General features: G+C 35.7%; 6 protein-coding genes and 1 long non-coding RNA gene across 15 annotated transcripts in view; 6 read left to right on the top strand and 1 right to left on the bottom strand.

The window, feature by feature from the left end:
* LOC110825929 (protein PAM71, chloroplastic) overlaps positions 1-3050 on the top strand; it is a 6065-nt gene extending 3015 nt beyond the window's left edge. For all 6 annotated transcript variants that reach the window (XM_088217830.1, XM_088217829.1, XM_088217833.1 and 3 more), the window contains 6 exons: positions 316-367; positions 554-628; positions 736-865; positions 1611-1681; positions 1950-1997; positions 2813-3050. In XM_088217830.1, coding sequence (XP_088073956.1) covers positions 316-367; positions 554-628; positions 736-865; positions 1611-1681; positions 1950-1997; positions 2813-2884 — 448 coding nt within the window. In that variant the 3' untranslated portion in view covers positions 2885-3050. The remainder of the gene's footprint in view (positions 1-315; positions 368-553; positions 629-735; positions 866-1610; positions 1682-1949; positions 1998-2812) is intronic.
* A 2238-nt stretch (positions 3051-5288) lies between these two features.
* LOC110825931 (WRKY transcription factor) lies at positions 5289-9503 on the top strand. 3 transcript variants are annotated; one of them, XM_088217827.1, is made up of 3 exons: positions 5289-5540; positions 6401-6621; positions 6849-9503. In XM_088217827.1, the coding sequence occupies exon 3, from the start codon at positions 7158-7160 to the stop codon at positions 9222-9224; it is 2067 nt and encodes a 688-aa protein (XP_088073953.1). In that variant the 5' UTR covers positions 5289-5540; positions 6401-6621; positions 6849-7157; the 3' UTR covers positions 9225-9503. The 3 variants fall into 3 exon arrangements, with proteins under 3 accessions (XP_088073953.1, XP_088073952.1, XP_088073954.1); XM_088217826.1 differs by lacking the exon at positions 6401-6621; XM_088217828.1 differs by lacking the exon at positions 6401-6621 and having other exon boundaries at positions 6830-9503.
* Positions 9504-9647: 144 nt separating this feature from the next.
* Positions 9648-12301, top strand: LOC148266269 (uncharacterized). Its single transcript, XR_015818419.1, has 4 exons — positions 9648-11103; positions 11257-11340; positions 11505-11647; positions 11752-12301. It is a non-coding gene; the product is annotated as an uncharacterized LOC148266269 (long non-coding RNA).
* A 2264-nt stretch (positions 12302-14565) lies between these two features.
* On the bottom strand, positions 14566-18769 carry LOC110825928 (aluminum-activated malate transporter 9-like). Its single transcript, XM_022056475.2, has 6 exons — positions 18214-18769; positions 17851-17991; positions 16801-17070; positions 16584-16723; positions 16343-16489; positions 14566-15298 (listed from the first exon to the last, which is right to left on the bottom strand). Exons 1-6 carry the CDS (start codon positions 18506-18508, stop codon positions 14669-14671), a joined length of 1623 nt encoding a protein of 540 aa, XP_021912167.1. The 5' UTR covers positions 18509-18769; the 3' UTR covers positions 14566-14668.
* Positions 18770-55037: 36268 nt separating this feature from the next.
* Positions 55038-59507, top strand: CDPK6 (calcium-dependent protein kinase 6). The gene is made up of 9 exons (XM_022035257.2): positions 55038-55548; positions 55639-55925; positions 56527-56670; positions 56864-57016; positions 57491-57606; positions 58016-58183; positions 58375-58502; positions 58615-58714; positions 59131-59507. The coding sequence occupies exons 1-9, from the start codon at positions 55142-55144 to the stop codon at positions 59212-59214; spliced, it is 1587 nt and encodes a 528-aa protein (XP_021890949.1). The 5' UTR covers positions 55038-55141; the 3' UTR covers positions 59215-59507.
* Positions 59508-61036: 1529 nt separating this feature from the next.
* LOC148266268 (uncharacterized) lies at positions 61037-63008 on the top strand. Its single transcript, XM_088219065.1, has 2 exons — positions 61037-61152; positions 62435-63008. The coding sequence occupies exons 1-2, from the start codon at positions 61037-61039 to the stop codon at positions 63006-63008; spliced, it is 690 nt and encodes a 229-aa protein (XP_088075191.1).
* Positions 63009-67476: 4468 nt separating this feature from the next.
* The window catches only part of TRH1 (Potassium transporter family protein), a 7592-nt gene continuing 2979 nt past the window's right edge, over positions 67477-72089 (top strand). Inside the window, exons 1-6 of one of the 2 annotated variants that reach the window (XM_088217825.1) lie at positions 67477-67658; positions 68057-68300; positions 68401-68649; positions 68802-68852; positions 69895-70155; positions 70243-70295. In XM_088217825.1, the coding sequence (XP_088073951.1) occupies positions 67656-67658; positions 68057-68300; positions 68401-68649; positions 68802-68852; positions 69895-70155; positions 70243-70295 (861 nt within the window). In that variant the 5' untranslated portion in view covers positions 67477-67655. The remainder of the gene's footprint in view (positions 67659-68056; positions 68301-68400; positions 68650-68801; positions 68853-69894; positions 70156-70242; positions 70296-72089) is intronic. The other variant, XM_088217824.1, reaches the window with a different exon arrangement.

The raw sequence follows: 72089 nt of genomic DNA, 5'->3' as shown, positions 1-72089 counted from the left end.
AAAAATTATTATACTGGTAATACTATTCTTCTTTAACTACATGGAAAATTGCCTTTTTTTTTTCTCATAAAAACTTATCATTTTCTGGCAGTTACTCCTTACATGAGTTCTGTCAATTGATTGTTCTAAATGAAAGTACCTCATCTATATTTTAAGCCACAGATGATGTTCTTGGAGAACCTTGTATGGCTCCATGAAGAACCCTGAAGGACCTATTTACTAAATATAGTTTCCATCTTTCTTATCTGAGCCATACTTCAAATATGATGCTGTCAATTGTTCAGTATCAATTTAACATGTTATGATGAAACACAGGTTTGGTGAGACTGATTTGCCAGTAGATGATATTGCTGCTGTCTGCCTTTTGGTAATTTCTCTTTCTGGTCAAATGTTTGAGCCTAGACTAGGTGGCACAAAATCATTTTTTAACAATTACCCACTGTGCTCAAGTAAGAGGAATATAATTAGGCTACATACAATGCCGAGAAAGAAAATATAGATCTTTTCTTAAATGCATTCAAGAGTTAAGTAAGCTGATCTACACAAATCTTAGGTGTATTTTGGAGTTTCAACATTGCTTGATGCCACTTCAGATGACAATCAAAGAGCAGAAGATGAACAAAAGGAGGTGGATTTTCAATTTTATTTTGTTCAGATGTAACTGCCTTCGAATTCAAATTCTGATACATGTTCTGCCATCTTAGTTTTCATCTCGTGAGTTGACTGAATTCACAGGCAGAGCTAGCAGTTTCAGAATTTTCAGGAAATGGTGCTGGGATTTTATCTGCTGCTAACACTGTCATAAGCACTTTCATTTTAGTCTTTGTTGCTGAATGGGGTGACAAATCATTTTTCTCCACAATAGGTCAGTGTCAAAATAAAATTTTAATTTACCAGTATAGCTGGAAAGGATTCTCTGCCTGAATTGTTATTTTAGCAGTTAATCAGAAACTTCAGTATTGTGTTAGAAAGTAATACTCTCCTTGCAAGTGCTAGAAAACTTAGAAGTAATACTTTCCTTGAGAGTGTTATATATTGTGAATTGCAGTTCTCATACTTGATAACCAAACAATGACTTCTGATCTAATTATCTTTGTCACTGTGAAAAAATGATTAGGACAGAATTTCGCTCTCTGCATCGAAATCATTCAAACTCAGAAAAATAAGATTGGGAAAATGTTGAGTTACTTAGTATGAAAACATTGTAACATAACACTCATCATATGCGAGTAATAGAAAATGGATTACATTAGCAGAACATATCCAAATAGAGCAAAGATCAAAGGAGAGGGTTTTTCTATTTTATTTTGTTTTTCTCGTGGATAGACAATTAAATGGTTAGTTTCTTGATCTGTGCGTGTGACTTTGTGCATGGGGCTTTTCTTAGTCATATTTTGTCTTTGCTTGCTTAAACAAAATAGAACAGAGTGGCTGCTTAGAATTTAGATATTCCACCTCAAGATAGCTGGATCAGGATTATATTAGTTTGAATATTGTGAATTCTATATGGCTGATCTCCTACACGGTTTATTTCACATTCCTTTAGAACAGCCCAGTGTCTCAGGGTCATCTGAGCTGAGCACTGACTCAATTTCGCTGATCTTATGCAGCTTTAGCAGCTGCTTCTTCACCCCTTGGAGTCATCGCGGGAGCACTTGTTGGTCATGGTGTTGCAACTCTGGTAATATTTATTCAGCTTTAATTATTACCACAAACATTAAATCTTTCTAATTTATCAAAAAACCTAACACCTCGCAGAGTTTGTGAGTTTGTGGTTTAAATTTTTGGTGGAATGACAATGCTTCTGCCAAATATATCGAAGCCAAGGTCTTTCATAATAGTGCACATAATTATGCAGATTCAAATTGTTTCTTTTTTTTCTTTTTTTTTGTTTGTTATCTTCTTCATGAAGAAAAATGAGCTTTTAATAATTCAAAACTTCTTCACAGATTGCTGTTTTGGGAGGTTCCTTGCTGGGAACATTCTTGTCAGAGAAGGTAATGTTAAAATTTGAAATGCTTTCAATTTATACCCTAGTGTGGTTTTTGCCAACTTAGATATTTGAGCGTCACTTTATTACACATTAGTTGGGTAAGAGGTTTCAAAGACCCAAACAAAGCAGTTCAACTTTATCAAATGTATTATGCTGAAATATCTTCTAACTTGGCTGAAAAGAAAAGAAAAGTTAGCCAAAAACTGCTGCCGCCTTTAGATTATTGCCAAAATTCTTTCAACTCGAAGTGTTGTTCTCAGAATCACTGCCTTTTTTTTTTTTCCTATTCCTTTCATCATTGACTAATAATTCAGAAATTATTGGAATTCAATTGTAAGAAATGCATAGTTTTGTTAGGTGTACACAGTGTGTGTCAATAACTGCTATACAGAATCGAGTCAAATGATATTTGCATTGGTAGAAGATACGTACAGTGTGCAAGAGAAGTTTGGTTCATATATTGCTACTTCATAATCCGTGCAATTGGATTTATTCTTGGGTATAAATTTGCTAGCCCAATAATATAAAGGTAACAATACCATGGTATTTGTACCTTAAAAAGGTGAATTGGTTGGTTCAACATATTCACTCTACCACTTAAATATTACCTACTTTAGACTTGAGCAAATGGAATATATAAACAGTGGGCCTATATGTGTGTTAGTGGGATATTTTCTTCATATGCTTTCGGGCGAAAAGACTCATTCTTCTTTCATTTCAATCCCTAAACTAGAGAAGCATAGTAACTTTTAGTTTTAACATAAAAACTTTTATCAATGAAGAAATTGAAAAAAACTGAAGTCTTGTTTGGTTGTACAGGTAATTGCTTATGTGGGAGGAATCCTGTTTCTGGTGTTTGCAGCTGTGACAGTGATTGAAATTGTGAGTTAGGAAGTGAAAGAAGGGTTGGCCATAATTTTGATTTTTTTTTGTAATCAAGTTAGAAATCATGTATTTAGCATGTGCTTTGTTAGGAATGTAAGATTAACATTTGTTTCCATTATTAAACGTATTATGTTTTAAGCTTCTTGAAATGAAATGAATTATTGGTTGTGTAGTGTTCTTTGTTTTTCTATTAGAGTTGATGAATAATAATAACCAGAAAAGCCTCTTCTTTCCTCTGATATTTGAGAAATAATTTTGGGGTGTATATATATATATATATATGTATATGTATATATGTGGAATTGGAAAGTGTAGATGTAATAGAGAAAAAGGGTTGAAATAAAAGAGGGGAGGAGAAAACATGGTAAACGTGGCAAAGCCTAATCCATCCATGAAAGCTTTTGGAAAGTTGAGAAAATGGTCCGTAACTCTTTGTCTGTCTGTCCATTCTTTCTCCTTTCACTTCTTGGTTGATCATAATTAAAATGGTATTTGAGCTTTCTTGTAAAACAAGACTTTTTTTTAAAAAAAAAAAAAAAAAGAGTGTCAAAAAATCTCACATGCCTTCTTCTCAGATTTCACCTTTTATCTCTTCTATAAATTTTTTTAACTAAAAAAGAAGACTTAAGTCTTTAATTATCAACACTAGTTTTTTGGTAATGCCGCCATTAAACATAAAGGGCAAGATCTAACTTGAACCCACAAATTAGATGGAGGAAAACAACAGGGTTAAATGTGTGTGTATATATATATATATATATGTATGTATGTATAGGTGATTATTATATGGATGCACCCCAAGTTTGAGATGCAGAGGTATAAATTGTTTTTTTTTTTTTTTGGGTTCTAGGCATAAGATCGTGTGGGACCTATAAACAGATGTTATGAAGAAAAAGTAGCATATTCACGGTAGAGACAATTGAGTGATTAACTGGTTTAAATTATTATTTTGGTATTTTAATGATTCCTAACGTTATAATTATTTACTAAATTATTTATATATATATATATATTTTTTGGAATTTATTTCAATTCCTAGACCTAAATGTAATAATTATATTATGTCACAAGATATGAATAATTTTTATTATTTCTACACACACAAAAAAAAAAAAAAAAATAGAGTTATTAAAAGATGATAATTTTATAAGTTGGAATAAAAAAGTAAAAATTGAATTGGTAATTAAATTAATAATTTACTACTTAAATTATTATTAAGGATTTTACTTGTATACAGCAGACATTTCCACGTGCAGCTTGGGGAGCGAATATGTGATGGCATATTCTTCTTCGGCTGGAGGAAACCAAAAATAAATAAATAATTAAACAATAATAATATATAGAATTTACCATTTTTTACATTATGAAATATACAATTTTCTTCTAAGGGACCAATTAAGAATGTTGTTAAATTATTCATTGGGTCCAACTTAATTTGGTATTTTTTTTACCATATACATATTTATTGAAGAATATTTCTATCTCAATCAATCAACCAAGGATGATCAAAGTTCTACTGAGGTTAGGTTGTTTCTTTTAATACAAAAAAATAAAATATTTCAACATATTTTAGATAATATAATATCTTTTTTTAATATTTTTATTTCTCATTTATTTATTTTTAAAAAATATATTCTTTTTCTCCAAAAAAAAAAAAAAGTGGTATTCTCAGCTGGCCAAAAGATTTAATTAATTAATTTTTGAATATAAAAAATACATATTTTTATATAATGTGTAAATAAAATTATGGAGGCAAAATCCGCTGAACCATTTAATAATCTCTCTCCTTCTGGTGCTTGATAAATATTACACCGTTATTTAATAATTATCCAACAATCATTTAATATGATTATCAAATATTTTTTGACTATAATTATCCGACTAAAATATTTATTTTTCATTAAAACAATAAATTGTGAAATTATTTACAACGTAAATTCTTAATTACCTTTTTTTTTTTTTCTTTTCCTCATCTAATTAATTCTACAGATATATGATACCTTTTTATATCATTACTACAGTTCTTTTTTATTTCTATATATTTTTTAAACATAAAATAATATTTTTATAATTTTTTTATATGATTATACAAGTAATAGTATTTTTATGTAATTAATTTTTAATTAAATATAAATTCTAATTTCCTATTTCTTGTCTAATTAATTCTACAGAATATCTTACTAAAGATTAAGATAATATACCCTTTTATATTTGTTCTTATATAATTTTTTTGTTAACATAAAATACTATTTTAATAAAATATGCACCCCTGAACTGACCGTCATTTCACCGCCTTTTCTTCCTTCTTTCCTCTGAAATTTATTTATTATATTATTAAAATCCCTAAACCCTAATGTTTCGCACGTGCGTAGCATTCTGTTGACACGCACGCCACCCCCACCCCCCCCCTCTCTCCCTCTCCCTCTCCCTGTAATGGAATTCGATAATTCCACTCTCTTTTAGGCCACTCTTTCCCTGTCCCTCGTATTTATAATTTATGTGCTTTTTCGATTTTCCTCTTTCTCTCTGAGTCTCTGCCTCCGCTCCCTCTCTCGCCGGCGCCCAAAGCCCTAAATCCTCTCAATCTATTGCTCGAACCCTCATCACCTGTCCGTACAATCTCCTTTTCCCATGATTATATCAAATCAATCCCAGTTTTAAGGTAAATCCCGTTTAATTTTGAATTTCCTGTTTTCTTTTTTGATTCATGTTTCCCACATCATTCATTTATCGGTTTTCAAGTTGCATGCCACGTTTGGTTGCTGATAAACTGCGAATAGGGAAATCAAATCGATGAATTTAGTCAAATTTTTTTTAAAGAGAAGTCAATGAGAATAAACTCTATTCACCTGAATCCAGTGCATTTCTTTCGTTTATTGGAGATCAAATTTGGACGTTTTACCAATTTGTTAATTATTGTTTTTCGTTTACTATTTTAAACTTCGAGTTTCTCGGTAACAAAACAGCCCCTACAGCAAATTCCCATCTCTTCTCTGGGCTACATATTTTGATTGTATACATGTGATTATTTTGTGGTGTAATTCTCTTTCTTCCAGCTTATACGATACCTGCGAGATTTCTTTTTGGCTACTGGTTATTATCTTTTAATCATAAATCTGTTCTTAAAATCTTATCTTTTCATTTGTGTTTTTCTATTCCTGTTATGTATATTTAGTTTTACATTTCTGTTTATCCATGACAAACTTAAACAGAAAGGTGTTTCATTTTCAAACTCAGTTAATTGGAATTTGAACGAGCATGTAGTTTTAGGCTTATTTAATCGAGTTTATTTTTTATTTTTTATTTTAAATAAAAAGTGCTTAATCGAGTTTATTTCTTGTTAAGGGATCCTTCCCCTCCCGCCCCCCCCCCCCGAAAAAAAATCCATTCACTGTTTGAGTCAATGGAAGGGTGAGCTTGCTCAAAGATGTATTATTCTGAATATTTTCAGCCTCCAGTTTTTATTAATCCATCTCTTTACTTGCCCACCCATATACATCACAGATTCATATCATTTTGCAGGTCTGCTTCTTGCTTATTTTTAATTGACTTCTGGATGTTTGCATTTTAACCGGACCATCTCACAGCAGGAGAGCATTCTGATTTTTAGATGTTACGTGTTCCCTTCTGATTGTTTTTCACTTTGTGGTTTGTCTTGTCATTCTTATTACATGCAAGTTAAGAGAATGAATTGCTGAAGAATGACTCATAATAAGCATACAGTTGGCTATCAATAACTTAAGGTTGTTCGCTACCTATGAAGATCACATGTTTTTTTCTTATCAACAAGTTTCGGAATTACTTTGATGCATCAATTTATCATTGTTATGTGGGATTGTTAGCAGTTCAAAATTAAAGGAGTTAGTTTAATAATAACCAGATTTTCTTCATGAATGTATGGTATTGATTCAATTAACTAAATGGATATTGGTTTGATGAGGCTAAATGCAGATAATTCTCTTTGTAACAGGATGATTGACTGCGGGGATGTCATTGTGGTAATATATAGTATTCTCAAATTCGTCTTCCTTGCTGCAACTGAGTGAACAAAGTCTGGGTAAATCTATCTTTGTAGCAAATGGACCGCTGTGATACTTCTGGATTTGTCAGTGGGGGTGGCATGGACACTTCCAAAGACAACTAGTTCTGCACCGAAATGAAAAGAGGACAGCTAACCATTAGTTTTATGGCTAACATTTTTTGACCTGGAAGTCAGGTAGGTTGTTATTGCAATTGTGATTTGGTTTGGAAATCACTGTGGCACTTTGGATATAGGTATATGGACGCCAGATTTCAGAACATTGGTTTTGCTGGTATTTATTCTCCAAATGTATTCAAGATTTTGGGCAGTTCAATGAAAGTTGGAGGAGCTGGGTCTGAGCATGGAGCAGATACCATCCTGCGTCTTGATTCCCCTGTTTCTTCAACCCCTTTCATGTCTGCTTCGAAGGGAGTCAAACGGAAATGGAGTTTGATTGATTCGTCAATGGGCCAGCAAGTTGGCTCTGCACTATCTCTTGGGCTTGGCCGTTCATCAAGTTCCTCTGATAGCAAGGGAAGTTCTGCAACTGGTTGCACTACAATTTCCTCAGCCAAAGAAATTGATGAGGAGTCCTCAATGGACATTGAATTGGACTTTACTCTCCATCTTGGCAATGAGAAGATTCCCAGCCCCAAAAAGTCTGCCAATTCAAATTCTAAAGGTATTGTAATGCAGCCAAGGGTGGACCTGGAGTTGAGTCTTTCCACAGGGCCCTCTGAATCTGATATTACTATTTTTCATCCAAGTTCAACTCCTCTTCAATGTGCCAAAAACATGCCAATTTTTGGTGATAGCCCACCTAATGCTGACGAAGGATCAACATCAAGTTGTTGGAAGCGAGGAATTGCTCTGCCTTCATTGCAGACCTCAACCAAAAAACCTAGCTTCTTTTTCACTCAGGTTCAAAGAAGTAATGATCCTACTCCAATTGTTCCAGACCTATCATCAAGTGTGATAACAACACCAAAAAGTTCAGTTACCTGTACTTCCAGCATAACGCAACAGCAACAGCAACAGCAACAGCCGCAGCATCGAAGCTCTAGTTCCAAGTTATGTCAAGTTGAGGGATGTGGAAAGGGAGCCAGAGGTGCGTCTGGCCGTTGTATTTCCCATGGTGGGGGTCGGAGGTGTCAAAAACCTGGCTGCCACAAGGGAGCTGAGGGTCGAACTGTTTACTGCAAGGCACATGGGGGTGGTCGACGATGTGAATTTCTTGGTTGTACAAAGAGTGCAGAAGGCCGCACTGATTATTGTATTGCCCATGGTGGTGGGCGGAGATGCAGTCATGAGGGTTGCACTCGAGCTGCCAGAGGAAAATCAGGACTCTGTATCAGGCATGGTGGTGGCAAGAGGTGTCAGAGAGAAAACTGTACAAAGAGTGCAGAGGGCCTGTCTGGGCTTTGCATTTCACATGGAGGTGGTCGCCGATGCCAATTTATAGGATGCACAAAAGGTGCTCAAGGGAGCACAACGTTTTGCAAGGCACATGGTGGTGGAAAACGGTGCACAGCTCCAGGGTGCACTAAGGGTGCTGAAGGGAGTACCCCTTTCTGCAAGGGACATGGCGGAGGGAAAAGGTGTGCATTCCAAGGTGGTGGGGTTTGCACCAAGAGTGTCCATGGAGGGACCAATTTCTGTGTGGCACATGGTGGTGGTAAGAGATGTGCAGTGCCTGATTGCACAAAGAGTGCCAGGGGACGGACTGATTTTTGTGTCCGACATGGTGGAGGCAAGAGATGCAAATATGAAGGATGTGGTAAGAGTGCTCAAGGGAGCACAGACTTCTGCAAGGCACATGGGGGAGGAAAGAGGTGCTCTTGGGGTCATCCCGGGTCAGAGTATGGCAATCAACCTTCTGGTCCTTGTAACTCTTTTGCCAGGGGCAAGACGGGTCTCTGTGCACTCCACAGTGGTCTGGTACAGGACAAGAGAGTTCATGGTGGTGTCAACTTGGGACCTGTTGTGCAGGACCCAAAGCTCAGCAAACCTGAGAAGTTGAAGGAGGCTATCACTGAAGAGATGAATGTGGACATTATGAAAATGGGAAATTCTTTAGGTACTTCAGCTGGCAAAACTTGTTCTGATTTGAAGCAATATGAAGTTCTTAAGCATATCACGGCTGGGGAAGGGGCCTTGTCACCAATGTCTGTGCTTGTTCCAGAAGGTAGGGTGCATGGTGGAAGCTTGATGGCAATGTTGACGGGCAGTTCTAATATTGGTTGTAGCAGTAGCAACAAAGAAAGAGACGGTGATCCATCATCAGAGCCCTGGAAATCTTACATGTTGCCCCAGAGCTGGATGTAAATTTGTTATCTCCAGTCTGTTCATGATTTGGTCTTTGGTAGTGGGGCAGTTTCTGTGCAAGTTGATGTCTTCTAGTTTGATTAGTTTTGTGTTCAAAAGTTGGTTGCATTTGTTGGTTTGAATGGTTAAGGTATGGGGAATAAGTAGGATTTAGACAACATTGAGTCAGGTGTTCTAGTGTTATTTTCATGTAAATATCTCCATGTTCTGCAGGTTGTTATGAATGCAGGTTATCACCTGTCTATTTCTGGGTTATAATAAAGTCTTCTGTTGCAGTCACATTTATTATTTCTAGATTATAGTTACTTTGTTAACTCGTGGCAATAGCAAATATATTTGCTTATGTACCATGAAAGCTGTGATTGTGGATGCTGGAGGGTAAAGCGTTGAAGAATTTGTAATATATTTTCTATCTCCATGTAAGAATTAGTACTCTTCTGTCTTTAATGTAATTCTTGAAACTTGAGCTTGTTTATGTTGTATTACATTTTAAATGATGTTATTACCAAAAGATAGGAATCTGGTATGCCTCTCTGCTATTTATATTTTCTTTTAAACCACAGCTATTTTGTTATCAGCCATATGTTGTGTAAGATATTTTCAAGTTTTCTCAGGAACTTCAAACTTCTATTTTGTTGATTATACATGTTTTGGGACCTCACTTCTCACTGCCATGTTGGTCCGTAGAGCCTTATGCTTGAACTTTGTCAACTTGGATAGTTTGTCAACCACTTCAACCAAGTGATCTAGCCTCGCCACAAACTCAATAAGCAACTAAGGTGGCAAGTGATAGTGATGCAGTGCTCTCGAGTGTCTTCATCCTGGACAACAAATATGTGGTAATCCCTTCTTCAAAAGCATCTACTTTTCTAGATGGCCAAGAGTAAAGCCTTCTTGACTGCTTTCTAATTGTCTCATATTAACTCTCCATTTGGCCTGGTGCAAGTGTTCCCGACTGTGTATTTTGGCTCGGTTGATTCAAGTTCTTGTCTAGGCTATTTCTTTCCAACTCTGCCAGTTGGTTTGAGACATCATTTTGAGCAAGTGATTGCTCATGACAAAGTTTGGAAGCAGCTTGGAGATATTGTCAGGAAGCTCATAATGGGGTATGAGGAGATAGTAGCCACATGTTTGTTGAGCGTTGGAGTTGTTCAGTTGAGCTGTGAACCCTTTGAGTGGGGAAGTTTCCAGGCTCTGCTTCATGTCATTAATGTCTTTTCCCAGGCTCCTTATAAGCTCTGCGGGTTGGCTTATGACTTCTTGGATCTCCAACTGGAGTGTGATTCGAGGAATGTAGGGTGCCTGATTAAAAAAAGAATAAATCTTAAACATTCATGTGATGATGTTCTATGCCAGATGAGAGTTATTATTTTATGTCAGAAATATGAAGAGGTTATGTTCTCATACAGATATAATCGTTTTAACTTTTTGAAGTAAACATCTATCTAGTGCTTCTGATTGGCAGTTGGGATAACAAACTGGTCAACAAACAGTAAAAGCATGATAATAGGTTGTAGTGTCCCGAATAACTTGATCTCCAACTCAACTTACCTTATCACCTCATGTCAAGAATCTGTCCTTTTCTCTGGACAAGGATTTCTATAATTATACAGAAACTACGATCTGCCAACCATGAAAAAAGGTATGTGTATAACTAAAGCTTTGAAATTTCTTATTTGGACAGCTGTTTAGATGAACCAGAACCTGGAAAGTTGTTTAGATGAACCAGAACCAGGTTACAGAATGTTGTGGTTCTTCCTACACGTTAATATTTAAAATTGATGTTATATTGAGAAACAAAACTTAGGAACTTTGTTAGCTATTTAAATTCTCTCTAATGAGTCAACATATGTCTCCTAAACCAAGAAGGAAACACGTGGTATAATTCCTCAACTTATTCTTGATCCTTTTTTTAAAATTTCATTTCTACTAAAATAAGTTTGTTTTGTTAAAAATTCTGATATTGCTAACTGATATAAGTTAAAAGAGAGAAGCAGATAAAAACTGATTCTGGTGCTTTTGTCTTTTGCAGGCACTTTTAGCAGCTAGGAACTGTGCTGCAATTATTCTCATAGGGACTTTTGGCGCCCTTCCATATGTTATTTTGTTCATGATGGTGATATTTAGATGTCTTTGCATTTTCATCTTTTCTACTGAAGATACTTTAACTACGAAAACGAGTTTATCTATTTGGTTAAAAATTCGGATACTGCTAATTGGAATACAAGTTAAATGAGAAAAGCAAATAAAAACTGAGCCTGATGCTTTTGTCTTTTACAGGCACTTTTGTTAGCTAGGAATTCTGCTACAATTGTTCTCATATGGACTTTTGGTGCCCTTGCGTATGTTATTCTGCTCATGACGGTGATACTTAGATGTCTCATATTTCCATCCATTCTACTGAAGATTCTTTTACAACTAAAGTGAGTTTACCTAGTTGGTTAAAAATTCTGATACCGCTAACTGGAATATAAGTTAAATAAGAGAAGGAAATAAGAGTTGACTCTGGTGCTTTTGTCTTTTGCAGGGACTTTTAACAGCTGGGAATTCTATTGCGATTGTTCTGCTAGGGACTTTTGGTGCCTTTGCGGAGGTTATTCTGCTCATGATGGTGATATTTAGGTGTCTCTGCATTCCCATCCTTTCTACTGGAGATACTTCTATAGTTCTCTAGCACTAACTTATCAATAAGATTTCAGAATGATCAAACAGCAGAGACAATTAAATGCTAGAAAGCAATCTCCTCTAGCTTGCCAATGACAAGATCAGCATATTGTGCTATGCAAACTAGTGTTTTTCCTGTAACAAAAATGAGGTAATTGATCCATCACAGCCCTGCTTGGACGAGATGGAGATAAGTAGCTTTAATAAATGAAGTGGATATGGATCCTATGTTGATCAAATACCGGGTGACCTCATAAAGTGATTACTATTGCCAAGGGAAAGAGATCATGCATTTCTACCAAAATACTATCCCTTAAGGTTCTTTTGAAATAGATATGCAAATTGCTTGAAAAAATTGTGGATCTTATTCATAGAAGTTTTTTTATACGTCAATGACAGGGCAATGACCATTAGATCTGTTGTCCTTGGATGAACTTTTCACTTTGTTGATGACATCCTGCCATTCAGGTATTTTTTTGACATTATAATGATGTTTTGGATGTCGGAGGCATGAAGGCAGCAGAGATTACAGTGAGATAATGGTTTTATTGGTTTAGTTAGATTGTGTACTATTTTATTGGTTTTGGTTAGATTGTGTACTATCTGCTATATGGTGTTCGAGCATTTCAAGAAATTCATAGGCCATGCTGCAGAAGTTTTTAAACTGGTTATACCTTGTCCTTCTTTAACTATATGGAAAATTAGCTTTTCATCTCACAACTTATTTTCTGTGGGTTAACTCTTTATATAAATTTTTGTCAATTGATTGTTTTAAATTAAAGTAGTTTGTATATATTTTGAGTAAGCCATAGATGAATCGTTCTGTGTGTATCTCTTATGTTTTTGGAGAACCTTGTATGGCTCAAAGACCAACTGTAAAAGACTTATTTACAGTACCATCTTTTTAATCTGGGCTGTACTTAAAATATGATGATATCAACTGTTCAGTATCATTTTAACATGTTATGATGAAAAAAACACTGGTTGGTGAGACTGATTTGCCAGGAGATGATATTGCCGCTGTCTGCCTTCTGGTTATTTCCCTTTCTGGTAAAATATTTGCGTCTATTCTGTAGGGTTCCTGAGGTTTTTGTCAGGAGCACAAGATTCTCCCACCTAGACTAGATGGCACAGTATCATTTTTCTAATTTTTATTACAAGTATCCACTATGCTCAGTTAAAAGAAATATTCATGTCTACAATGCCTAGAAAGAAAATGCAGGTGGTCTTTTCTTAAATGTGTTGAACAGCCGACTAAGCTTATCAAAATAAATCTTTAGGTGCATTTCGGAGTGTCAACATTGCTTGATGCCACTTCAGATGACAGTCAAATAGAAGAAGATCTTTCTTAGTAGTGCACATAATTTTGAGACAAGCTTATATATGCAGATTCAAATTGTTCCTCATATTCTTTTTTTCTGTCTCTGTCTCATGAACAGAAATAAGCTTAATAATTCAAAAATTCTTTTGCAGCTTTGCTGTTTCAGGAGGTTCTTTCCTGGGAACATTGTTGTCAGAGAAGGATGTGTGTTATTGACATTTTCTTCATATGTTTTCGGCTGAAATGGTTAATTCTTCTTTGATTTAGATCCCTTAACCATAGAGCATAATATTTTATAGTATTAACATAATGGGGATTTTATCACTGAAGAAATTGAAGAAAACTGAAGTCTTGCTTGGTTATACAGGCACTTGCTTATGTAGGAGAGATCCTGTTTCTGGTGTTTGCAGCTATGACAGTGATTGAAATAGTGAGTTAGGAAGTAAGAGAAAGACTGCCCATAAAATGATTTTTTGAAATTATGTTAGAAGTCATTTATCAGCGTGTGCTTTGGTAGGAATGTAGGATCAACATTTGTTTCCAATATTCATTAATTTTATGTTTTGAGCTTCTTAAAATGGAAGGAATGCTGGGTTCTGTTTGCTTTGGTTTTGTTCTTTGTCCTACTAGAGTTATTGAATAGGCAGAAATTCCTCTTCTCTTCCCTCCCCTCCCATTCCCAAACGGACCCTTGTGCTGATATTTGAGAAATGAAGAGGGTTGAGGGGTGACAATCCTCAGAGTCCTTTTCTTTTTTTTTGTCCTTTTTCTTTCTTTTCTGAAAATGCCAATTCTTGGAGCTATATATATGGAATGTGTAGACATATTACAAAAAAGTTTAATTTCATTAAAATAACTAAATTTCAAATTCTTGAAATAGATACCGAACTGGGGAAAAAATGAAATACGTAACTGGATTATTTGGCTCACTTGCAGTTTATGCCAGAGTTCCCAATTTTTTTTTTTAATTTTCTACTTTCTCTACAATTTGAAAAACAAAAATGAAAATTTTGTTCATTTTCATTTAATTATCTTAATCTTTTATACAGAAAAGGTTTAGCGAACTATATCATATAAATATATAAATGGTCAACAATTATGTTTTTATTTGCTGATGTATAGTGAAAGCTGTGATTGTGGCTGTTAGCAGAGTAAATTATAGATGATTTTGTAATAAATTTTTTTATCTCATTTAGTGTAATTTGTGAAAATTGAGCTTCTTTATCTTGTATTACATTCTAAATGATGTTATTACCAAAAAATAGGACTCCTGTATGTTCATCCCCTGATTGTATTCTCTTCAAAAAATTATAGCTATTTCATTATCACCCATATATTATCTGGAACAATTTCGAGTTTACTCAAGAATTTTGAACTTTTATTTTTCGTTGATTATACATGTTTTGGGACCTGACTTCTCCCTGCTTCATTTAGTGTCAAAATGTGTGTATATGTCGGTCTATAAAGTCTCTTGCTTGAACTTGGCCAACTTGGATAGCTCATCAACTGCTTCAACCAAGTGATCAAGCCTGGCAACAAACTCAATAAGCAACGAAGTAAAGGTGGCAAGTGATAATGCTGCAGTGCTCTCGAGTGTCTTCATCCTCGACAACAAATCCATGCTAATCCCTCCCTCTTCAAAAGCATCTACTTCTCTAGATGGCCAAGAGTAAAGCCTTCTCGACTGCTTTCTCAGTGTCTCGTGGTAACTCTCCATTTGGCCTACAAGAAGTGTTCCTGATTGTGTATTTTGGTTGGGTGGATTCAAGTTTTTGTCCAGGCTATTGCTTTCTAGCTCTGCTAGTTGAGTTGAGACGTCATTGTCAGTGAGTGATGGTTCATTACAAAGTTTTGGAAGCAGCTTGGAGGAATCGTCAGGAAGCTCACAATGAGGGATGAGGAGATAAAAATGCATGTCTATGGCACGTTGGAGTCGTTCAGTTGAGCTGTGAACCCTTTTGAGCAGAGAAGTATTGAGACCTTGCTTCATGTCATTAATGTCTTTCCCTAAACTCCTTACAAGCTCTGTAGCCTGGCTTGTGACTTCTAGGATCTCTGACTGGAATGTGATTCGGAGAAGGTAGGGTGCCTGATATATATATATATATATATATATATAAAAGAGAACACATCTTAACTTTCATATGGTGATGTTTTATGCCATTTCATAATTTTTTATTTAAAAAATCACAGATGTGTAAAGATATTATTTCTCAGACAGAAATATATTAGTTTTACTATTTGAGATAAGTATCTACTTCCCTGTCGAACTTCTGATTAGAAATTGGGACAACAAATTGGTCAACAAACAACCCAATTTGTTGTCCCATATCCCCTCATATCAAGAATTTATTCTTTTTTTTTCTAAACAAAAGGATTTCTTTAAGTGTGGTAAAGACTATAATCTAGCAACCAAGAGAAGGATTTGTGTGTGATTAAAACTTTGAAGTTTCTTATCTGGAAAGTTGTTTACATGAACAAGAACTAGGTAAACGAAATGATGTTGTTTTTCTACCGCATAATTGATGTTATATTGAGACACATGAATATATAAAACATTTTTGATCTATTTTAATTTTCCCTAGTGAATCAATATGTTTTTCAAACCCACTAGGAAACACAGTATAAATTTGTAGCTTAAGTCCTATTTGACCAAACTTTTGGCTGCCATTTTGCTTTTTAAAAATACTCTTACAATTAAATAAGTAAATAAAAATGTTTTATACAATAGTTAAAGTAAAAATATGCTTTTAATGTATTTAAAACCAAAAGGTCCAATGTGTAAGTTTTAGAGGATGACTTTGTTTTTAATTTAAAATTTAAATATTAAATTTTATAAGTCAATTTTATCATATACAAAATTTCTGTTTTTTTTTTTTTTAAATGAAAATACTTTCTATATTTATTTCTATTAAATATTAAATAACTTTTTTATGAAAAATATTTTTAATAAATAATTATTTTAACAATGTTTTTAAGATTCATAATACAAGTTTCAATCTGTCCAAACTCCCATTTAATGTTGATTATTTTTTAATAACCCATTTCTATTAGAATAAACTTCTGTATTTGGTTAAAAATTCTGATATTGCTAACTAGAACATGAGATAAACAAGAGAAGCAAATAAAAAACCTGAATCTCTGAGTGTAGCACACCATGAAGTGCCATGACTTCATAGGCACAATATCGTAGAACTGCTCCAACCTTGACATACTCTGACCACGGATAAAAGAAATGGCAAAAGCGACCATGTGGTGTTTCCCATTTTGCAGATTGAGCCTAATTAACAAGCAGAAGTAGCAGTTTAACATCCAAAATTGAAGCAAATCAAGGGCTAAAAATATAATCAATATGATTTGCAAAATCAATATACCAAAGACTCGAACTTGGTTGCAGAGTTCAAAGTCGTTCGACATTTCTTGTAAGCAGGCTCATCCAAGAATTCATCCATAATAGTCTTGGAGAACTCTGTATCACTTAACTCTTTCTCTTCTAAGTACTTGTTCACACACTCTGAAATTCAACAACATTAACCATAATCATACTCTATTGCCGATAGTTTTAAAAGAAATTATGTGAAATTAATGTACCTTGAAGAGAATCAGCCAGAGAGGTAAAGCTATCGACAAGTTGCTTGTGTAATTGCTCGCCAGACCAAATAGGGAAAACAAAGACATTAACAAGGACAGCTACAATGCCTCCAATGGCAATTGAGTAAAGCCTGTCCATGGCGGTTCTGATTGGATTGCCCATTCGATATCCAGATACTATGATCAAACAGTAGGTGAAGAGTATTACCCTGAATCCATACTCATACGGCACAAGCGATGGCCATAATTTCATGAATGATGTTATCGCACCTGATACCAAATTCATAAAAGTAAACATCTTAAATCTTAATGTTAATTGAAAATAATTTGATGTTTATTAAAAATTATAACCATTAAAATAATTAAAAAATAATTTTCTCTAAATAAATCCTAAATCATATTTTATTTTTTCATCTAAGTTTTAATAGTTTTAGACTTTTAGAAAAAGTTTTAAAATTTTGAAGACTAATCTATAAAGAAAAAATATTTAAAATTAAATTGTAATGTTAATTGTATTTCAAAAATTAAATTTGGTATTTCCCCATTAATAAATTATTAGGCAGGAGAAATGAAATAATGTTTCAACAAAGTCTACAACCAATCTGATTTCAATTGCTATAACTTATTTTATAAATTTAATCCTTGAAAATATACATGTCAACTAAGTTATATACGTGGAATATTCAACACATTCACACTGTAGTATGTAAATTATAAAAATCATAAAAGATATTTAATTTAAAACTTTATTATATGTTGCAAAAGTTAGGATTTATTTGATTTTTATAATTAAAGTTGTTATAGTTCTTCAATTAGATATATAATAATGTAATTAAATATTATTTACATGCATATCTAAAGTATATTTTCGTTAATTTTTTATGTACATATATTATGGAAAAGAACCATGTTTAGGCAAAAAAAAAAATAGAGTTATTCAAATTAAAAATTCTTTAGCAAATAATGTTTACTAATATATTTTATATACATATATAAAAAGGAATAATTTGAAGGTCTATAAAGAAGGTACAAGTTGAGGATTAGTAATACCAACTAGGAAGATGCTAATGCCAATAATAATAGGCTCAGCAACAGGACCAGTTCGAAGAGCAAACTGAGCAATTGCAATTGCCAAGATTCCTGCAAGCAAGCTCCCAACTGCTCGATTGAACCCTCGGTTAAAGGTCGAACCTAATTTATTAACAAATCTTTAGTTCATCATTAACAATCCCAACTCATATAAGATAATATATATACCAATTATACACTAAGTATTTGCATTTCCATTTAACAATCTTGCATGCATAATGAGCATGGACACATGATGCATATATAATAATCTTGCATTTCCATTTAATGCTGCTGCTGATGATGATATAGGAAGGATGGATGCATGTATATATGTATGCGTACCAACTGTATATTCAAACATGATGGCAACGGTCAGGATAGACCAAATGATATTGGTACCAAAGACTTGATAAGGTGCTCGGAATAGTATAAGCAAAGAGACTAATAAAACAGCCAGCCCCACTTTGAACGAGAATTTTAACCTATTACTATCCTCTTTCGCAAATTCCCAGACTCTCCATATCCATAATTGGATTGAACTTTCACCATTTTGCCTCATCTTCTTCTCCCCACCTTTGCCACCAGATTCATTATTCATCACCCTTATCTCAACCTGACTTCCCTTTTTCCCATTCATTTCCAGTATATGCTGATCTTCTTATAGTTAATTTCTAGACCTTCACCTCTGATCTGCCGATATATAATAGTTATTCACTAGACAGTAGCTAGTAGAAGGAGATGGATGGATGGGTAGTAGGGAGGAGAAGATGAGCTAAGAATACATATATATATATATAATGTATGTATGTATATATATATGAGAGAATGAATGGGGATTGGACATGTGGTGATCATGAAAATATAAAGAGCATAATTGCAGTTGTAGTTGTGGGAGCAAGTAGCCATAGAAAGTATGTGCAGTCAGGATATGATGATGATATACGAAGAGGAAGAATAATATAGACATATATACAAGACATGCTTGCAGCTAATAACTCAGGATAAAAGATGCTTTAACCCTCAATAATGTTGCATAACTAGAATCTAATATTGTACTGCCACATGTAATTTTCAAATTCCACACGTTTATATGCATACATCTTTTATTTTCAATGTTGAAGATGACAGTAAAAGCAACAGTTTTGCCCGCATATGGAATATCATCCCTTGAAAAAAGTTGTAACATGTAATCTAGCTAGTAAAGTATACATGCAAAAATATTGATATATAATCAATTTAAACCATAAAATTAAATTGATTTTTTCTTTTTAAAAAATTTAAATTTAGTTTTGATTTTACAATTTTAAAAATGTACGTTAACCGAACATATAATATACATGTAAAGTATATGTGAATTTAATATAAATATATATAAATATTCCATTTGATTCATGGTTACTACCAAAATTTGCTGTTAATTGTCCAAGCTATATGTGAGTAAGGTCTGAAAATGTCAACCAACTCTAGTAATATAAGCACATGTTAATTAAAAAAACAAACGTAAAATTTGTAGTTGTATTAAATAAGAATAAAATTTTAAAACTGATGTTCATGGACGTTGATGAACTAAAATTGCTCCTTCAAAAAGAGATTATATTTGGATATACATACATGCTATTTAATGTCTGTTTTTTCAGAAGCTAATTAGGTGATAGAAAAGTTTTTTTTCCTCGCAAATTATAATCTGCACAAAGAAACAGATGGGTGGGCATAAGACTTTACCTTGGGGAGTTATTATAATTCCCAAATAAGTTTTGTATTAAAAGGAGCAAAAAAGAGAAGAGTAAGAATGAGTTGCAGTGATTATGAAAGAGCTTTCTTTGCCTTGACTAACTATCTATAAACATGGTAGTGATTGTTAAAATATATAATCAATTTATGACCACTTTTTTGTATGATATGCCGTTATGTTTTAAGTTTACACCATTAAAAATTTTCTTACGGATAAAAACGTGTAAACCTCGATTCACATTAAAAAACAAGATCGGACTGATTCATTTAATATGGACTGGATGAGACTGAATGCTTCTTAGACTTAGTTTTGGATTCTTAGATTGAAAAAATAAGTTTAAATTAGTATGAATTAAAAAAATAAAAATAAAATCCAAAAAACCCTAACTACTTATTAAAGTTCCTCACAATCAGTGCCTCACTAACCTTAAGTTCCTATATCTACATGTGCGTCTCATTGATATGTGTGTACATCTTATATAAGTCATTGCTCTCACTTAGCTTCTTTTCACAACCTCAACTTCACTCACTGAGATGTGAGTGCATTTGATTGCACTCGTGTGTGTATCTCCTGTAAGTTGTGGCTTTCACTCAACTCCTTCCCTCAACTCGACAACTCCTCACTCCTCAATCAACGCCTGTCGTCTAGTTTTGCTTTTTTTGTAAACTTTTCACTTACTCTTGCTCAAGAGTTACTAGTAACATTAATAGTATAATCTTGTAATCATTAAGTAAGAAATGAGTTAGTCTTATAAACTTATAAGAGAATTACCTAATTGTAATTAGTGAGAGAGAAATGACATAACGTTATAATTTTTTAGGAAAGAAATGACCTAGCATTCTAAATGTTTGTTAAACATTTAGTTACCCAAGGAATTGAAATTACCAAAGGCTTTAATTAATCATGTAGTACCAACATGCTCTTTCTTAATTATCTTATTGATAAATGTTCACCACTTGTCTGTTATGTCATTTACGGGTTGTTGTAAATTTATATGTATCAAATAACATACTTAATTTCTTAATTCTTCTTTAATAACTTGATAATTACATCAATGACAAACATTATTTAAAATTGAAGGTCTCAAAAAATGAAGATTGAAGTCGATATGAAATAATTAATTTAAACCAAAAAAGGAATTTTTGTTGTACAAAAGCCTTCATGCGAGGAATATCATATCATAAATTACAAGATGGACTAGCTAGTTGGTTTTCATTTTAAATATAATCTTGTGTGAAAGACACAGACAAGTTCTCAAAATTAACAATCACATGTTGAAGAATTTTCTCAAACATCTCTTGTCGCCAATATACTACGTACTGGAACTCTATGATCTTGACCTCAAATATTTAAGCAATTAGTATCATGTCCTTTAATTTCCTTTAGTAACTATATATGAAAATATAGATATATAATATAATATATTTGCTTTCCTGACATAATCAGTTCAAGAATTTATGGTTATTCCCTTGGTAATTATTCTCCATTATCACTGTCACTTCACTCCTATAATAATGCATGTTCTTATTCATTTATGATTAATAGTTAGTTTCCTTTTTACTTTTAGAGTGGAATAGATGCAGAGAATATAATATTTGGGAAGGCAGAGATGACTGATGATGGATCACGCGTTGATATTTCTATCAGTTTAACTGAGGAAGAATCGGGGTGTAATGTAAAATATGCATACTAATTTGCCAGCTCTTAATCATATAATAATGCATACTGAAAATAGGAAGAATATATATGCATGCATGTATTTACGTTATTCCTTTGAAGCAAATAGGAAGAACAAAAATCATTAATATATATATGTATATATAGATAGACACACACACACACACACACGCGTACGTATGCATGTATTCGTCGAGGTAATTATTAAGAACATATTTGCGGTCATGTGGTAATTTGAAAATGAGGAAAAAAGAAATTTGTATAACAGCAGTGGAAACTAAGATGTACAAACTTTGAACAATTATTTATTGACATGAGGTTTGATGTTCTTATTCTTTTTTTTTTTTTTTGTTGTTTTTTTATGTTGTGTCCGGAAAAGAAGAAAAAAAAAAAAAAAAAAAAAAAAAAGCCACGTCGGCAGCCACGTCAGCAGGCCCGGTCAGCAGTCCCGGCCAACCGGGACCTGCCACGTGGCAAAACCACGTCGTCCCAAAAAGGACCACGTTGGCGATCCGCGTGGATTGAATGACCGGGATATTGATGCTATATGTTGTCTGTTTGGCATAAATTATCGTTTTGCTTGTTTGTATGTGATTGATAATGCTGACTGAGGGAAAAGGAGAATGAAAGATTATGTGAATGGAAATTGTATAATGTGTTCAGCCTGACTAGATATCCTGGGAGATGGTGGACGGATCGGGTCCGTAGGGAACCCTACCGGGATTGTGGTCTCCCATACCGGACGGGGTATGGAGATCTTATGTGTTTTGGCGCCCATACCGGACGGGGTATGGGGACGACCCGTTTCACCCTCATACCGGACGGGGTATTGAGGTTTATGGTTTTGGCGCCCATACCGGACGGGGTATGGGGACGGCCTTGGAATCTGATGACGAATGTTAAAGGTTAACGGGTAGCGGGACCCTATAGACCCCCACGGATACTAGTAGGCTGGTAAATGAGGAAAAGATATGTTGTCTAATGATTGAATTACAAAAGGCGTGATAAGTGTTATGTTTTATAGTTTATATGATTCCATGATTATGATAATGTTATTGCTTTCGTATATTGTTTTATAAATTTCACCGAGGTAAGTGGATGGTAAAAGTTTTATTATCGATAAAAGGATTTGTCGTAAATCATGTTCCATTGGTCTTTTGTGTTTTCTACCCACCTTTACCTCCGTGACGGTGAGATATCATGATGTCCTTACTGGGCTAGTGTAACTTATTCCTTATTTAATCATTTCAGATCAGGAAGACATGGTTCCCGAGCCCGTTCCGCAGGAGGACGACGAAGGGGATACTTAGAGACTCCATAGTCATACTCATAGCTTTACTTTCGAGTTTTTTTTTTGTTAGTTTAATCTTTTATATTTTGAGCACGTTTTTGGTTTTCGTATAAGGGATGTTAACTGAAATTTTGATCTCGCTTCCGCATTTGATATTTTTGAATATAAATTCTATTTTAAATTTCCGGCGCAGATCATAGAAAGGAGCTTCGACACCCGCCTTCAGCTAGCGGGAAGTTCCCGACCCTCAGCCCCGCTCCGCAGGCCAGCGCCTACCATGCCTGTCCAACCCAGTAAGAGGCCCAGACCTGCCGTCCAGGCCCCTCCTCAGGCTATGGGGGCAACACGTGGGAAGATCTGCCAGTACTGCGGCAGGGATTATGGGGACCGACCCTGCTACCGCCTGAACAACACTTGTCGCATATGCGACAGTGCCCAGCACTATGCGAGGGAGTGCCCTAGGAACCAGAATCAAGGGAGGCCTCCAATCCAGGGCAAAGTTTACAACCTTACCCAGAAGGATGCCGACGCAGACCCGGACGTGGTACATGGTATGTATACTATCTCTGGCCACATTGCTCATATTTTGTTTGATACTGGTGCATCACATTCTTTTATTTCACATGTTCTTGCTTCCAAAATTTGTGTATCACCTGATAGACTTGATTCATTATTGCTTGTATCTACCGCTGGGGGGGAGACATTGCTAGGAGAGGTTATCTACAGGGCATGTGCCGTGGAGATAGCAGATAGGAAATTGAGGGTGGACCTGATAGGGTTAGACACGGGGATTTTGATGTAATCCTAGGAATGGATTGGCTAGCGGAGTATCACGTCACCATAGACTGCTTTAATAAAAAGATTGTATTTAATCCTCCCAACGAGGAGCCATTTACAAGTTAATAAAATTATTCGGTACTGATTTTCCCTAATGACAAATTCTTTTCTTCTTAATTCCCAGTGCCTTGATATTGTATTTTCCCTAACTAGGTAAACCCAAGAAAGAAGTTTGTATCCAAGAGATTCCAGTAGTCCGAGACTTTCCAGACGTATTTCCGGATGAACTGCCTGGTCTACCAGGGGACAGAGAGGTCGAGTTCACCATAGACTTACAGCCAGGAACCCATCCCATCTCGGTAGCTCCTTACCGAATGAGCCGCATCGAGATGGAAGAGCTAAGGAAACAAATCACTGAGCTACAAAACAGTGGCTTCATTAGACACAGCATTTCCCCATGGGGTACTGGGGTTACTTTTGCAAAGAAAGGGGATGGAACGCTGAGACTGTGTATTGATTATAGAAGGATAAACAAGGTAACAATTAAGAACAAGTACCCTCTTCCCCGGATTGATGACCTCTTCGATCAGTTGCAGGGTGCACAGGTCTTTTCTAAAATAGATCTACGATCAGGTTACCATCAGGTAAAAGTGAGAGTAGAAGACATCCCCAAGACGGCATTCCGAACCAGGTACGGACACTATGAGTTCCTGGTTATGCCGTTTGGGCTAACCAACGCCCCGGCCATCTTTATGGATCTAATGAACAGAATCTTCAAAGAATTCTTGGACCAATTTGTCATCGTGTTCATCGATAATATCTTAGTCTACTCAAAAAGTAGGGAAGAACATGTTCATCATCTTGCCCAAGTCCTACAGGTACTCAGAGAAAAGAAGTTGTATGCGAAGTTGAGCAAGTGTGGATTTTGGCTCGAACAAACCGCCTTCCTAGGACATGTTATATCGAAGGAAGGGGTGTCGGTGAACCCCGAAAAGGTTGAAGCGGTACTTGGTTGGGAAAGGCTGACAACAGTTAAGGAAATTCGCAGTTTCCTAGGGATGGCAGGTTATTACCGCCGGTTTGTCGAAGGGTTCTCTAGTCTAGCAGCTCCTCTAACCCGACTCACAAAGAAGAATGCAAGGTTTGAATGGAATGAGAACTGCGAGAGGAGTTTTTCAGAGTTGAAGAAGCGACTGACTACTGCACCAGTGCTGGCTCTACCGAGTGGATCAGGAGGGTACACAGTTTATAGTGATGCCTCCTATCTGGGCCTGGGTTGTGTCCTAATGCAGCATGGAAAGGTTATAGCATATGGGTCTAGACAGCTAAAGAATCATGAGAAGAACTATCCTACCCATGACTTGGAGCTTGCCGCCATCATACACGCCTTGAAAATCTGGCGCCATTATTTGTATGGAGAGACCTTTCAGATCTACACCGATCATAAGAGTTTGAAGCATATCTTCACCCAGAAGGATCTCAACATGCGTCAGAGAAGGTGGATGGAACTCCTCAAGGACTATGATTGTGACATCCTATACCATCCAGGTAAGGGCAACGTAGTGGCCGATGCCCTCAGCAGGAAAAATACAGGCACCCTAGCCCATCTGATGGTTTCAGAATGTAGGTCCATTGGGGCTACACAGCAGGTTCGCCTGCGAGACCTGAAGAGAGTCACATGTTTGGGCCACCTAGCAGTCCAACCCGAGTTAATCCAAAGAATAAAGGAAGCCCAGTCAGTCGACCCCGCCCTAGTAACCCGCAAGAAGAGTGCAGAACAGGGAGTGAGCTCAGAATTTCAGATCTCCGCCGACGGATTGATTCGTTTCAAGGACAGAGTGTGTGTTTCAGACGACAGTGAGTTAAGAAGAGACATCATGACAGAGTCCCATAGTTCAAGGTTCGCCATGCATCCAGGAAGTACAAAAATGTACCAAACTATGCGATCTCGGTTCTGGTGGAATGGGATGAAGAGAGATATAGCCGACTTTGTATCTAAGTGCTTGGTATGTCAGCAGGTCAAAGCAGAACATCAACGCCCGGGCGGGTTACTTCAGCCTTTACCGATTCCAGAGTGGAAGTGGGAACATATCACCATGGACTTCGTATCGGGACTACCCAAGGCACGATCGGGACATGATGCTATATGGGTAATTGTTGACCGACTCACTAAGTCTTCCCACTTCCTGGCCATCAGAATGACTGATCCTTTTGACAAGTTGGCAAGAATGTATATCCGGGAGGTAGTCAGACTGCATGGAGTTCCAGTAACAGTGGTATCCGACAGGGATCCCAGATTCACTTCTCAGTTTTGGAATAGTTTCCAGCAAGCTATGGGAACAAAGCTGTCTCTTAGTACTGCTTTCCACCCCCAAACCGATGGACAATCAGAGAGGACAATTCGTACGCTGGAGGATATGCTCCGAGCTTGTGTCCTTGACTCCGGGGGCCATTGGGACGACCACCTACCCCTGATAGAGTTTGCTTACAACAACAGTTACCAAGCAAGCATCGGCATGGCCCCATACGAGGCGCTATACGGGCGTCCGTGCAGGTCGCCGATCTGTTGGGAAGAAGTGGGCGATAGAAGATTGTTTGGCCCGTATTTGGTAGAAGAAACCACGTCCAAGATAGTTAAGATCAAGAAGAACATCTAGACAGCTCAGAGTAGGCAGAAGAGTTATGCCGATACCCGGAGAAGAGACCTGGCCTTTGAGAAAGGCGACCGGGTGTTTCTTAAAGTCACCCCCTTCAAGGGAATTAGTAGGTTCGGCAGGAGGGGAAAATTAAACCCCAGATATATTGGATCCTTTGAAATCTTAGACAAGATTGGTACCACTGCCTACAGACTTGCACTGCCTCCTGAGCTCTCCCGGGTTCATAATGTGTTTCATGTATCTATGCTACGTAAGTACAATCCGAACCATTCTCATGTCTTGGCTCACGAACCGCTTCCACTCCGAGAGGACTTGTCTTATGAAGAAGTACCGGTCAGTATCACGGACCGAAGAAGCAGGATACTCCGCAACCGGGAAATATCATTTGTAAAAGTCATGTGGCAGAACCACACGCCCAGGGAGGCGACTTGGGAACTGGAATCAGAATTTAGGGCCCAATATCCTCATCTGTTTGATCAAGAGTAATGAGGCAAATTTGGGGACCAAATTTCTTTATGGGGGGGAGAGTTGTAGCGCCCGGAAAGGAGGAAGGAAAAAAAAAAAAAAGCCACGTCGGCAGCCACGTCAGCAGGCCCGGTCAGCAGTCCCGGCCAACCGGGACCTGCTGTAGCAGCCCCAGAAATTCGTAATTGAATTTATATTATAAATAACAAATGCGGAAGCGAAGTCAAAATTTGAATAACATCCCTTACACTGAAACCGAAACGTGCTCACAAAATATAAAAGATTAAACTACCTAAAGGAGAAACTTGAAAGTAAAAACTACGAATGTGACTATGGAGTCTTTAAGCATCCCCTTCGTCGTCCTCCTGCGGAATCGGCTCGGGAACGATGTCCTCTTGATCTGAAATGATTAAATAAGGAATGAGCTACACTAGTCCAGTAAAGACATCACGATATCTCACCGTCACGGAGGTAAAGGTGGGTAGAAAATACAAAACGACCAATGGAGCATAATTTACAACAAATCCTTTTATCGATAAATAAAACCTTTACCATTTACTTACCTCGGTGAAATTCATAAAATAATTTACGAAAGCAATAACATCATTATCATCATGGAAACATATATATGAACTGTATTACATAATACCTATCACACTTTTCGTAATTCAATCGTTACACAACATATTTTCCTAATTCACCAGCCCACTAGTATCCATGGGGATCCATAGGGGTCCCGCTACCCGTAAATCCGTAATACTTGAAATCAAATTCCAGGGCCGTCCCCATACCCCGTCCGGTATGGGCGCCAAACCATAGACCTCATTACCCCGTCCGGTATGAGGGTGAAACGGGCCGTCCCCATACCCCGTCCGGTATGGGCGCCAAAACACATAAGATCTCCATACCCCGTCCGGTATGGGATATCACAATCCCGGTAGGGTCCCCTACGGACCCGGTCCGTCCACCATCTCCCAGGATATCTAGTCAGGCTGATCACATTATACCATTATCCATTTACATAACTGTTCGTTCTCTTTTTCCTCAATCAACATCATTAATCTACATACAAGCAAGCAAAACGATAATTTATGCTAAGCAGACAACATACAGCATCAATATCCCGGTCATTTAATCCATAATCAATAAAACAGTAAAACATGCACACGAAACTATAAAATGAAAACATCGAACCTCATTCTACGTTTAAAACTGTAAAACAGGCCAAATAACAATTAACCGACAAACACACTAGACTCGGGCTCCATTAGCGACCCTAAGCAATTTCACACATTCGTTGATTCATGAAATATCATTTTATCATTTATTGAACTTTAAAACCGTGATAGGAAATAAGGTGAGGGGTCCTTACTCGTTTCGGGGTCCGAACACGGCTTCACAGTGAGCTTGCAGGCTGTCCCTAATTTTCCCTGAATTTTCCTCGGGGAACTGAAACGCACTACTGGTACCTGCACGTGTTCCAAAACAATCCCAAATTAGGCCCAGGGCCCCTTTCGGCCCAAATCGCAACTCCAGCACGGCGGCTCCGCCGTGCTCTGGCGACGGCGCCGCCGTTGGCGTTGGCGATTCGCCTCGGGTTGGCTATTTTCGGCCGTTTCCGGCCGAATTCGGCCACACTCGCATCGGTCCCTGCGAGAAAACAATCCTAGGGCCCTCGGGGGGCCAAAAAATCACGGAAAAATGGAGCTTACCGGCGGCGGCGCTCTCGGGTGCGGCGGCTCTCCGGCGAGGTTCGTGTTTTGGTGATTCGGCTCCTGTCAACCTGTAGAGAAAAGAGTGGTGATCACGGTGATATAAAAATTGCATCAAACGGAGGCCGGGAAGGGCCTCATCGGAGGCAAAAATCGGGAAGGGCGCGGCGGCGCCGCTGGGCTTCGGCCGTGCATTCCGGCTGTTTGGCCGGGATTTTGGCTCCGATTTGGCCACAGGAGGAATCAGCGTGGAAAAACGAGTCGGGGGTACGAAATTTACCTCGATTGGCGGTCGAAAGTTCCTCTGGTGCGGCGGCGGGTGGCGGCGGCCAGCTTCTGGTTCGTCTTCTCCGGCGAGTGGCAGGCGGCTAGGGTTTGTGGTCTGGTGTGGGGGTTCTATTTATAACCCCTTGCCTTTTGATCTCAGCCGTCCATTTTGTTTTAATCTGGGCCGTCCATTTTTGATTAAATCTGGGCCGTCCGTGCGTTTAAATCTGGGCCGTCCGATCGCACGTTTGATCTGGGCCGTCCGATCGCGCCCACGCGGATCGCCAACGTGGCCCTTTTTGGAACGACGTGGTTTTGCCACGTGGCAGGTCCCGGTTGGCCGGGACTGCTGACCGGGCCTGCTGACGTGGCTGACGACGTGTTTTTTTTTTCTCCTCGGTCCGGGCGCTACACCTGCCACGTGGCAAAACCACGTCGTCCCAAAAAGGACCACGTTGGCGATCCGCGTGGGCGTAATCGGACGGCCCAGATCAAGCATGCGATCGGACGGTCCAGATTTAAACGCACGGACGCCCAGATTTAATCAAAAACGGACGGCCCAGATTAAAACAAAATGGACGGCTGAGATCAAAAGGAAAAGGGTTATAAATAGAACCCCCACACCAGACCACAAACCCTAGCCGCCTGCCGCTCGCCGGAGAAGACGAACCAGAAGCCGGCCGCCGCCGCCCGCCGCCGCACCGGAGGAACTTCCGACCGCCGATCGAGGTAAATTTCGTTCCCCCGACTCGTTTTTCCACGCTGATTCCTCCTGTGGCCAAATTGGAGCCAAAATTCTGGCCAAACGGCCGGAATACACGGCCGAAGCCCAGCGGCGCCGCCGCGCCCTTCTCAGTTTTTGCCTCCGATGAGGCCCTTCCCGGCCTCGGTTTGATGCAAATTTTATATCACCGTGATCACCATTCTTTTCTCTACAGGTTGACTGGAGCTGAATCACCAAAACACGAACCTCACTAGAGAGCCGCCGCACCCGAGAGCGCCGCCGCCGGTAAGCTCCTTTTTTCCGTGATTTTTTGGCCCCCCGAGGGCCCTAGGGTTGTTTTCTCGCAGGGACCGATACGAGTGTGGCCGAATTCGACCGAAAACGGCCGAAAACAGCCAACCTGAGGTGAATCGCCGCCGCCAGCGGCGGCGCCGTCGCCGGAGCACGGCGGAGCCGCCGTGCCGGAGTTGCGATTTGGGCCGAAAGAGGCCCTGGGCCTAATTTGGGTTTTTTTTTTGGAACACGTGCAGGTACCAGTAGTGCGTTTCAGTTCCCCGAGGAAAATTCAGGGAAAATTAGGGACAGCCTGCAAGCGCACTGTGAAGCCGTGTTCAGACCCCGAAACGAGTAAGGACCCCTCACCCTATTTCTTATCACGGTTTTAAAGTCCAATAAATGATAAAACGGTATTTCATGAATCAACGAATGTGTGAAATTGCTTAAGGTCGCTAATGGAGCCCGAGTCTAGTGTGTTTGTCGGTTAACTGTTATTTGGCCTGTTTTACAGTTTTAAATACAGCATGAGGTTCGATGTTTTCATTTTATAGTTTCGTGTGCATATTTTATTGTTTTATTGATTATGGATTGAATGACCGGGATATTGATGCTATATGTTGTCTGTTTGGCATAAATTATCGTTTTGCTTGTTTGTATGTGATTGATAATGCTGACTGAGGGAAAAGGAGAATGAAAGATTATGTGAATGGAAATTGTATAATGTGTTCAGCCTGACTAGATATCCTGGGAGATGGTGGACGGACCGGATCCGTAGGGAACCCTACCGGGATTGTGGTCTCCCATACCGGACGGGGTATGGAGATCTTATGTGTTTTGGCGCCCATACCGGACGGGGTATGGGGACGGCCCGTTTCACCCTCATACCGGACGGGGTATTGAGGTTTATGGTTTTGGCACCCATACCGGACGGGGTATGGGGACGGCCCGTTTCACCCTCATACCGGACGGGGTATTGAGGTTTATGGTTTTGGCACCCATACCGGACGGGGTATGGGGACGGCCCTGGAATCTGATGACGAATGTTAAAGGTTAACGGGTAGCGGGACCCCTATGGACCCCCACGGATACTAGTAGGCTGGTAAATGAGGAAAAGATATGTTGTATAATGATTGAATTACAAAAAACGTGATAAGTGTTATGTTTTACAGTTTATATGATTCCATGATTATGATAATGTTATTGCTTTCGTATATTGTTTTATAAATTCCACCGAGGTAAGTGGATGGTAAAGATTTTATTATCGATAAAAGGATTTGTCGTAAATCATGCTCCATTGGTCTTTTGTGTTTTCTACCCACCTTTACCTCCGTGACGGTGAGATATCGTGATGTCCTTACTGGGGTAGTGTAGCTCATTCCTTATTTAATCATTTCAGATCAGGAAGACATGGTTCCCGAGCCCGTTCCGCAGGAGGACGACGAAGGGGATGCCTAGAGACTCCATAGTCATACTCATAGCTTTACTTTCGAGTTTCTTTTTTTTTTTTGTTAGTTTAATCTTTTATATTTTGAGCACGTTTTTGGTTTTCGTGTAAGGGATGTTAACTGAAATTTTGATATCACTTCCGCATTTGATATTTTTGAATATAAATTCTATTTTAAATTTCCGGGGCTGCTACATAATATCTAATATTCGAATAATGAATTTAATGCGCTACATATTTCGATTATAAGATTGTGTTATTATCCATTTTTTTTAAAGTATTAACAAGTCAAGAACCAAGAAAATGTAGAAAGTAAAATTGAACTTAAAAAAGAGAAGGATTCAAGTGGGTGATGGTTAATGCATTTCAAATGTCATGATGAAGAATATTGGTTTCATTCTGATTCTGCCACCCAAAAGCCAGCTTCCATATACTTGGAATTCCACGTTACCATCTGATTCTTCTCTTTTTAATTTGATTAATTTAATTACACAAAAGACCAGTTTCAGACATGCTGAGAGAAATTCTAACCAGTAAATTCTTTCTGATAAAACAATAATTCTGATTTTTGGTTTTTCCAGATGCTTTGTAGCCTTAGCTTTTTTTCCTTTTAATGAACAAATATAAGTTTAATATTTTAATTAGTATAATTTTTATTTAACAAGCTATAATTTCGTTAGAATGTTTAATTAAACAATTAATGTGTATTAATTGAACATTTTTTCTCTCAGTGTTTATGCAGTTATTGATACAATTTCTAATTGAATAATTCTAATTTCACTATAAGTCTGACTTTTTGTTAACTTTAGTGTCATTTATAGTTATATATACAATTATTACACATCTATTTCAATAATTTAAATATTTTAGACAGTTTTGGATTTGCAAATGAACTTTACAAACGAAGTTCCTTCCTTCAAATCACATCCTTGTTTTTGTTTTTTCTTTCAGTGGTAAAACTATTCAAGGACCAATTTTTACTTACCGAAACTAGATTTTGATTCAAAAAACACTTTCTATATTGACTTAGAGCATTTATGATTTTTATATAAAGAAATCCTTTAAAAAAATTAATTGAAGTACATAAATAAAATTCTAACTTTTATTTTAATTTTTTAAAAAAATGATATATCTACATACATAGAAAAAAATCTTAAAAGAAAATAAACAAGAATATATTTATTTAAAATAAAACTATATAAATGCCCGTACCCTAACCATAATAATCATTATGCTGTTGGATTAAGGATCAATCTCTAATTTAAATAACAATGAAATAAACCCTCGTTGATATGGTCATTCAATCAAATTAAAGAGTCGATTTGTGGTAGTTAATCCCTGCTTAGTTTCATTTAATTGGAGTCATATAAGAAAATAACATCAATCAAGCTCCCTATATTCATTAATATTCTTTATATCACAAAGTATGTAAGGTGGTCATAATGATCATTACATCATTGTGTGGGCACTTGTTTCATTTACTTGAAATCATGTGGGAAAATAATATCAATCAAGCTTCATGTGTCCATTAAGATTCTTTATGTCACAAAGGCATAAGGTGGTCATAATGATCACAACGTCATCATATGGGAATTTAACACCACTTTAAGTCATTGTTGAAGGAAATAATGCAGTCCACAGTTACTTATTGATTTTTCTTGCTAGTATGGTAGATATCCCAACTACTTGTGTGTTGTCTTTTATTGGATGATCTACTTCCCAAGCATGGTCATGTGGAAATGGTGTGAATTATACCTACCATTTCTTTTTCCCACTCTTGTAGAGGAAGGATACCTTGGGTTTTGCAAGTTTTCTTTTATTTTTTTTCTTTTTAGCTTATACCTTATCAATACATATCTATATGAATAACCATGTTAGATAAAATATTTGATCGTTTCTTTAAAGTTCTTTATAATTCTTGATCTCGTGCACTGTTGCTTATGGAATAAGACCCTCTTAAAATTATTAAAGTGCTGGTTTTTTACTTTATGGGTGCTGGCCATCTAATCATAAGCTCATTTTCAAATTTATTAAATTTTGAGACTATGGGATACTACAGAAACTTGGGAATAATTGACATGTTATAAACTCGCAAGCACCAATCATTTAGTTAGATATCTTCCTTAACTTTAAACCTTAGTTTCACGATCCAACCTCTTTTTTTCTTTTTTTTTTAGGATAAATATCCCTCTCTAGGAGGCTAATGCCTTCCCAATTTATATTTTAGAATTTCATTGACATTATCTAAGAAGCTTATAAGAGGAATTTTACACAGGAATATGGATAAAGTTATGATTTCTTACTTCACTAAAGAAGGTGCTTATGATAACTCTTTCCTCTAGTTTGGTGATGTTGGATAACTTAGTTTTCCAACCTAGTAATATATGGCCTCAATAACACATCTCGCTACTCTTTTATGCAAACTAAACTTATGCAAGGCTTCATTAGTTTTAAATCCTAATAAAACATGTGACAATTTAGTGAGCCAGCAATTTTTAAATACTAAATATATGTCTCAGTAATTGAAATCATTATCATGCCCCTTTTTTTTCATAAAGATTTAGTAGTAAAGCCCTTGCACAACATGGTGTCAATAGCTCTTTAATTTCATTGTGTTTGCAAAATGGGTCACATTATCTAGTGGTTTATTGGTGCTATCATATTGATTTAACTTAGGGAAATTTAAACTTGAACAACACATCCTCCTTCATGATGCTTTAAAAATAGGGAGATTATATGAAAGTATTCAACTCATAGATATCTACTTTCAAGTTCAAATTTTCCTTTATCTTCTTAGTGAGTTCCTTTACATCTTTGATACCATTAGTAATTTTATTTTCTTCAGTAAATTGTCATTCATTCATCTATATGGAGATTTTTCCTCTTTTCCTCAAAGCTAATAATCAATTTTCATTTTTCTTAGGTCAGGATCTCAATGGGTTCAAGGTTCACTATCCTTAGGTTTGACATATATGTAAAAAAAAATTTATGCTGAAGTCATCTTTTTATTGAATTCAATATATTTTAAGAAAAGAATGACAACATAAAGTTATCATACCGTTTTGAGATAATGTTGCTATATTGTGATTGAGAGATTTCTTGGAAAAATGTTAATTCTCCGACTCACTTATTCTCTCTATCTAACTATTATGCACAAAATTTTATAATTTTAATTGATAGATGACATCTTAAAAGAGGAATTTGTGCTTCTTTTATAGATAAGAGAAGTCAAAACACATTCAAGATAATTAAATGTGCTAATAATCGTTTCTATTATTGTAGATTAATACCCATAAAATATAATAATTTTATAATTTATTTTAAGGTTACCCACTCCATCAAGGTATATTTTTCTTTATAGCGGTTATCTATTATTTTGAGTATCCTTTAAGCTAGCTTCAACAGTTATAAGTGGTTGAGAAAATAAAACACTAGGTTAGTGGGTCATCCACTTAATTGCTGAAATTAACATTCTGCCACTTGACCCACAAAACTAATTATGAATACTATAATATATATATATATATTGTATACTAAAATATATTTATTGCTAAGATAAATTTAATATGTTATTATAATAAAATCAACCAACAAGCCCAAAATTACTATACCATAATATTAAATAATTTAGATTATAAATGTGAATCATAATGGTCACATGATTTCAATGTCACATTTCCTTCTATGCATCATACACCAATAACCTTTACTAATTCAGTCCATAATGCTAAAACAGCCTCTATAATTTGTCTTGTCAAGACATTCCCTGTTAATTAAATACTAAATTGGTGTACTCATTATTAAAAATAAGAAATAACATAAACAAACTTTAATGTGTAAAATATCAATTATTTAACTACTAAAATATTCATTATCATATTATGGATTACTCAAAAGACCTAACCTTACAACATGTTCTGCATACGTCTTTAGAGGTAGTCCTTTAGTTAATTGATCAACAATCATAAGTGTGGTACTAATATTTTCAATCAACATTTGTTGTTTCTGAACTATTTCTCTAATAATTAAATACTTTAAGTCCATATGTTTAGATTCATTAGAATATTTGTCATTCTTAAAGAAGAAAATAGCTACAGTATTATCATAAAATATTTTCAATGGCTTGACAATAGAGTCAACAACACCAAGGCCTAAAATGAAATTTCGCAACCATAAAGCATAACTTAAGGCTTCAAAACATGCTATAAACTCAGCCTCTATTGTGGATGAGGCAGTAATAGACTGCATTACACTCTTCTACAAAATTACCTCATTTGCTAGTATAAAGACAAAATTTGAAGTAGACTTTAAGCTATCATGACAACCACCATAATCTAAGTCCGAGTAGCCAATCACTTTTAATTGTTTTGATCTTTTATATGTGAGCATATATTCTTTTATCCCTTGAAAATATCTCATAACCTTATTTGCAGCTTTTCAGTGTTCAATTCTAGGATCAATTTGATATCTTTTCAACATACCAACAGCATAGCTGATATCTGGTCTAGTACAAGTTTGAGTGTACATCAAACTTTCCACAGCAGATGCATAAGGAATGTTCTTCGTCTGTTCCCTTTCTAAGTCATTTTTTGAGCGCTGACTTTTACTTAATTTGTCACCCTTAAGAATTGGTGCAACACTGGCTGAACATAACTGCATATTGAATCTTTCCAAAACTCGGTTAATATATCCTTTCTGAAACAAATCTAACAATCCTTGATAATGATCTCTGAAGATTTCTATTTCAATAACATAAGTTGCCTTATCCATATCAACCATTTGAAAGTTTTTATAGAGATATTTTTTAGTTTTCTATAACAAATCAAGATCACTACTAGTTAGCAAAATATCATCCACATATAGTATTAAAAATATAAATTTGCTCTCACTTATTTTCAGATATATACATTAATCAACAATGTTTTTCTTAAATCTAAAAGATGTAATGATATCATTAAACTTTATACACCATTTTCTGAAAGTTTGTTTAAGACCATAAATGAATTTCTTTAATTTGCAAAGTAAGTGTTTTTTTTCTTTCTTTGCGAACCCTTTAGATTGATCCATATAGTTATCTTCATCTAAATTCTCATTCAAGAAAATAGTTTTCACATCTATTTAATGTAACTTCAAATCAAAATGTGCTACAAGTGCCATAATGGTTATAACCAACACTTTTATAATTATCAGACTACTCGACAAAATTCCAGACATCATTATGGTCCATAGACTTTAACTCTTCTTTCATAGCTTCTATCCATTTATTAGAATAATCACTTTCAATGGCTCGTGAAAACGTAACCGGATATATTCTTATCCCAATATCAAAATCATATTCTTAGTTATACCACATAATCATTTGATATAGTATATTTCATTTCCCTTTGGGATCTTTTTAAAGGTATTGATTGACGTTGTTCTATAACATTTTTAATGACAACATCTTCTTGTAGTAATGAACCATTTCCATTATGTAGCTCATTTTCTATAACTTGTTGAGAAGAATGGGCAAGAGTTATTTCTTGAGGCAACAATGATGGTGTGATATCCACTCTTATTTCTTCAAGGTCTACTTTTCTTAGTTCTTCACTACCACTGATTTTGCCATTTTTTAAGATTACTGGTTTAACTATTCTCGTACCATGATTAAGATAATAAAATCTATACCCTTTGTACTTATCTAGATAACCAATAAAATATCAAGATATTGTTATTGAATCTAACTTTTTCTCATGAGGATTGAAGATTTTTATCTCTGTTGAACAACCTTATATATGTAAATGTCTTAAACTTGGTTTCCTACCAGTGTACAACTCGAAAGGAGTTGGAGATATTGCCTACTAAGAACTTAGTTCAAGATATACATTGCAGTCTTTAAGACTTCACCCCATAAAGAAATAAGTACAGAAGAGTAATTTATCATACTCTTAATCACTTTCATTAAAGTACGATTACGCCTTTCAACAATACCATTTTACTGTGGCGTACCTAACATTGTGTATTGAGCACGAATACCATATTTTTTTAGGAATTTGATAAATGGACCAGGATTTTGTCTTGACTCATTATATCTACTATAGAATTCACCACCTCGATCATATCACAACTTTAATTTTTTTTTATCTAATTATTTCTCAATCTCTGTAATGTACACTTTAAAGATGTCAATGACTTGAAACTTATCATGCATTAGATATACATAATTATACTAAGATAAATTATCTATAAAGATGATAAAATATCTCTCTCTAGTGAAATAAGGAATGGAGAGTGGTCCGCAAATATCCGTATGAATTATCTCAAAAAGCTCATTACTTCTTGTGGTATCTTTCTTTATATGTTTAGTTTGCTTTCCTTTTATGCAATTTATACATACTTGAAAATCAACGAAGCCAAGATTTTGTATCATTCACTAATCTCTCAATTCTTTCTCTAAAGATATGCCCTAGCATTTTATGCCGCAAGAATGAAAAATTTTCATTAATTAAGTCATGTTTTGATCCAATATTTAAATGCAAGGTAACTAAAGCTTGTGCAAATTCATGATTCAGGAAAATTTTATATAAACCATCATATAAAATACCAGAACCAACTGTCATTGAATTAAATACTAATCTTACTTTTCTACAATCAAAATAAACTAAATATCCGACAACATCTAATTTAGATAAAGAAATTAAATTCTTAAAAATTGAAAGAACATTAAAAGTATCAAAAAATTCATTTGATGACCAATCTCTAATAGCAAGCGATAGATACCTACAACTACCACTTCTACTTTGAGACGGTTTCCCATATAGAGTAACTTCTCACTTTCTTTTAGTTTTCGGGTTATAAAGAATCCCTACATTAAATTAGTAACATGAGTTGTGGCACCAGAATCAATCCACCAAGTATTAGAAGGAACCTCAGAAAGATTTGAATCATAACATATAAAAGAAACATTCATACCTCTCTTTTGAACCAAACCTTACGCTTATTACATTTCTTTTTTATATAACTTTTCTTGCCAGAAAAGTAGTAACTTAGAGTAAATTTTCTATCATGACTTTGGTTATTCTTCCTAGATCTACTATGCTTCTTTGGTGGAATGTTCTTTACTTTTCTAGATTTGTCTTTATTCTTCATAGCTCTATGAGTAAGTGCAAGGGCAAAGTTATGTTTATCTTGATTTAATCTCATTTCCTCTTGAATACACTTGCTAGTAAGCTTATTCATATTCCAATATTCATTATTAGTGTTATAGTGAATTTTGAATGGAGTAAAGGAAGTGAGTTAAGGACAAATTGAACTAAGAATGACTCATCCATGTTTATACATAATGCCTTAAGTTTTGCAACCTTTTCAGCCATGTTCAAAATGTGTTGCTGAATTCCTTTATGCCCATCATATTTTATTATGGTCAATTCAGCCATCAATGTACTTGCAAGAGACTTATCGACGTGTTTGAAATGCTCCTCCACATATTTCAAAAATTATGAGGCTATCTTAGTTTGAGGCAGGGAAGTTTTGATATTAGTGGCAATGGTCATTCTCATAAATATAAGACTGAGTCTGTTTGACTTTGTCCAAGTTTTAAATTGTTCCTTCTGCTCTAGAGTACTATAATCAGTAGCTTCAGGAGATTTTTCAATTATCAAAGTCATATCAAGATCTAATAAGCCCAGTGAGAATTGGACCCTTTCATACCACTCTACAAAATTTGACTCATCAAAAGTTGTCATTCCATATGCAAGAGGATACAATGAAGTGGGAACTATAAAAATAGAACAATTATAAACGACGAACTATTGATATCACTATAGTTTTTCTTTAGGCAAAATTTTAGTATATCTAGTGTTCATTTTAAAGGGCTTAAAATACTTAACATTTTGTATCATTTTTATGTTATCTTTGGGTATTCATCTAAATAACACAAAATAAACTATCAGTTCATAACTAGTAGAAAGTGACTTTTCTTTGGGTTAGTCTCATTCTTATAATTATATATATTGTCATGCCCCAATACTCGATATGAGGCGTAATTCCTACTCAAGTCATTTCATGCAGTGGGCCAATAAAATATATACATGGGTGAATCAAAAATATAATATAATCTAACATCTCATGTGATATGTATAGTAATTATATATACAAAACATGATATCAGAATTTAGAGTTTAACAAAATAAAATAAAAGTTTTCGAATATGCACAAAATATACAAAAATAAGAACCGTCTGACAATGGTGATGGCTCTTCATTTTTCTCTGAAAAATATCAGGATGAAATTTAATGAGTTTCACCAACTCAATAAGTTTTCCCATTCTCTCAACCTAAATAAAATTTCATGCAAAACACACGGTAAGAAACAAAAGTAATAAAAATATTTCAGTGCAAAATTCATGTTCTTATTTTCATTATTTCACATGTTCTTGATCAATCTGATGATTTCTCTCGAATATCATATACAAACTTTAAATGTATATTTTCATACTCTCGAAAATTATAAATGCATTCGAATATCAATTATCATTTCGAAATATAATCACATACACAAAAAATCACAAATACACTCGAATCTTGTTCATAATCTCAAAACATAATCACATACACACGAAATATTACTTATACACTCGAAAGGTCATTTATAACATCACGCGATGTCGTTCATGTCATCATCGAGGAAAGGCGAAATGGATCCCCCCATCACATAGATAACACACACACACACAAATTACACAATTGCCACAGCAGGTACATTTATTAGGTGGCCCACACTCACACGAATGCTATCCACATCTGAATTAGGTTTTAGACTCTATCCATGTGCAAGTTCACCATGCCCATTTAACTTTAGCCACACACAGACACTCCCCTCCTCGATTCACACTAAACGAGAAAGTATTCAAAGTTCCTACCATATTCACTCCTACCCTCTCATTTTAAAATTCTCAGTTTGTTTAAATGATCATTTCTTAATCTCAATTATTTTTTTCTTTCTATTTTTACATTCTTATTTTATTTTTTTTCTTTTTTAATTTTTCCTTAATTGGGGATTTTTCTTTTCAATTTTAGATTTCATCAGTCCAAATAATTCTTAGTCCATTGGGTCGATTTCTGGTTTCGTCTCCTCATAGGGTTCCAATTGCTTAGGTTTATTGATCATAATTTGGATTATGTTTTTTATCAAAAAATTGCGTCAATGTCCGTTCAAATTTCAAAATTCATAATTTAATGAAATGAATGCACTTTTTGAAATTCGAACCAGGTTGAGATTTAAAAATACTTACTCTCTTATGTGTCTTATTAGATACATCTGAATGTCTAAATTTTTCTGTACACACGATATAATTAATTAAAATACTTCAAAATATTAAAAATTACTTTAATTAATTCACGAGTTCCAATAACCACCCAATGGAATACCTAAATCTATCGGGATCTGTAACAGCCCCGGAAAAATTTAATATTGGAAAGGCATATATATAGATAAATAATCTGAATTTGCGGAAGCGTATTAAACATTGCAATTAACATCCCTAACGCAATATCAAAACGTGTTCAACAAATGAGGGAATAAACTAATTAAAATAAATGCTCGAAAGTAAGAACTACAATTATAACTATGGGATCTTTAGGCGTCCTCTTCGCCGTCTTCCTGCGGAACGGGCTCGGGAACCACGTCTTCCTGATCTGAAATGGTTAAGTAAGAAGTGAGCTACACTAGCCCAGTAAAGACATCACTCTACCTCACTGCCACAGGAGTAAGGGTGGGTAGAAAACAAAAACGACCAATGGAGCATAATTTGTAATAAACCCATTTGTTCATAAAAACGTTTACTTTCCATTTACCTGGGTGAGATCCATAAAACAATACACAAGCAACACATTATCACCATCATGTTATCACATAGACTTTATAATACAACATTTATCACGCGTTTGCATTTCAATCTTTAAACAGCATAATTCCTCTTTACCAGCCTACTAGTATCCATGGGGATCCATAGGGATCCCGCTAACCGTGAACCCTTAACATTTATAACCTGATTCCAGGGCCGTCCCCATACCCCGTCCGGTATGGACGCCAAAACCATGAACCTCAATACCCCGTCCGGTATGAGGGTGAAACGGGCCGTCCCCATAGCCTGTCCGGTATGGGCGCCAAAACACATAAGGTCTTCATACCTCGTCCGGTATAAGAGACCACATTTTCGGTAGGGTTCCCTACGGACCCAGTCCGTCCACCATCTCCCAGGATACCTAGTCAGGCTGTCCACATTATCCGTTTGCCAATTCACATAACCTTTTATCCCTTTTTCTTTAGTCACCATCATCAAGTCACACACAAACATGCAAACCGGTAGTTCACGCCAACAAGACAACACACAACATCGGGTTCTCAGTCATTTAGTCCATAATCAATGAAACAGTGATACATGCACACGAAACTATGAAATAAAAACATCAGACATCATACTGCATTTAAAACTGTAAAATAGAACAAACAACAACTGACCGACAAATACACTAGACTCGGGCTCCATTAGCAACCTTAAACAATTTCACACAGCTATTGATTCAGGAAATACCATTTTATCATTTATTGTACTTTAATACCGTGATAGGAAATAGGGTGAGGAATCCTTACTTGTTTCGGGGTCTGAATACGGCTCTACAGTGCGCCTACAGGCTGTCCCTAATTTTTCCTGAATTTTTTCTGGGGAACTGAAACACACTACTGGTACCGGCACGTGTTCCAAAAAAATCCCAAATTAGACCCAGGGCCCCTTTCAACCAATATCGCAATTCTGGCACGGCGGTGCTCTCGGGTGCGGCGGTTCTCTGGCGTGGTTCGTGTTTTGGTGATTTGGCTCCGATCAACCTGTAGAGAAAAGAATAGTGATCACGGTGATATAAAAATTGTATCAAACGGAGGCCGGGAAGGGCCTCATCAGAGGCAAAAATCAAGGAGGGGCGCAGCGGCGCCGCTGGGTTTCGGCCGTGTTTTCCAGCTGTTTAGCCGGGAGTTTGGCTCCAATTTGGCCACAGGAGAACTCAGCATTGAAAAACGAGCCGGGGGTATGAAATTTACCTCGATCGGCGGTCGAAAAACTCCCCGGTGCGGCGGCGGGTGGCGGCGGCCGGCTCCTCCGGCGTCTGGTTCGTCTTCTCCGGTGAGGGCTGGCAGCTAGGGTTTTTGTCGTCAGGTGTGGGGGGTTTATTTATACCATTTGCCTTTTAATCACAGCCGTCCATCTTGATTTAATCTGGGCCGTTTGATCGCGATTTAATTTGGATTAAATTTGGGCCGTCCGTGCGCGTGCATCTGGGCTGTCCGTGCGCACGCTTGATCTGGGTCGTCCGTGCGCGCGGGGACGCATCTGGGCGGTCCGATCGCGCGCACGCTGATCGCCCACGTGGCCTGTTCCCGGGTCGGTGTGGCCTTGCCACGCGGCAGGTCTTGGTTGGCCAGAGCTGCTGACTGGGCCGCTGACGTGGCTGCTGACGTGGCGCTGACGAGGCACAATTTTTTTAAATTACGTTTTGACCCCCGATTTTCGAATTTCTTTTCAAAAATACCCCCAGAATCCAAATTTTCACCCCTTTTTTCCAAAATCAATTTCAATTAAATACAAATAATATTTTTACCCAATTTTATCATTATTAATATTTTTATATTCACAAAAATTAATTTAAATTAAATTAAATTAAATAGAAAAAATTATTTTGGGTGTTACAGGATCCGTACCCAAAAATCCTTTCAGCTCTTCATTCGGTGAATCATATTTACATTTTCGAAAAAAACATTTCGACTTTTCGGACAGTAAATTGGATTCTCGTTTCACGAGGAAGATTTTTTCAGCTTCCCGGACAGAAAACTAGAATCCAAAATGGCAGATCGGGTTCTCACACTAGGGGAAGACCCTTCGGCTTCCCCAATGGGTTGACTTTCTCCATTCCCGAAGAGACCTCATTGGTTCCCATGCGAGTGGGTGGCCTGGCCAAGCCCACGCAGCTAGCCGAGACTGTCCCCTCTCCACCGCCGCTCAACAACCACCAAAAATACGAAAAAGCTTTCCTTTCCGGCATAAAGCGATTCGGCCTCGGCTTGGCTTTCGATCATCTCCTCTCGGTCACCCTACGGCTCCTTACCTCTCAAACCTGCACACACACACACACATGAGCACCTGTTTGGTTAAAAACATAAACCGAAAGAAGAAAAGGAATGTACATAACTCGAGTGCAATGTTAGAAAACCCAAACAGCCTCGATCTCTGCCATCGCATGGTGCTTCAGTCTTTTCCTCTTCTTCCGTCTTTCTTTCGGCTTGGCTTACACTGTTCTCCTACCTCCGCCTCTCTCTTCTTCCCTTTTCTTCCCTTGCAATGGCCATTCTCGGCTCCCCCTTCTCTTTCCCACTCAGCCACTCCTCTCTTCTCTTCTACTTCCCCTTTTTCCTCTCATTCCCCTTCCTCTTTTTGGCTTCCCCCTTCCTTCCCTCCTTTCTTCTCTCTCGGCTTCCCCACACCACCCTCTTCTTTCTTTTATCTTCTACTTGGCCACACTCATTTTTTCTCCTTCATTTTCTCCTTCTTTGGCCTCCCTCTTCCCTTCATCTCTTTCTTCTTCTCTCTCGGCTTCCCCGTGCGACCCCCTCTTCTTCCTTCTCCCCGATCACTCCTCTCTTTTCTTTCTCTCTTTTTCGACTGCCCTCACAATGAAGAAAAACTCTAAACTTTTCCTTTTTATACCCATTCATCCTAACCGCGGATCTCTTTGACTCGATCTGGGCCGTTCGTTCTTCTTTAAATCTCAGTCATTCGATCTTTTCAGACTATTTGATCAGGACCGTCCATTTTTTTATTTCCTTTGCCCACCCTTCCACTTCCCTTTATTTATACTTTACGCCTCCTTTTTTCTCATTTGTTTCATTTAAGTCCTTGAAATTAACCAAAAGCCTCCTAATTTTGAAAAATCCTTTCATTTACATCCTGACTCCAAATTTATTTTTTATTTACATTTCTTCTTTCTCTCTTTTTTTTTTCTTTAGATGGATATTACATATATATTGCTCATTTATAAGTTTATCTTAATTCTTTAATTTAGTTTAACTAACGTAAGATTTATCAACCTGTGTTACTATAGTAACTTGCCATGTTAATTAATCTTAAGTCATAAAACTAAGAAACCATGACTTGTATAAAATATACATATATATTTACATTTATCAAATTAACTGTAATTTAACATACACGTATGTAAACTGTTAGTGTAATAATATTATATATATATATAAACTGTCAGTGTAATAATATATATTTATAAACTGTTAGTGCAATAATATATATAAACTATTAGCGTAAAATTATATATATAAACTGTTAATGCAATAATATATATATTAATTGGTAGTATAATAATATATATATAAACTATTAATGTAATTATATATATATAAACTATTGTAATAATATATATATAAATATATAAACTGTTAGTATAATATATATAAATATAATCTTATTATAATAAAATATATATATATATATATATATATATATTGTTAGTAGTAATATATATATAAATATAAACTGTTAGCATAATATATATATATAAACTGTTACTATAATATATAAATACAACCTGTTAGTATAATATATATATATATAATGTAACGGCTCCGGAATTTAAATAAAGATGTATGTATTAAAAATCTTAAATGCGGAAGCATAATAAAAATTTTAATTAACATCCCTTACACAATAACAAAAAACGTACTCAAAACATGAAAGAATAAACTAATTAAAAGGGATACTCAAAATAAAAACTATAAATAGAACTATGAAGTCTTTAGGCGTTTAACTCGCTGTCTTCCTGCGGAACAGGCTCGGGAACCCCGTCTTCCTGATCTGAAATGGTTAAATAAAGAATGAGCTAGACTACCCCAGTAAAGACATCACATTATTTCACTGCCACAGGAGTAAAGGTCGGTAGAAAACAAAAACAACAAATGGAGCATAATTTATAATAAACTCATTTATTAACATAAAAACCTTTATTGTCCACTTACCTCGGTGAGATTCATGAAAATAACATATGAAAATAATAATATTATAACTATCATAAAATCATATCGACTTTGTAACAGAACACATGTCATACTTTGGCACTTCAATAATCAGACAATAAATTTCCTCTTTTACCAGCCTACTAGTATCCATGGGAATCCATAGGGGGTCCCCGCTACACTTGAACCATTAACATTAATAACCTGATTCCAAGGTCGTCCCCATACCCCGTCCGGTATAGGCGCCAAAACCATAAACCTCAATACCCCGTTCAGTATGAGGGTGAAACGGGCCGTCCCCATACCCCGTCCGGTATGGGCGCCAAAACACATAAGGTCTTCATACTCCGTCCGGTATGAGAGACCACGTTCCCGGTAGGGTTCCCTACGGACCCGGTCCATCCACCATCTCATAGTATATTTAGTCAGGCTGTCTACATTATCAATTTATCAATTCACATAACCTTTTTGCCATTTTTCTTGGTCTCAATCATCCAATCATACACAAACATGTAAACTAGTAATTGACACCAAACAAGACAACACAGTATCAGGTTCACCATAATACAAAACCATAATAAAAGAAACCATGATTCATGCATACAAGATCATAAGATAAATACATCAAATATCATACTACATTTAATACTGAAAAATAGATCAAACAACAACTGACCAACAATGTATTAGATTCGGGCTCCATTGACAACCTCAATCAGTTATACATATCTATAAAGTTATAAAATACCGTTTAATTATTTATTAAGCTTTAATGCTGTGATAGGAGGTAGAGTGAGAGATCCTTACTTGTTTCGATGTCTGAAATCGACTCTACAGTGCGCCTATGGGCTGTCCCTAAATTCCCTAAATTTTTTCTGGAAAAATGAAACGCACTACCAGTACCTGCACATGTCCCAAAAAAATTCCAAATCAGACCTAGGGCCCCTTTTGACCAATATCGGAATTCCGGCGCGGGGGCTCCGCCGTGCTCCGGCGACAGCGCCGCCGCCTGCGGCGGTCATCCACCTCGGGTTAGCCGTCTTCATCCGAATTCGGCCAAACTTGCATTGGTCCCTGCGATAAAATAACCCTAGGGCCCTCGGTGGACCAAAAAATCACGAAAAACCGAGACTTACCGACGGCAATGCTCTCAGGTGCGGCGGCTTCTCCGGCGCGAGTCACGTTTTGATATTTTGCTCCTGTCAACCTGTAGAGAAAAGGACGGTGATCACAGTGGTATAAAAATTGCATCGAATGGAGACCGGGAAGGGCCTCATCGGAGGCAAAAATATAGGGAAGTCGCGGCGGCGCCGCTGGACTTCAGCAGTGTTTTCCTACCGATTGGCTGGTGGTTTGGCTTTGATTTGGCCATAGGCAGATTCAGCATCGAAAAACGAGCCAATGGGAGAAAATTTACCTCGATTGGCAGTCGAAAAATTCTCCGGTGCGGCAGCGGGTGGCGGCGACCGGCTCCTCCGGCGTCTGGTTCTTCTTCTCCGGCGAGGCACTGGCGGCTAGGGTTTGTGGTCGAGTGTGGGTGGGGTTATTTATACCCTTCCCCTTTTAATCTCAACCATCTATCAAGTTTTAATATGGACCGTCCGATCGCGATTTATTTGGGATTAAATCTAGGCTGTTCATCACGATGCGATCTGGGCCGTCCGTGCCTGATTGAATCTGGGTCGTCCGTGCGCACTTTTGATCTGGGTCGTCCGTGCGCGTGGGAACGGATCTGGGCCATCCGATCTCGCGCACGCGGATAGCCCACGTGGTCCATCCCGTGTCAGTGTTCCTTGCCACGCAGCGTGTCCTGGTTGGCCGGGGCTGCTGACTGGGCTGCTAACGTGGCACAACTTTTTTAAATTACGTTTTGATCCCCGGTTTTCGATTTTCTTTTTAAAAACACCTACATAATCCAAATTTTCACCCATTTTTTTCAAAATCAATTTCAATTAAATTCAAAAAATAATTTTACCCTATTTTATCATTATTACTATTTTTATTTTCATTAAATTAAATTAAATTAAATTAAATTAAAATCTTATAAATTATATATATAAAAAATTAAACTAAAATTCAAATACAAAAATAAAAATAATAATTTGGGTGTTACATATAAACTATTAATAATAATATATATAAATATAAACTGTTAGTAAAATTTTAAAATGTGTGAATTTAACCTTGCTTTGTTACCAAATGTAAGAAACTTTTATGCTGAAGTCATCTTTTTATTAAATTCAACACATGTTAAGAAAAGAAAGATAATAGAAAGTTAGTGGTACATACTGTTCTGAGATAATTCAATCATAACGTAATTGAAAGACCCATTAGAAAAATATCTTAATTCTCCGATTCACTTTTTCTCTCTATCTAACTATTATGCATAAAATTTTATAATTTTAGTTAATGGAAGACATTTTGAAATGAGAATTTATGCTTCTTTTATAGATGAGATGAGATACCAAACCACATTCAAGGTAATTGAATATGTTGATATCCTTTTCTATTATTATAGATTAATACCCATAAAAAATAATAATTCTATAATTTATTTTAAAATTATCTACTCTATCAATATATATTTTCTTTTATAACGGTTATCTATTATTTTGAGTGTCTTTTAAGTTGGCTTCAACCGTTATAAGTGGATGAGAAAATAAAATACTAAGTTAGTGGGTTATCCATTTAATTGCTAAAATTAACAATATAATGAAATCAAAAAATCCACATCTTGAGATTACAATTCTATTATCAATTGATGCCCAAGGGATCCATTTTCATAATCAATGATCATATTGATTTTCTTCTCTTTCCTCCTTTAACTCATGAGGTCTTCACGAGTTAAAGCTTTAATGTATTCGTGACTACTTCCTTACATTGTTTAGGCAAGTTAATCATGTTTGGCATAAGACATTGCTCTTTACCGAGAAAATATTGTTATGATATGTATAACGGTACGTCTTCAATTAAAAGAGCCTGGTCTTGATAAGGAGGAAAGAATTTTGATTTACTAAGTGGGTAGAGTTGAGAATCAACTCTCTTAGCTCATCTTTTTGCCATCAAATTAAATTAATGTGTTCATGCAAATGAAAATAACAATGCAACTAGAGTTCTAATGAATCTAAGCGAGATCTTTTCTTGTAGAATTTTGTGTTGCAAGAGATTACAGACGACAACATACAGCATTTGGGACAAGTTTTGTGAAATTTAAACCTTACCTAGTCAAGAATTAAAAAACATCTAAATTTATATAATTGATTAGGACTGTGTTTTTTTAAAAGACTTTTATTCACCTATGTCAGTTTCAAGTTAAAATCAGACCATCCTACATGAACGATATATATATATTATATTTTTAAATTAAAATTAAGATATATAGTATTATATATATTTTAATTAAAATGAAAATATATAATTATATATATATATAAATAACTCTATCAAATTTGAATAACTTTTTTATCTTAACTCAATTAAGTATGACAAAATTAAAAATTTAACTCAAATTGACTGTCTTCAATAAAGTTTTGGTTAAAATGACGAGCTACAAATTTTTATTTTCTCCCATCAAGAGATACCTTAATTAAGAGAGAGTGTTGCTCTTTTTTTATTGAAGTATTATAATTATCTAAATTTTAATTCATGAGAAATAGTAACTATTTTGCACATTTAATTTCTGATTTTATAAAATAATTATCCTATATTTTTACCAATTTGTGAACAAATTCAATGATGCTTTAAACATAGCCAAGCCAAGGTTGAAATTAAATTTTATTTTATGGAAACTATAAGGTTTCCAACGACATAATACCTTATTATGATAGTTCTTTAAGAAAATTGTTGAATTACTTGGATAAATCGGTTTATATATTATTATTAATTTGTCTAGATGTTTGTTAATTATATACATACATATATATATATATCTCATACGATATCAATTTTGTTAAAGTAATAAAAATGATATTTCATTATATAATACTCGGACTCGAAATTTGGTCCAGGATTAATTTTAAAAATTAAAATTAATATATAAAAATATGATTTTTAAATTTATAAATTTTTATTTAATGTAAAAATTAAGAAAAATATGTAGATTATGAAATTAAAAATAATTGTGAAAAAAAAAGGTGAAATTTGGGTTTGGGGATATTTTTGAAAGAAAAATTAGAAATTGAGCGTCAAAACGTAATTTAAGAAAAACGTGTCACGTAGGACCGCCAAGTTAGCAGTCCCGATGAAGCGGAGCGCGCCGCATGGCAAGGCACGCAGACTCGGTGTCATGTGGGAGGCCACGCTGATAATCCACGTACCCGCGATCAGACGGTCTAGATTTGTTCCCGCGCGCGTGGAAGATCCGGATCCGTTCCCTCCTCAGACGCAATCGGATGGTCACGATTAAACGCGATGAACGGTGCAGATTCATTTCTTCTTTAAACATGATCGTACGGTCCAGATCAAATCGCGATAAATGATCCAGATTTATTTTCTCTTTAAACGCGATCGGATGATCAATATCAAATACGATGAACGGTTCAGATTAAAAGAAGACGAGTATAAATATCTCACTTCACACCGAATCCTAACCTTAGTCGCCACCAGAGAAGAAAAACCAGTAGCCGAAAAAAAAGGGAGCCGACAGCCACCCACCGCTGCGCCGGAGCCACCTCCGACCACCAAAAAAGGTAAAAATTTTCTCATTTACTCGAAATTTAATTTTGAACACCCCCCATGGCCTAATCGAAGCAAAAGGACTGGTGGATGAGCCGAAAATCATTGGTAAAATCCAGTGGCGCCGCTGAGGAAAAAACTAAAAACCGCCTCCGATGAGGCCCTTCCCAATTTTTGTTTTGTGCGATTTTTCCACCATTGTATTTACCATTATGTTTGCCACAAGTTGACTAAAGAAAAATAAGGTGAGTCGGCGGAGCTGCCACACCAGAAAACTCCACTGCCGGTAAGTTTCTGTTTTTTAACTTTTTTCAGCCAACTAATGCCCCTTAACGTGTTTTCTCGAGGAATGAGTATGAAATTGGCTGAAATCGACTAAAACTTGTCGAAAACGGTCAGTTCGAGGCAAATTACCGCTATAAGTGGTGGTGTCGTCGCCGGAGCACGACGGTGCCGCCGTTCTGGAATTTTGAAATCGGCTGGAAAAGATTTTTAACACCGATTTTAAATTTTTAAGGTATTTTTAGGTACTTGAAGTGTGTTTTAATACGCGAAGAAAGATTCATAAAATTCGAGAACAGCTAGTAGACGCAGCTGAAAGTTTAGTATTTCAGACATTGATTCGGATAAGAATCCTTCACCTTATTCTCTGTTATGGAATTGAAGTTTAATTATAAATAATACGACAATTTACATAATTTAAAAAATCTCGATAATTAATTACATGTTACTAATAGAGCCAGAACTGGTTATTTATCACTATTTATCTTGTTTTAACTGATTGATTAATTTTACAGTTTTAAATGCATAATAATACGCTGGAGTTGGTATGATAATTCAGTTATGTTTCCTTAACGCATGTATTACTTGTACTGCGTGATTTATAGTTAAATTATGAAACTGAAAATTAAATATAAACAGAAAATTACTTGATTAAGTGAATGAATAAATGGTAGCTCTACTAGATATCCTGAGAGATGGTGGACGGACCGGGTACATAGGGAACCCTACCATGAACGTTGCCTCATACCAGACGGGGTATCAAGAATTGGTATTTTGGCGCTCATACTAGATGGGGTATGGGAACAACTCATTTTACCCTCATACTAGACGGGATATTGAGGGTAGTATTTTTAGCGCTCATATCGGATAGAATATGAGGATGGTCAGTTAGTTGACAATATTGAATATGTAACACCCAAAACTTTTTATTTTATTATTATTGGAATTTTGTTTTATTTTATTTTATTTTAATAATTAATTCATAAGATTTTAATTTAATTTAATAGAAATAAAAACAATAATAATGATAAAATAGGGTAAAATTATTTTTGGGATTTAATTAAAAATAATTTTGAAAAAATGGGTAAAAATTTGGATTATGGGATGTTTTGAAAAGAAAATCGAAAACCGATGGTCAAAACGTAATTTAAAAAAATTGAGCCACGTCAGTAGCCCGGTCAGTAGCTCTGGCCAACCAGGACATGCCACGTGGCAGGAACATTGATGCGGGAAGCCACGCGAGACGGAGACACGTAGGCGATCCGCGTGCGCGTGAACGGACGGCCCAGATCCGTTCCCGCACGCACGAACGGTCCAGATCAAAATGAACGGTCCAGATCAAAAGCGCGCATGGACGGCCCAGATTTCACGCGTGCGGACGACCCAGATCGCATCGCGATGGACGGTCCAGATTTATTCCCAATTTAATCGCGATCGGATGGCGCAGATTAAATCATGATGGACAGCTTAGATTAAAAGGGAAATGTTATAAATAACCTCACCCACACCCAAACCCAAACCCTAGCCACCAGAGCCCTCGCTGGAGAAGACAACCCAGCCACCGGAGGAACCGGTCGCCGCCACTTGCCGCCGCACCAGAGGATTTTTCGGCCGCCAAACGAGGTAAAATTTCTCTCCTTGGCTCAGTTTTCGATGCTGAATCCACCTGTAGCCAAATTAGAGCCAAACTGTCGGCCAATTGGCCGAAAAACATCGTCGAAGCCCAGCGGCGCCACCGCGAGTTCCCTCAGTTTTTGCCTCTGATGAGGCCCTTCCCGGTTCCCGTTCAATATAATTTTTACACCACTGTTACCACCGTCCTTTTCTCTACAGGTTGACCGGAGCAAAACACCAAATCGCAACTCGCGCCGGAGGAGCCGCCGCACCCGAGAGTCGAATTCAGGGAAATTAGGGACAGCCTGTAGGCACACTTAGAGTCGAATTCAGACCCCAAAACAAGTAAGGACCTCTCACTCTGTTTCCTATCACGGTATTAAAGCTAAACAAATAATTAAATTGTACTTTGTGACTTTATAGATGTATAATTGATTAAGGTTGCCAATGGAGCCCGAGTCTGATACAGTTTTGGTCTGTTATTGTTTGATCTAATTTCCAGTATTAAATGCAGCATGATGTTTGATGTAATTATGTTATGGTCTCGTATGCATGAACTATGGTTTCTTTTATTATGGTTTGTATTATGGTGAACCCGGTACTTTATTGTCTTATTTGGTGTCAATTACTGGTTTACATGTTTTGTATGATTGGATGATTGAGATTAAGAAAAAAGGCAAAAAGGTTATGTGAATTGATAAATGGAAAATGTGGACAGCCTGACTAGATATCCTGAGAGATGGTGGACGGACCAAGTCCATAGGGAACCCTACCGGGAACGTGGTCTCTCATACCGGACGGTGTATGGAGACCTTATGTGTTTTGGCGCCCATACCAAACGGGGTATGGGGACGGCCCTGAAATCAAGTTGTAATGTTAATAGTTCACGGGTAGCAGGGACCCCCTATGGATCCCCATGGATACTAGTAGGCTGGTAAATGAAGAAAATATGTTGTTTAATGATTGAAATACAAAGACATGGTAAGTGTTATGTTATAAAGTCTATATGATTTCACGATAATGATAATGTTATTGCTTTCATATGTTGTTTTCATGGATCTCACCGAGGTAAGTGGACAGTAAAGGTTTTTATGTTAATAAACGAGTTTGTTATAGATTATACTCCATTGGTCATTTTTGTTTTCTACCCACCTTTACTTCCGTGGCGGTGAGATAGTGTGATGTCTTTACTGGGCTGGTGTAGCTCATCCTTTATTTAACCATTTCAGATCAAGAAGACGTTGTTCCCGAGCCCGTTCCGCAGGAAGACGGCGAAGGGGACACCTAAAGACTTTATAGTTATATTTATAGTTTTTATTTCGAGTATTTCTTTTAGTTAGTTTGTTCCTTTATGTTTTGAGTACATTTTGGTTATTGTGTAAGGGATGTTAATCAAAAATTTTATTACGCTTCCGCATTTGAGATTTTTAATACATATATTTCATTTAAATTTTCAGGGCCATTACATTGGCACTCATACCGGACGGGGCATGGGGACGGCCCGCTTCATCCTCATACCGGATGGGATATTAAGGTTTATGGTTTTGGCGCTCATACCGGATGGGGTATGGGGACGACCCTGGAATTAAGGTGAATGGTTCACGTGTAACAAGAACCCCTATGGATCCCCATGGATACTAGTAGGCTGATAAAAGATGAAATTTGTTGCCTGATGATTGATTGATATACAAAAGTATGATATGTGTTATGTTACAGAGTGTGCATGATTTTATGATGTTTATAATATTATTATTTTCATAAGTTGTTTTCATGAATCTCACCGAGGTAAGTAGACCATAAAGGGTTTTATTATTGATAAATGAATTTGTTATGAATTATGCTCCATTAGTCGTTTTTATTTTCTACCAACCTTTACTATTGTGACAGTGAGATAGTGTGATATCTTTACTAGGTCAGTGTAACTCATTCCTTACTTAACCATTTCAGATCAGGAGGACTTAGTTCCCGAGCCTGTTCCGCAGGAAGACGGCGAATAGAAGTCTAAAGATTTATTAGTTTTCCTTATAGTATTCATTCATAGTATTTTCTTCAGTTAGTTTATTCTTTCATATCTTTAATACGTTTTGATTATTGCATAAAGGATGCTAATCATAATCTATTTTATTTCGTTTCCGCACTTATGATAAATATATACATTTCCTTTTAAATTTCTAATGCCGTTATAGAATAAGAGTTCATGCGTAGTGGGACATCCCCATTGACCCCCATGAATACTAATAAGTAGATAAAAAAGAAAAATTGTTGTTCTGATTAATTAAATATGAGATTATGATGTTATTTGTGTTATTATCTCTATAGGTCAGTTTTGAAAATCTCGCTACAGTAAGTATATAATAAATTATTTTATTTATGATAAATGAATTTATCTATATTAAGAGTTTCATTAGTTGTTTTTATGATATTTACCAACTTTCGTTTATGTATCGCTGATTAGTGTGTCATTCTTACTGAACTAGTGTAGCTCAATCTTTCATTAACCATTTCAGATCAAGTGGACTAAGATTCAGATTCCGATCCATAAGAGGGTTGCGAATAGGATGCTTAGTTGTTTGTTTTTCATTTATTTCTTTGATATTTCGTTTATTCTTTTAGAATGATCATTCTCGTAATCCTATTGAATATTCTAAATTATTGTGTAAGGAATGTAAACTCTAACTTTATTATTTCACATCCGCATTCAATTTATAATTTATTTCTTTTTAAGTTCTGAACTGTTACATATTATCTTTAATTAAAAAAAATCATAAACATAATTTTTTAAAATTTTATATTTTGTTAAACAGAATATCGTAAGTTATATTAATTTATTTGCACGTTTAATAACTCTCTAACTTATAAGTTGTCAGTTATATTAAATTAAAAAAAAAATTGACAATTTCATTATAACAACGAGAATGTAATTTTTTTAAATTTTTATTTTCATAAAAATTTGATTGGTTGAATTTTGATTATTAAATTATTTTTTTATGATTAAATTATCTTTTTATTAATCATGTAATTATTATTTATATGTTCTTATTCATAATATATTTAAGATTGTTATTATTATTATTATTATTACTACCACTTTGTATTATTTGAAAGGTACATAGTAAAATAATTTTTTACTTTGTATTACTTTGTTATATTTTTATATCAAATAAAATAATTTTTTATATAAAGCTGTGTATTTTAAGAAATATAGGTTAATTTTTTAAAAAATAGTAAATAATAATCTGGCCTTTTTGTTTGGTAATAAAAATATTATTTAGAAGACTTGTAAATACTCTAAAAATAGAAAATTAAAGACCAATAAAATTTTCTGAAAACATCTTCAAAAAAGTTTTTTGGTCTTTAATTTTTAACTCATCATGCTCTTAATTTTCTAATCAAATTTAAATATATTTCCGAAAATAGAAAGAAAAGGAAAAAAAAAATGCAACATCCTCGAACTCGCCGAAGTTAGGGCGGCCGCAACAGTTAATAACTCAATCCACTAAGCCCATTTTGGTAATTTTAAACACCTCCTTCCTCAGCGCCCCGCGGTTTCAGACACGAGTCTTGTGGAAATCTCGTTTATGTAACTCTCTTTTTCTCTCTCATCTGCTCTACTTCCGTTGACCAAAATGGGTAACTGCAATGGCATGCCGTCTAACCGTACCCAGATTCCCTCCGACACTACCACCGCCGCTTCCGGGCCCGCTGCTTCCAAGTCCCCCACTCAACCGTCCTACGGCTACAATCATACCGCCGCCGGAAACAGCCGACTTTCCGGCGTATGCGCATCTGGCGTCGCTGCAACTCCACCAATCGGCCGCGTGCTGGGCCGACCTATGGAGGATGTACGCTCCACCTACATCTTCGGCCGGGAGCTCGGGCGCGGGCAGTTCGGTGTGACGTACCTCATCACTCACAAGGAAACCAAGGAGAAGTTTGCTTGCAAGTCAATCGCCACCCGGAGGCTAATCCACCGTGACGACATCGAAGATGTCCGTCGGGAGGTTCAGATAATGCACCACCTTACCGGCCACCGGTAACCCACGAATGATTTGTTCTATTTTCAACATGTATGTTGTATATTCTTATTTTGTAATAATAACACTTGAAATTCTATTTGTGATAGGAATATAGTGGAGTTGAAGGGGGCATACGAGGACAGGCACTCGGTGAATTTGGTGATGGAGCTGTGCGAGGGAGGAGAACTGTTCGATCGGATCATAGCCAAGGGGCATTACTCGGAAAGAGCCGCCGCGAATCTGTGTAGACAGATCATGACTGTTGTACACAACTGTCACTCTATGGGAGTGATGCATAGAGACTTGAAGCCTGAGAATTTTCTCTTCTTGAGCAAGAACGAGGATTCTCCCTTGAAAGCTACCGATTTCGGACTCTCTGTCTTTTTCAAGAAAGGTGATTGTCTTTTTTTTTTTTTTTCATCTGGGTCTGTTTTGCTTCGTTGAAAATGATTTATCTGTTGCTAATAAAAGAATGCAAGAAATTGTTTCAATCGAGCAGAGGCAGTATATATAGGATAGGTATTGGTTCAAACTTGGATCGTACTTTTCTAACTATGTATGGTTATGTTTATACATGGAATCCAGTGTCTTTGATGTTAGAGATTCTATAGTTGGCAACCTTTTGACATATAATGCTTGTAGATTCTCTGTTTTTGTAACATTCTGCTACTATGTGATAGTATGGGTAGAAGCAGGATGAATTTACATAGAGAAGAGAAAATGGAAAAAGAAAAGAAAAAAGGAGGGAAGACTGTCTGCCTTGTCGTTGCAGGGACCATGCTTTATTTACAAAAAAATGAACTTGGTACTTCTGTTGATGATAAAATATGCTGTATCTGCTTATCAATAAAGCTTCTCACAGCAAGTTATCAACAAATTTTTCCATTACTGTTGCTTTCAGTTTTTGATGGAATCACATTTTTTTTTTTTAGATATTTGATCTTGAGAGCTTACCAGTGATAGAATTGAACTAAACAAATCATTTGTTAGTGCAGGAGATGTCTTTAGGGACCTTGTTGGAAGTGCATACTATGTTGCTCCCGAAGTGCTGCGGCGAAATTATGGACCCGAGGCTGATATCTGGAGTGCTGGGGTGATACTTTACATTCTTCTTAGTGGGATTCCACCATTTTGGGGAGGTATGGGTTTTGTCTTCGTAAGAATTAGCCAAAAACTCTACCATAGTGATACTGGATACTATATATTCTTAAAGAGAAGCATTGCAGTACTTGTGGAGTGCCTCACAGTCCTATTAAATTGGTCATCTCTATGGATTAGTAATGAATCCTCACCTTTTCTTAATAAAACATTTCTATTATTTTCCATGTGCAGAGAATGAACAAGGTATTTTTGATGCTATTCTTCGGGGCCATATTGATTTCTCATCCGATCCTTGGCCTTCCATATCCAGTAGTGCCAAAGATCTTGTGAAGAGGATGCTATGTGCTGATACTAGAGAACGACTTTCAGCAGTTGAAATCCTAAGTAAGTTTTATTTTGTTGGAACTGGAATACATAGGTCCGGGACCCTCGGGTAAGCCACAAAAATGATTGGAATGGGAAATTATGGATTGATTTTGTTTGAGATCAGCAGGTCTACATAGTTCTGGACTTGGGATGAGCTATTACATTTTTTATTATTAATATTATATCTGTATAGTTTCACCCAATCTAATGCTCAAGCATTTCATATTTGTTGGGACAAGCATAAGTGGTTAATGAAGCTCAGTCTAATAGGATTTACTGGTTGTAAACATATGATCAAAGATGTACTAGTGAAATATGATTGACTTTAGTATCTGGTTATGAGATTTTTTATTAACAAAATGGTTGAGGATTGAGAACCGGTTAGATTGATTCATATGACTTCTTTTCCCAGTATATGCACACATCTTTATGTGCTTTTTGTTATTCTTTGTTAAGATTATTTAATAAGGTTCCATGAAAAATGCCATGCAGATCACCCGTGGATGAGAGAAGATGGTGATGCATCGGATAAGCCTCTTGATATTGCTGTTTTGAGTAGAATGAAACAGTTCAGGGCAATGAACAAACTCAAAAAAGTAGCTCTAAAGGTGAACATCTTTTCTCTGGATCGTTCCATTAGCATTCTCACCAGCTATTCAATAGAAAACCAAAAGGTTTGAATGATAAGATGTAGGGACAACTTTTAAGAGCCAATGGCTAAAAGGAATAAGGGCAACTTTTGAAAAACGATCTTCAAAGAGTTCAGCCTGTCTCGATGAGCAACAAGATGTCAGGCCCCCTATTTTTAACAAAAAATAATCCTTTTCATCGGTAAACCTAATAACGCAGCAGTAGTGCACCTCCTAACTTTCGTTTATCTGTCGGATGTATTTGCTAATATCCCTAGAGGCCTGAGCATTAAGAAGAAATCATTGTCTGCATGGAAGATGATGGCACTGTTGTCATCAAGTCTTAGAATTTCATATGTAATGCTATAGTTTTTGTTTCTCCTTTCAGGTTATTGCAGAAAACCTTTCTGAAGAAGAAATTATGGGGTTGAAGGAAATGTTCAAATCCATGGACACTGATAACAATGGAACAATCACCTACGAGGAGTTGAAAGCTGGTCTTCCAAAACTGGGTACCAAGCTTTCTGAGGCTGAAGTGAGGCAATTAATGGAAGCGGTAATCTCAAGTGTCCATTTAATCTATTCTATTTAAATTTCAGTTATTCATTGAGGAAAGGTACAGAAACAGTTGATGAACAATATAAATGTTAGTGCATAATCCTGATAATCTTTAACATGGGGTCTACAACTATTTTATTTCGTTATTTCATTATTCCATTAAAGTGACGGTGTTTCTTGTTTTTCAAGGCCGATGTGGATGGAAATGGAACAATTGATTACATCGAGTTTATAACAGCCACTATGCACATGAATAGAATGGAAAGAGAGGACCACTTATTCACGGCCTTTCAGTATTTTGACAAGGACAATAGCGGGTAATTCTTCTTGCCAATTACTATTATGTTGCTGCAGCAACTTCTGATCTGTCATATGGTAATTTTCTGAGTATTTTGTCTTGTTTCTGTGATCTTCCCTCTACATATTTAGATATATTACGAAGGAAGAATTGGAGCAAGCATTGAAGAAGTATAATATGGGCGACGAGAAAACAATAAAAGAGATTATTGCGGAAGTAGACACTGATAATGTATGTGTCTCATTCTTCTTTATCCAGAGGTTGTTTTGTTGCTCTCGATGTTTATATCCGATGGGTTTTTATCATTGTTCTTATTGATGTTGTCTTCCTACATTCTAGGGAATTAGTGTCTGCACTTGGTTTTCAATCGCATTTCCATATCTGATCCATGTCGGCAACTAAAAAATTCCACGATATGCATTTTTGTTTGCCATTTTGGCTAATCTATGTCCACATAATTAAGAACGATACCTACTGAAGGTATGTTTGATATCTTAGTTCAACTGAGTGATAGACTGTAGAGGCCTCATCCTTCTGTGCAGCCAAATGTTTCATCATTGATGCATTTGATTTCCTCTCAGCTAAACCGGGCTAATAGTCCCTTTTCTATTTGCCATATCAATTTCATCTTCAAACCTCTTTTGTAGGATGGAAGAATTAACTATGAGGAATTTGTAGCTATGATGAGAAAAGGCAACCCAGAATTGGTCACCACCCGGCGCCGCAAATAAAGGTCAACGTAGTTGACATATTTGATAGCTTAAATTCATGGAATTGTTGTTTAAAAGAAAAGAATAATAGGTTTATTGAATATCTGATTCATGTGAGCTTTATCTATCACTGGAATCATGGTTTTGCCCTGTACCAACTTCCCTTGATGAGCAGCCAATGATGGGTCAGACATGGATTGGCTCATGGTGCTGCGGGAGAATGTAATTATATATCTTGAGGTGAGGCGGAGTTCTTCACGGATTGTCTTGGAGTGTAAATGAGACTAAAATTGTTTCAGTTTCATTTTTCATAATTTGGCAACTTTTTTTTTTTTTTTTTTTTTAATGGATATACCCACAACTTTCAGCAATTAAAGATTTGAAGAAACGTTACGGTGATGACAGTTGCTCCTGGTTTTTAACTTTAATTGCGTGCATGCAGGATTGTATACTGTGTATATACGTGTATATATATATATGTGTGTATGGAATTTCAGAGTATGATCTGGTTCATTTCATGTGATTTGGTAAGGCGATGAATTTTATTTTTAAGTTTCCATTTCGTTATTTTAATTTAAATTGAATTTGGTTGGTTCAACAATAAAATTGAGTAAACATCTTAATACAAGAGTTTCATAAATTTTGCAACGTGACAAGTCTTTTGTATTTTTTTATGAGATTTAAAAGTTTTTAAATTTCTTTGAATGAGCCTTTCAATCAACATTAAAAACAAAAAAAAAAAAAAAAGTGAAAATTAAATGCTAAAAACTAAAAAAAAAAAAAAGAAAGAAGAGACAAAAACATTTGTTTAATTTTAAAGTCTTCTTTTACTCAGCACTCTTTCTTCATCTTGAGCCTCGCCTTCCTCCGATATGGGTGTGGTCTTAATTGCATCAACATTGTTTAATTTGACTAAAAAAATTTCTCTCACTTTGCACGTCTTCATCCCCTGATAAGGACTACCAAAAGTTAAAAAAAACTTGTCCATCAACTCTAATGACTTCCTTGGTGTTTGATGCATTTCTGACGATCAAGCTCAATAACCTCCTCAATAGAAACAAGAAGAATGAGTTATGCGGTCCCATCACCTCTTTTGGTATCTCCAACATCATCATCCAGGTGGAAATCATTTACTAGACATCATAGCTTTGACTATGTTACTTACTGCAAAAAGAGGGAGGAGAGTTTAGAAAGCTTTTAAGAATTCAAACTCACTGAGAGAAGAAAAAATAAATAAATAAATAAATCAATGAATGAATGAAAGTCATGTCCGAAGAAACGAATTTTTTAAAAAAAATATTTAAATTATTAAAAAATCTAGATATCAAGGTGAAATCATCCAGTACTGAGTATCAATTTTGTGCCGAAATAAAAGAACTAAATTTCTATTATCGGTCACAAGTAGACAATCTTTTTATAGATTAAAAAAGAGAATATTGTAAAATAGTTCCAAAACATATTATGCAAAATGATAATATATATATATATATATATACGTATGTGTATATGTATATATATAAGAATGGGTTCCATTTGGGAGTTGGTGTATGTGTTTGTGTAAGATTACCAATTCTAAATCAATTAAATTTTAATCAAATTTGTACACTTAATATTATCAAAAGTGTATATTACTTGCAAGGTATACGTATAAACAAAGGTAAAGACTAAAAAAACTAAGAACAAGGCGAAGAAGGTTGTATATATATATATATATATATATAGAGAGAGAGAGAGAGAGAGAGGAAGAGACATTTTTTTGCAAATCTATTGGAGTAATGTTAGGGATTGAGAGCATTTGTAGTTGACTTCCCTGATTTTGCTTCTTTAATTGGTGTATGTAATAATGCCGTTGTCCAAAATGAACAGTGCCCAAGGTCGTCGTCGTCGTCCTCTTCAACATATGTTTCCCTACTCTTCCTATGGTGGAGCTACAGAGGCACTGATTAATGTTTTAACTTTGTTGCTTGGATGAAGAGAGAGAGAGAGAGAGAGAGAGAGTACAAATTACAGAACATAAAAAGAAATAGAAAGTTTTATTTGTTAATTTTAATTTTTTATTTAGTTTTTTAATATTTATTTTTTGAATAAATTAATAGAAATAAAAATGCATATTATAAGTACATGTCACACACACTACTATTAATATATTAAAATAACAAGCAGTCGCATTTAAATTGTATTGGAATATAAAAATATTTAGAAAAAGTCTAAACGTATATAAAAATTTTTATATTTTAACTTTTTAAAAATGTGTTGCCTATTATATTACATTATATATTTTAAATAAATGAACAAGCTCATAAAGTTTTGAATTAGGTTGGGTTTATTTTAAGTTTTATGTGAATGGAATTGGAATTTATATAAAATAAAAAAAAATGTAATATACATTTAAATAAAAATAATAGTTTAATTTTAAGTCAATTTCATGTATAATGTAAGTTAAATTTTTTTTTTTTTTTTTGCTTCATTTCTTAAATATGGCAACATAATTTTATTATTATAATACTAGAGATATTGAGTAGAACTAATTTTTTTTGTACCAAATATATAAGTTATGATTAAAATTTTTGTACTTTTATTTAAAGATAATAAACTTAATAAAATAAAATTAATTATTTTATAAGTGTTTTATAAAATGTTAGTAGTTGATTTATAATATTTGATTTAATAAAATTTAGAACTTAATTTATTTATACGTCGGTGAATTTATAGTAATTAAATTAATATTTTTTTAATAAATTATGGTATTTTTTAATAAAATAATATTACATGCGATTAAATTTTTTTAATTAAAATAATTATAATATAATTAAAAATTTGATATAAAAAAAAACATATATATATAAGTTACGATTAGTTTTTATAAAAAAAAAAATTTATTTGTTAAATTTAAGCAAAGCAAACTTATCAACCAAACACAAGAGATACTTTTAACTTTAGTTCTTTTAGTAAAATAAATTTTTTTGGGTATATTAAGATTAATTAGAAGATATTAAGATTAATTAGTGATTAGCTGAAATTAGTTTGTTCATTGTAACCGTTTTTTGTTTTCTTCTGCCATTGTACAACAAAAGCTGTATATATTCTCTTAGGCTATAAAGAAAAGAACTTAGAGAGTGATTTTTCTTTTTCATCATGCTGCTCTCTCTTCTCCTTTTTTAACATGGTATCAGAGCAGATTAATTGATCAAACATTCTTAGCTCAGTGATTGAGTTTCAAAATTTAATCTTCAATTGCTAGAGAGCAATCAGATGACCACCAAAAATCGTTCTTCCTTCGCAGTGCCGACCATCCCGGTTTAGTCTTGGTATCCAACATTCTCAATGGCAACAATTACAACACATGGGAGAGAGCAGTCAGAATAGCATTGAACGCCAAAAATAAATTGGGTTTCATAGACGGAACCTACGATCAACCGAGCAACACTGACTCCACTGCCACAGCTTGGTCACGTTGTAATAACTTGGTAACTTCTTGGTTGTTGAATGTTGTAACAAAGGAGATAGCTGATAGCTTGTTATACCATGAAAGTGCACAATCTATCTGGACCAATTTGCGGGTTCGTTATCAGCAGAGTAATGCGCCGTGTATCTACCAACTGAAACAGAGCATGAACAACCTTACTCAAGGGTCACTCAGCATCAACACCTATTATACGCGGATGAAAACAATTTGGGACAAACTCAAAACTTATCAACCAGCTCCAACCTGTCATTGTGGAAACATGAAGGCATGGAATGATTATCAGGAGCAGGAGTTTGTCATGACTTTTTTAATGGGATTAAATCCGTCTTATGCTGCTGTTAGGGCTTAAATTCTGATGATGGAATGTTCTCCATCCATTTTGAAGGCTTTCTCGCTGGTAGTGCAAGAAGAACGGCACCGTGCAATTGACTTCGACGCATGCGCAGAGACAGCTCAAGGGTCTGGTTCTTCCGTTGCCCTAACTCAAGGTAGGAGACGACCCACCTGTTCACACTATGGACTTGTGGGCCACACTGTGGACAAGTGTTACCGTCTGTATGGCTACCCACTGAGCCTCAAGCCCAAGCCCAAAATGCACTCACCTGTTTTTAATGATGGACACGTCCAAGCCCAAGCCCAAGCCCGCAACACTTCAGCTCAGTCTCGGCCCACTCTTGGAACCAGATCACTTAATTCAACTGGCCCTCAGTCCAGGCCCGGTTTTTCTTCTGCCCACCAAGCCTTGGCCCATGAAGAGTTTTTTCCAGAACACGGGTCTTCTTCTTCCTCGGGTACGCACCCGATTGAGCGACATGCGTAGAATTTCACTACCTCCGTCGATGCCTGCTTACTGACACTTGATTCCGCTGCCTCCGTCGATGCTCTAAGCACATCGTAAATGCAAAACATTATTGCCCACCTAAGCGTACGTCTCCACTAACCGAGCTCTACCATCTCACCAGACAGCCTCTCTCACCCCATCAATCACACCACTTCTGATCTTCACGCGGCAGGTATATCCTCCACACCCTTCTGTCTTTCCAGTTGCACATACACACTTACCTCTAAATGCTGAATTATTGACTCTGGAGCCACACATCACATATGTTGCACACCCACCCTTTTCACAAATCTTAAATATGTTGAACCCATCCCAGTCACTTTACCAAATGGTAGTTCAGTGCTAGTCACTCAACTTGGAAATATATTCCTCACCGACATCTTAACTCTACATGATATTCTATTTGTCCCTCATTTTTCCTTTAACCTTGTCAGTGTAAGCATGTTGACCACCACCCACAACTGTACAGTTAATTTTTCTCTTCATTCTTGTGTTATCCAGAACCACACTCGGGACTTGTTGATTGGGAAGGGTAGACGCATTGGCAACCTCTACTACTTAATTACTACATATTTTAATTTTTCTGCTGTTAATTCTGTTTTCACTAACTCTGAAAATAGCCTATGACACTTTTAAATGGGTCATCCTTCCTATGTAAAATTTCAATACATTAATAAAGATTTACAGACTTCGAATATTTCTCATTGCAAAATTTGTTATTTGGCTAAACAACATAAATTGTCTTTTGTTTCTAACAATAAATTATTTGACCGTCTATTTGATTTAATCCATATCGATATTTGGGGTCCTTTTTCTACACCCACTATCGAGGGATACAAATACTTTCTTACAATTGTTGATAATTGTACTCGTACTACTTGGGTGTATCTCCTTCATCAAAAGTCAGATGTTCTTACTATTTTTCCTGATTTTTATACTCTCATCCTTACACAATATAAAACTCCAATTAAATTTGTGAGATCTGACAATGCGCATGAGTTGAATTTTCATTTATTTTTCATGTCAAAAGGCATTGTTTCTTATCATTCTTGTGTTGAGACTCCCCAACAAAACTCTGTTGTCGAACGCAAACATCAACACATTTTAAATGTGGCACGTGCCTTATTATTTCAATCCATGTCCCCATTGTCTAGTGGGGCGATTGCATCTTGACTGCTGTTTACCTAATCAACCGTACACATTCCCCCTTGTTATCTAATAAAACTCCATTTGAATTATTAACTCACAAAAAACTATCCTATGATCATTTGCATACCTTTGGTTGTCTATGTTACTGCTCCACTCTCGCTAGTCATCACCATAAATTCTCACCTCGTTCTAGGACTTGTGTCTTCCTCAGTTACCCTTCGGGTTATAAAGGATATAAACTTCTCGACATCGAGAGCAATCAAATCATCATCTTTCGGAATGTCAATTTTTATGAACATATCTTTCCATTTCTTTTATCCCACTCACTTAGTTCCATTCACAGTGACTTTTTTCATGACCGTGTTTTACCTCTTCCTCTTTATACACCTACACAATCACCAGCTTCTCTTGATACACCTACCCAATCACAGCATGAGTCTTCCCAAACACTACTATCTCGCCCTCTACGTGTAACACAACCACCTTCTTATTTGTCTGACTATCACTGCTACCATATAGATACACATGCACTTTACCCCATTTCCTCCTTCCTTACTTATACAAAGCTTACACCTCAATATCAAAACTTTATTTGTGCCATTTCTTCCCACACTGAGCCTACCAACTTCTCTGAGGCTATCCAATTTGATGTTTGGATGAACGCTATAAATGTAGAGCTACGTGCTTAGAAAATAATAATACTTGGTCTATTATTTTCCTTCCACTTGTGAAGAAAACTGTTGATTGTAAGTGGGTTTATAAAGTTAAATATCAAGCCGATGGGACCGTAGAGAGACACAAAGCCTGTCTGGTTGCTAAGGGTTACACATAACAATTTAGCATTGATTTCATTGACATTTTCTCTCTTGTTGTAAAATTGGTTACTATCAAAATTTTGCTTTCACTGGCTACTATCCATGGTTGGAGTCTGACTCAGTTAGACGTCATCAATGTTTTCCTTCATGGTGACCTTCACGAAGAAGTTTATATGAATATTCCTCCAAGCTATTCTCCTCGAGAGGAGGAGACTCTTCCACCTCAACCTATTTGCCGACTACACAAGTCAATCTATGGGTTGAGACAGGCTTCCCGACAATGGTTTCATAAGTATTACTTCAAGAAGGTTTCTATCAGTCACAATGTCTCCTTATTTGTCAAGTATCAGGGTAATGTTTTCCTAGTATTGTTGGTGTATGTTGATGATATTGTTATTGCTGGTAATGATGATCATGTTGTCGAAGAACTCAAAGTTGCACTCAAACAAAAATTTAAAATGAAAGATTTGGAAACTCTCCGATATTTTCTTAGACTTGAAATCGCAAGAAAAAACACTGGAATCACCTTATGCCAAAAAAAATATGCGTTGGATCTATTAACTGAAACTGGATATCTTAGTTGTAAACCCTCATCTACTCCCATGGAACCCAATATTAAGATGTCTAAAGATGATGAACTCTTCTGTGTGATATCACAAGTTATCGGCGCCTGATTGGAAAATTGTTGTACTTAACCATCACTCGCCCTGACATATGCTATTCTGTCAATAAACTGAGTCAGTTCCTTGCTGCTCCCAGGACCAGTCACCTTCGAGCTGTTTTGCAAATTCTCCAGTATATCAAGAGAACACCTGGACAGGGTCTCTTCTTTCTTTCATCATCTGTCATTCAAATTAAGACTTTTTCTGATGCTGATTGGGGCACATGTCCTGACACTAGAAGATCTCTAACTGGTTATTGTATTTTTCTTGGGTCTTCATTAGTCTCATGGAAATTAAAGAAACAACAAGTTGTATCTCGGTCATCTGCAGAAGCTGAGTATCGTTCCATGGCCAACACTACGTGTGAAATAGTGTGGATTCTGAAATTGTTACAAGATTTAAAGGTGCAACATCAAGGTCCTGCATTACTTTACTGTGATAATCAGGTAGCTCTACACATTGCTTTAAATCCAGTATATCATGAGAGAACAAAACATATTAAACTTGATTGTCATTTTGTCCGTGAAAGAATTCAAGATGGTACCTTGAAGACGATGCATATATCCACTCGGAATCAAATGGCAGATTTAATGACAAAAACGCTTCATCCTACGCAGTTCGATAATTTATTGAACAAGATGGGTACAACAAATTTGTACTCTCCATCTTGAGGGAAAGTATTAAGATTAATTAGAAGATATTAAGATTAATTAGTGATTAGCTGAAATTAGTTTGTTAATTGTAACCGTTTTTGTTTTCTTCTGCCATTGTACAACAAAAGTTGTATATATTCTCTTAGGCTGTAAAAAAAAGAACTCAGAGAGTGATTTTTCTTTTTCATCATGCTGCTCTCTCTTCTCATTTTCTAATAGGGTTTGAGTTTAATTCTTTGTTGAATATAAAAGATTGTTTATGTTTATTAACAAATAATTAATACGTTATACTGATTTGGTGACTAACGGTATTCATAATTCGATTCAAGTAGAAAAATTAGATCAAATTGAATAAATTTTGCTGGACGTGATCAAAATAATTTGGTTTGCTTTGAGGAATCCAAAAATTTTAGTTTAAACTGAATGAAGAGAAATTTTAGAAAAAAAAAATATATCAAAAATTCTAAATAATTATTAGTGGGTATATTAGTTTTGACATAGAATCTATTCATAATTAATTTTACTTAAAAACTTATTAAAAAATGTTTTAATTCAAAACCAATTTTTAATCCATATAGAATTTAATTTTTTGTACTCAGTCTAATTCATGGATTTGCTTTGTACAAGACCAATTAAAAATAATAATTTTCTTAAAATTTTGGAAATTTATATAAAAAACAGTTTATAATAAGACCCTGCGGAAAAAGACCCGCGGGACATGGATCAAAGTTTGTTACTGAACAATGTTTTGTTTTCTCTCCATACTAAACAATGTCCGGCAGGTCAAGTTTATTGATTTCCTTAGGCTTCCGCTAAACGACGCCGCAAAACTAAGCGACGGTCACCACCTCTTCTCCCATCTCTCCGCACCCAATCATGGTACGTCTTTCCTCTTCCTTCCTTCCCATTTTCAGACTAACCAATTCATAAAACCCTAACGCTTCCGATTCTTTTTCTTTTAAGGACCAAATGGATATCAATTCTTTTTTTACTTTCCTACGGAATCAAACCTCCTAACATGTTAGGTCGAATTGTTAAATCTAATGATTCATTTAATCGTCTGACGAACGGATGAAAATTGCATGATAGAGCAGATAAATTTTGCAAAATATGTCCTCTATTCTGAACGAAACCTTCTTTTTTTTCTTTTTGAAATTCCAATACCTAACAAATTATTTTATGCAGCCTTATTTAGTTTTATTCTAGGCGACGCATTGTACGTAGTTTAACTATTTGTCAGCTCAAAGTACTTATTGGCTGTATCTTCGTTTTCTCAGGTTGACAGAACAAGCCAGCGTAAACCAGTTCTCCTTTTAGCATATCAGAGTTTTGGAATAGCGTTTGCTGACTTGAGCATTTCTCCTCTTTATGTTTATAAGTGTGCTTTGTCCGGCCACTTGTATCACTATCAAACTGAGGATGTAATATTTGGGGCATTTTCCTTGATTTTCTGGACTTTTACTCTTCTTTCACTGCTCAAGTATATCATTCTTGTCTTGACTGTTGACGATAATGGTGAAGGTAAGAACTGCCTACTTTTAAGGTTTTCAATGATGTTATTGGTTCTTTTTTCCTGCTTTATTTTCTTCTCGTGGGTGCTGATGCTCTTTGGGTTTTGCAGGAGGAATTTTCGCTTTATACTCGCTTCTTTGTAGACACGCCAAGTTTTCTCTGCTCCCCAATCATCATACAGCTGATGAGGAGCTTTCCACGTATCATCGCATGGGTTACTCAAATAGACATTTGCATTCCTCTGCATTCAAAAGACTTGTTGAGAGACATAAAAATTCCAAACATGCTTTGCTCCTCTTGGTTTTATTTGGTACTTCCCTTGTTATTACTCTTAGCGTCCTTACACCAGCAATTTCAGGTAGCACTTACTTCCTTTTACTTTTTTAATCCCTTATATAATGGAAACCCAGTTGTCATTGTGCTCTTTGTTTCATGTGCTTCATCACAGTTCTTTGTTCAACTAATTGTCTCTTTTCATACCAATGCCTGATAGATTCTTTCTTTTTCCAGTCAGTTCATCCCTTCAAGGGCTGCTACTTCGATCAAAGAATATGCACCATGGTGAGTGAACTTCTTTGAAAAAGAAAATTTGGCGTTGTCTATTTATATTCTTCTGTATTTATACATATAAACATGCATATGCATACACACAATACTACCAAGTTTTTCTCATCATTCAGATTCTTTCAAAAACTTCATAGAAAAAGAGAGAGCCCAAAAGTTAAGATTATGATACTGGCAAGGGAAATTAACAAAAAACATCACTTCTTTTGACCTTTCTCTCAATTTTCTCCTTATAATTTCAATTGTATCGATTTAGGCTCCATATTTTGGATACCTACCATAGAATCATATATATTTAATTTATTACTTTACATCTGTAGGATCTCCATTATGAAATGATGGATTCTGAGACACAAAATGAGGTCTTTGTTTTCTGAAAAAAATGAACTATGCAAACATTCGAGATTTACTAGCACAGCCAACAAAGGAGAATAGATAGAAGAGATGGTGTATTTCTGTGATGCTAATCAACAAAGAAGAATAGATAGAAGAGATGATGTATTTCTGTGGTGCTAACATATTGATGGAAATGACCAGGAGAAAGAGAAGTTTTTATTGAAAATTCTATATTTTTCCATGATATAAGGCTCTGGGTGATATGCAATGTTTATAATATGTCATTTTTCATTTAAAAGTTAAATTCAAGGTTTTGCATGCATTACACTTATGTTTTGGATCCAATATATTGGCAAGTCTAGTAGAAGAGTTAAGTTGTAGATATTTACAAGGAGTAAATTGATCTAATTGAAGATATAGAGTGTTACAAGTATTTTTGAAGTATAAGGTATGAATTCATACAATCAACAGCAATGTGGTGCAAACCGAGACACTAAGAAAAGCGCATGATCTTTTTTATATTAATTTCTGTATTAGTAAAGTGAAAATTTGTGATTTGTTCAATACTATTATGTTCTTTTAGCCTCAATAGGAAAAATAGCTCACTTACAATAATAGCAAAGTGAAGAACTAAATCTTTCATTTTAAATTCATATATCCATTTTAATTTTTAGAAGTTAGTAACACTTCTGTAAACTTGCAGGTATTTTGATTACAATAATTTGTGCTCTATTGGTTGGGCTATTTGTTCTGCAGCATCGTGGTACCTCTAGGGTTGCCTTCCTATTTTCTCCTATTGTAATCTTATGGTTACTTTCCATTGCTGCTGCTGGTATCTACAATATTATTAAGTGGAATCCAAGAGTAGTCCAGGCCCTTTCTCCTCATTATATATACATGTTCTTTAGGGATACAGGCAAAGATGGTTGGATCTCTCTTGGAGGAGTGCTTTTATGCATTACTGGTAATTTGAAACTTGAAATGTATTGGATTTTAGTTAACCAACACTTAATATCTTTTTATGATTGGAGGCTTTTCATGTCATCTGCAGGAACTGAAGCTATCTTTGCAGGACTTGGCCAATTCACAACTAAATCAATAAGGGTATGCAGATCAATAGTTGTACAAAAAAAAATTAATTTCATGAGAATGACATTCTAACCATTTTTATTGTTTTGGCTAAGTTCTGAGACCTTAAATCTCCCAGTATCCGTATCTATATAATCTTTTGCAGGTGACAGAAAACTGGTATGGTAATTCTACCACCCTTTTTCTTTTGCAACATTCAGGCTCACCTGATCACCCGGCCAAATGTCCACATAGGATTTATTCAAAATTTAATAGATTAGCACCCGACAAAGCAGGGAATTTATCCTCAATATAGATATTCAATGATGCATCTTGAGTGGGCAATTAATTGGTCTTTTACCAGGCCAAGGCCATTTGGTAATGCTCATAGCTTGGGATGGGAATTCATGTTAACAAATTCTGTTTGAATCATGTCATGCTTGAATATAACAAAAAAGTAACTTTGCCAAACTTCTCAACTGAGTTGTGAACAACCTGACAGGGTGTCTGTATTTTCTGATGAACAGGTTATTTCAAATGAAGTTGATACAAATATGGCCCGTATAACGTATTTTAGAAATGTGGTGTCAAAAAGGTTATGCTGATAAGAATGACTGTATTTAACATGATTTGCACTTCCTTTTAACATATGCACCATGTAAAGCTCTAGTTTCATTCTGAAGATTTCTTGAGAGAAAATCATTTATATAGGAACAGTTTATTATAATATCCATAAAACCACAATCCACACTTTTATTTGAAAAAAAATAATATCCATAAAACTAAACCTGCATAACATGTAACATCAAGTTAAATGTAGAAATACTAGAAGTTTGACATTTTGAAGGTTTAAAAAGTTATTAAGTCTCTTTTCTTTTATTCTTTTTTTTTTTGGAAAAAAAAAGGAAGTGTTTTTCTCTTCTATATTTGTTGTCTTGATCACTTGTTTTTATCAATATTTCTCAACCTTATTCCCTCAAATGAGTAAATTTAAAGTGATAGGTTTGTTGTGTTCTTATTCGGCTTATATAACATTACTCAAAAGGCTATACTGCATGTTGGTTTCAAGTTGAGCAGTCTACTGGATTGGTCTTAACTCAACATGTTTAATTTTATGATTTGGCTGACCTGAATTTGGTTCAAACATATTTATGCGAAGATCCATCAATTTATACAGTATCTGGGTCATATTCTTGTATGATTTTCAACGTGACCATAATGTTGAAACAATTGTCGCGCATTAATTTCGGAGGAGCATCCTTAATTGGGTGTTGTTATTGAGTCTTTTGTAAACTTACAGTGCATTCTCATGCATGTTTGTTGGGCACTTTCTTAATGTGTTTTCTCATCTTCTGGGAGGGAAAAATCCTTAACAATTGAAAATTCAACTTCAGTTTGCTATCATGGCAATATCTTAAGATGACTTAGCCTTAATCAAGTAACACTCTCTTTTCTGACATATTACAGAAGGAAGGTGAATAGAAAATTCAGCTCTATTAAAGTTTAATCCATGGTATTCTTATCCCACATTAGTTAGATATTTGATTGATGACTGTCTTAGGCTCCATTCATTTGTGCTAAGGAAAAAGCTCATGTTAAAAAAGTTTTCCTTTAGTTGTTATGGTTAAAAACTTACTGTTGATTAAAGAAGCATAGCATTTAATAACCTATCTTTTATGAAATGCTGTTGATGGTGGTATACCAAATTTTTGTCTGGTAAAAATATCTTGTAATATGAATAAATTGCATTTAAGAGGGAAGAATTGAAAGTTAATATTTTGAATCCATATAATGTCTAATTTTGAATTGCTAAAAGAATAAAATATTTGT

Source organism: Carica papaya, chromosome 4 (assembly GCF_054855325.1).
Source record: "Carica papaya isolate Zhongbai chromosome 4, ASM5485532v1, whole genome shotgun sequence".
Classification (NCBI taxonomy): domain Eukaryota; kingdom Viridiplantae; phylum Streptophyta; class Magnoliopsida; order Brassicales; family Caricaceae; genus Carica; species Carica papaya.
The sequence above is the reverse complement of the archived record's forward strand: the minus strand, read 5'-3'. Positions and strand labels throughout refer to the sequence as shown.

Excerpts from the sequence above, each read along its gene's own strand:
- LOC110825928 (XM_022056475.2), bottom strand. The coding sequence starts at position 18,508 with ATGAATGGGAAAAAGGGAAGTCAGGTTGAGATAAGGGTGATGAATAAT. Across the intron at positions 17,992-18,213 it reads CATGTTTGAATATACAGTTG|GTTCGACCTTTAACCGAGGG; the intron begins GTACGCATACAT and ends TTAATAAATTAG. Across the intron at positions 16,490-16,583 it reads CAACCAAGTTCGAGTCTTTG|GCTCAATCTGCAAAATGGGA; the intron begins GTATATTGATTT and ends CTTGTTAATTAG.
- LOC110825931 (XM_088217826.1), top strand. The coding sequence starts at position 7,158 with ATGGACGCCAGATTTCAGAACATTGGTTTTGCTGGTATTTATTCTCCA.
- CDPK6 (XM_022035257.2), top strand. The coding sequence starts at position 55,142 with ATGGGTAACTGCAATGGCATGCCGTCTAACCGTACCCAGATTCCCTCC. Across the intron at positions 56,671-56,863 it reads GATTCCACCATTTTGGGGAG|AGAATGAACAAGGTATTTTT; the intron begins GTATGGGTTTTG and ends TTCCATGTGCAG. Across the intron at positions 57,607-58,015 it reads TCAAAAAAGTAGCTCTAAAG|GTTATTGCAGAAAACCTTTC; the intron begins GTGAACATCTTT and ends TTCTCCTTTCAG.
- LOC148266268 (XM_088219065.1), top strand. The coding sequence starts at position 61,037 with ATGCCGTTGTCCAAAATGAACAGTGCCCAAGGTCGTCGTCGTCGTCCT. Across the intron at positions 61,153-62,434 it reads CTGATTAATGTTTTAACTTT|AGAGCAATCAGATGACCACC; the intron begins GTTGCTTGGATG and ends TTCAATTGCTAG.